At 35.2% G+C, this 72,089-nt stretch overlaps 2 protein-coding genes and 1 long non-coding RNA gene across 3 annotated transcripts; 2 read left to right on the top strand and 1 right to left on the bottom strand.

The window, feature by feature from the left end:
* Nucleotides 1-33,169: 33,169 nt before the first annotated feature.
* On the bottom strand, nt 33,170-34,390 carry LOC141724873 (uncharacterized). Its single transcript, XR_012576924.1, has 3 exons — nt 34,275-34,390; nt 33,795-33,911; nt 33,170-33,432 (listed from the first exon to the last, which is right to left on the bottom strand). It is a non-coding gene; the product is annotated as an uncharacterized LOC141724873 (long non-coding RNA).
* A 6,698-nt stretch (nt 34,391-41,088) lies between these two features.
* LOC141725040 (putative sucrose-phosphate synthase 2) lies at nt 41,089-47,581 on the top strand. Its single transcript, XM_074527414.1, has 12 exons — nt 41,089-41,528; nt 42,493-42,725; nt 43,047-43,110; nt 43,209-43,907; nt 44,496-44,627; nt 44,695-44,826; nt 44,924-45,100; nt 45,187-45,240; nt 45,329-45,391; nt 45,593-46,549; nt 46,643-46,770; nt 47,055-47,581. Exons 1-12 carry the CDS (start codon nt 41,223-41,225, stop codon nt 47,338-47,340), a joined length of 3,231 nt encoding a protein of 1,076 aa, XP_074383515.1. The 5' UTR covers nt 41,089-41,222; the 3' UTR covers nt 47,341-47,581.
* A 389-nt stretch (nt 47,582-47,970) lies between these two features.
* On the top strand, nt 47,971-61,149 carry LOC141725039 (putative methionine--tRNA ligase). The gene is made up of 17 exons (XM_074527413.1): nt 47,971-48,350; nt 48,462-48,606; nt 51,443-51,596; nt 51,717-51,872; nt 52,115-52,345; nt 55,157-55,300; nt 56,959-57,049; nt 57,135-57,241; nt 57,346-57,460; nt 58,245-58,363; nt 58,456-58,521; nt 58,706-58,834; nt 58,931-59,074; nt 59,178-59,298; nt 59,600-59,835; nt 59,968-60,069; nt 60,570-61,149. The coding sequence occupies exons 1-17, from the start codon at nt 48,080-48,082 to the stop codon at nt 60,798-60,800; spliced, it is 2,562 nt and encodes an 853-aa protein (XP_074383514.1). The 5' UTR covers nt 47,971-48,079; the 3' UTR covers nt 60,801-61,149.
* Nucleotides 61,150-72,089: the final 10,940 nt, after the last annotated feature.

Raw genomic sequence — 72,089 nt, 5'->3', positions numbered from 1 at the left:
GTTGCATTTAGTGGTTTCAAAGGTACAACCCAATTGACTAAGGAAGAATCAGAAATTCCTAAGTCAAATGAGATAAGACCTAAGAAATAGAAGAAGAAAGCTAACAAGGCAGGACCCAAGGAAACTTGGGTACCAAAATCAACTTGATTTGATTTTGATGTGTGCAGGGAAACAGAAAGAATCTTTGGTACTTGGATAGTGACTATTCAAGACACATGACTGGTGATTCTACCCTGCTCACAGAGTTTAAGGAGAGAGCTGACCCAATTATTACTTTTGGAGATGACAGCAAAGGTTATACTGTGGGATATGGCTTGATTTCAAAGAACAATGTCATCATTGAAGAGGTTGCCTTAGTGGATGGTCTCAAACACAATCTGTTGAGTATCAGCCAGCTTTGTGTCAAAGGCAACTCAGTAACCTTCAACAAAGAAGCCTGTGTTGTGACTAACAATCAAAACAACAAAGTGGTTCTCACTGGTGTGAGAAGAGGAAATGTGTATCTAGCTGACTTCAACTCAACTAAAGCAGAATCTGTAACTTGTCTTCTCAGTAAAGCAAGTCAAGATGAAAGTTGGCTATGGCACAAGAAGCTATCTCATTTAAACTTCAAGACCATGAATGAGCTGGTAAAGAAAGAGCTAGTTAGAGGCATTCCTCTAGTGGAGTTTACAAATGATGGACTGTGTGATGCCTGCCAAAAAGGGAAGCAGATCAAAGCAACATCCAGGAAGAAACATGATTCAACAATTGAAGAGCCTCTGTAACTACTTCACATGGATTTTTTTGGACCAGTCAATGTATTGTCAATTTCAAAGAAAAGATTTTGCCAAGTAATTGTAGATGATTTCTCAAAGTTCTCTTGGACATATTTCCTAAAGTCTAAAGATGAGGCTAGTGAAATCATCATCAATCACATAAGGCAAGTTAACAATCATCCTGATTTCAAAGTAAGAAGAATCAGGAGTGACAATGGAACTGAGTTCAAGAACCATGTCATGAGAGCATTTTGTGAAGAAAATGGGATCTTGCATGAGTTTTCAGCAGCAAGGACTCCACAACAGAATGGAGTAGTGGAAAGAAAGAATAGATCTCTAATTGAAGCTGCAAGGACAATGCTTGAAGAATCAAAATTACCAACATATTTCTGGGCTGAAGCTGTAAACACTGCATGCTACACTCAGAACATCTCTCTGATTAATCAAGTAAGATGCATGACACCTTATCAATTGTTCAAGAACAAGAAGCCAACTCTAAACTTTCTTCATGTCTTTGGCTGTAAATGCTATATTCTGAGAAATCAAACTGATCAAAATGGGAAGTTTGATGCTAAAGTAGATGAAGGAATTTTTGTTGGATATGCTGTTGGTAAAGCATATAGAGTCTACAATCTAAGAACCAACATTGTTGTCGAATCTATACATGTTGTGTTTGATGATAAAAAGATTGAAGGACTAAAAGATAGAGATTACCATGAGAGCCTCAAATTCGACAATGTTGAGATGGTCAGTGATGAAAGTGATGATGAGAGTGATCAAGAAACAGTGTCTAAGGATAATGCAGACAAATCTACCACCAATGAAGCACATAACTCAACATCCATCGAGTTACATAATGCTTCATCCGTTGGAAGGCAATCTGTGTTATCCGTTGGAAGACAACCTGCCTCATCCGTCGGTACTCAAAATTCACCATCCGTCGGGTTATCTAAAGGAGCAGGAAATCAAGGAAGGTCACCCATAGAAAGTACCCTTTTCTCTAATCAAAAATCCACAAACTCAGGGGGAGTTTCTAGCAATCAAAACTCAATCACACATCAAGACAACATTGAGGTCTCTTCATCTAGAGCTAATCTCAACCAAGGAAATGGACAAAAGATCACCCCTTTAAACTAATTATTGGTGATGTGTCTTCTAGAGTTCAAACAAGAAGAGCACTCAAGAAGAATGTCTATACAGCAGCTTTCTGTCAAAGGAAGAACCAAAGAAGGTAGAAGAAACTTTGTTGGATTCTGATTGGATTTTAGCTATGCAGGAGGAGCTAAACCAATTTGAAAGGAATAAAATCTGGAAGCCGGTACCTAAGCCTAAAGGAAAGAATCCAATAGACACCAAATGGGTATTCAGAAACAAGATGGATGAAAATGGCATAGTAGTAAGGAATAAAGCCAGATTGGTTGCTAAAGGATATTGCCAGCAAGAAGGAATAGATTTTGATGAAACATTTGCTCCTGTTGCAAGACTTGAAGCCATCAGAATCTTCATAGCCTATGCAGCCCATGCCAATTTCAAGGTCTATCAAATGGATGTCAAAAGTACCTTTCTGAATGGAGATTTGGAGGAAGAAGTTATGTTAGTCAACCTCCTGGCTTTGAAGATCCAAATTTTCCAGAATATGTCTATTATCTACTGAAAGCACTTTATGGACTGAAGCAAGCACCTAGAGCTTGGTATGACACTTTATCAAAGTTCCTTTTGGAAAATCACTTCACAAGAGGTACTGTAGATAAAACTTTATTTTTCAGAAATGTTAATGGCTCTAACATACTTGTTCAAATTTATGTAGATTATATTATCTTTGGCTCTACAGATGAGAAACTTTGTAAAAAGTTTGCCAAACTGATGCAAAGTAAGTATGAAATGAGTATGATGGGAGAACTAACTTACTTTCTTGGTTTACAAGTTAAGCAAGTTAGTGATGGAATATTCATTAGTCAAACTAAATATATTTTTGATCTTTTAAAGAAGTTTGATCTAATGGATTGCACATCTACAAAAACTCTCATGGCCACTGCAACTAAGCTTGAACTAAACACTACTGAAAAGTCTGTGGATATTTCAAGCTATAGAGGCATGGTTGGCTCACTTCTGTACTTAACAGCTAGTAGGCCAGATATAATGTTTGCTACATGTTTATGTGCTAGATTTCAGGCTGACCCTAGAGAGTCTCACTTGATAGCTATTAAGAGAATTTTCAGATATCTCAAGGGAACACCAAAACTTGGCATTTGGTATCCTAGAGATTCTGGTTTTGATCTAACTGGTTATTCAGATGCATATTATGTAGGTTGCAGAATTGACAGAAAAAGCACAACAGGAACTTGTCAATTTCTAGGAAACAAGCTTGTGTCCTGGTTCAGTAAAAAGCAAAATTCAGTTTCTACTTCTACAGCTGAAGCTGAATATATTGCTGCTGGCAGTTGTTGTGCACAGATTTTATGGATGAAAAATCAATTGCTAGACTATGGTTTGCAAGTTGAGAGGATTCCTATTTTCTGTGATAACACAAGTGCAATTGCCATCACTGAAAATCCAGTACAACATTCAAGGACAATGCACATAGACATCAAGTACCATTTCATAAGGGAACATGTAATGAATGGTACTATAGAGTTACATTTTGTTCCAAGTGAGAAGCAACTTGCAGATATATTTACCAAGCCACTAGATGAATCCACCTTTTCTAGGTTGGTAAGTGAGTTAGGTATGCTTAATTACTCTTCAATCTATCTGAGTTATTTTGCAAGTTGAAAAGTAGCCAGAAATTTAACTAATTTTTTAGTCATGGATGAAATTCTGGCTAAGTCAAAATTTGCACCTCGACGGATGACCATTATCCATCGAGTTAAGTCATCCGTCGATATACAATGTGCAAATAAAAATCAATTACTTTTCTGGAATCTTTTAAAACTCGACGGATAACAGTTTATCCTCATCCGTCGAATTGTCTAAATCTTAACCGTTAATTCCCTGAACATTATCCATCGAGTATACTTACAGTTTGTAGGTATTACACGACGGATAATGGGTGGAATTTTTACAGTTTATTTTTAAACGACTATTTTAGGCAATTTCTATTGGGTAATTTACTTTTCTTTATTATTTTCATCCGTTGTTTTTGAGGGAGTACAAAAGCTTATTTGATTCTAATTATTTTCTTTTATCATTCTCAAATTCAACTGCTTTTATTTTATTCTCTCTCAAGCAAATATCCTCTTTCTCTTCAAGATTTCATTCTCTAACAATGGCACCTGTAGTAAAGATCATGTCTCAGACTGGGTTCATTTATGAGAAGAACAACTTCACTGCTTTGGTTAATAAGGGTATTCAGCAATCAGAAGACTATCACAAGATGATGGACTTCGTGAAGAACTGCAAGTTAAGTTATGCCATGCTTGAATCACCCACAGTTTACTGTGAAGTTGTTGAAGAGATGTGGACCACTACAAACTACAACTCTACTGACAAAACCATCACTCTAACTATCAAAGGTAATGAGTTCTGTATCAATAGTGATGTGATAAAAGCATGTTTCAAAATTCCTGATGATAATGTAACTTCACCACACACTGACACTGATATTATCAATATGCTTAATTCCATGCATTATGCACTTCCTACTAATAAGCTAAGTGAGATTAGAAGATTAGGTCTTAGGAAGGAATGGAGTTTCATGTGTGATGTTGTGACTAAAGTTTTCTCTGGCAAAGTCAGTAATTTTGATTCTGTGAACATTTCCATGCTTAACATGCTATACATGCTAGTTACAGATAAATTTTACAATTTCAGTAACCTTGTCTTGTATGAGTTAGGTTTTAAACTAGGTGAGTTAGCCAAAAGGGGAAAGAATGTATATTATGCTAGATTTTTCATGATATTGGCTAACCATCTTTGTCAAGAGATTGTACTTGAGAACTCAAACAACAAATTAGCTTGTTGGGTTCAAGAGAGAAGAATCATTGCAGATTTGAACAGAGCCAACCATCATAGGGATGTGCCAATGTTCTACTTTTCTGTAATGCAGACACCTCAGGTAAGTGAGGTAAGTTCATCCATACCCTCAACTATTCCAATCTCCTCAATTTCTTTGAGTTCAGGAGTAGCTATGGCAACTGTGACAATGACCAAACAGTTGCCTACCAAAGCTGCCAAATCAACTACAATTTCTAAATCCAAGTCAAAGAAAACCCCCTCTGGTATCTCTCAAAAGGTACCATTTGAAAAATCTACCAAAACCAAAGAGGGGAGTGTGAAGGAGGGTCAGTTAGGTGAGGGAAGGGGTGAACATCAAAGAAACCCCAAGGACAAGGTTGGAGAGTTGAGTGAATCCCAGCCTAGCCACACTGCAGTTTCTCAACAAACTGCAGTGCTTAAAAAGGACAAAAGCTCACTTCTAGATGCATCCTCCCAAAAGGATGTGGCTATTGAACAAAGCTCTCAGCCCAGAGCACAGGCCAAAAGGGTTAGGGACACAAGCTCACCCCAAACTTACACAAGAAAGAAGAAATCCAAAACAACTGGGGATGCACAGGGCACACACACAGTGCAAACTGGTGCTAAAGACACAGTCCCTGCACTTTCTCAAATTCAGATTGATGTGTCTCCAATAAATGTGGAGTCACAGCCAAAATCTCTTATATTAGAAACCTCTGAAACACCATACTCACCAACAAACTCTCTAGAAGTGGATATGATAAACACTTCAATTCCTGATTCCCATTCTTTAACTCTGTTGGGGAAGCCAAAATCTAGTGCAAGTGAGCATCATCTTTTAGATGATTTGTTGGCTCACTTGCCAATTCTTTCAGATACTATTGTGACATCTGTGCCTCAAATAACTTCAATCAACATAGAGTCAACAATAGTTTCTCTTCCCACCTCATTCATTTCTACTCTCTCGATGGATATTGCTCATCCGTCGAGTAGTGATTGTATCCCGACGGATAAGCTTAACAGCAGTTATCCGTCGGATAGCTTTACCACTCACCCGATGAATATCACTTATCCGTCGAGTGTCTCTGCACAACTTCAAACTTCAATTATTTCTAGTGCAGAAGATTTAGGGGTAATACAGTCACTCTTAGGACTGAGAGAGGAGAGTGCTTTGAGTGAGAGGCTGGGTTGCTCCCAGGCAAAAGGAGTGGAAAAGAGTGAATCTCAGCAGTCCATTTATTCAGGATTGGCAAAAGTAAGTGAGAGGAGTCCCACCTTAGTAGGTGAAGGTGAGGGTGTGAGGGTGGGGAGCCAGGGTGAGACCCTGATGCAACAAAAGAGAGATTACAAGAGAAAGGCAGGTACAGGAGAAATAAGGATGGATCCAGCCATTGCTAGTGAGTCAATGATTGTGGATGATGCTGAAAAGGAAAGACAATTTCAGCAACATTAAAAAGTTGAAATTGATAACATTTCCTTGGATGCTGACACTTTTACTCATCTTGTGTCAGCCTATCAATTGTTGGCTGCTCAGGGCAATGTGGAGGCAGAGCAGACTTTGAATTTAGTGCACACCACAGAATCTCTTCAAAGAGAAAAAGCTGTTGTTAACAGAATGTCTTCTCAAGCTGGAGAGCCATCTGAAGAATTTGGAGTAAATTCTAATGATGATGACTCTGGTTCTTTGGATGGAAGCATGAACTTAGGGGGAGCTGAAGGCCCAAGTTCTGCTTTAAGTTTACCTGAATGGGCATGGGCAAAGGAATCTACACCAGGACAATTTGAGGTGTCTTTGGTCAAACAAGTAATGGCTATTCAACAGGCCCTTCAGGAAACTTCAGATGCTGGTACCAAGGCTGTTCTTCAAGCTCACCTAGACTCTCTACATCTAATGAAGATCCAGCACTTAAGACAGAATCCCAGCGTGGATGAATTGAAAAGAGATATAGCTGACTTGAAGACCTATAACTCTGAGAAGTTGGATTCAGTAATACCATATGGTACCATGCAAGATCTACTACTAAGATTGAGGAGAGAATCAGACTCTGAAAAGAAGTTAGCCAAGCTGGAAAACAGAGTTCAAGTTATTGAAGATTCAGTGGCTATTCTTCTTCAAAATCAACAGACTCAGACAAATCTTTTCATGCAACTGGCTAAAGCACAAGGCCTAACTCCTCAACTTGATGATAACAAAAATGGGGAGAGAGAATCAAGTAAGGGGGAGAAAGGACCAACAGAGGGGGAGAAACTTCAAGTACAAATCAGCAAAGTAATTGTACCTTCAATTACTATCTCCAAGCCACCAGTTGCAGATGGTATAGATCTAATTGAAGCAGCAGCAACAAATTTGAAAGTTGCTGAAAAAGGAAAGTTGAGCTTAATCAACTGGGAAAAGATTGATGAGGAAATTCAGAGAAAGTTTAAACTAGTCAAGGAGCCAGTTAAGTCAGCCATCCATCACTCTCATGTCAAGCCAATCAGTGTGAATGAGATGAGCATGAACTATCTGGAGAAAGGACAATCTTCCTGCATTAAATCACAAAAGGCTGAAATAATTCTCAAACCAAGGGCAAATTATCCAAAGTCATCTTTGAAGATTCCCAAGGACACTGTGTATGAGACACCCAAGCCTGATGAAAAGAAGCTTCTGTCAAGATCCATTGTCTTCTATAAAGATCCAGTTGATTCAGCCTCAAAAAGGAGAATTGCTAAGATATTCAGAAATGGAAAGGAAATTTGTGTGGTAGCTGGACATCCACAATTTGCTCAAGCAAAGAAAGAAGAGAAAGCAAGATTAAAGAAGGAAAAGAGGCAAGCTGCTCTAGATGCAAAGAAATCTAAACAAAAGAAAGAGCAGATTGTCATCTTGGCCAAGCTACAGGCTGTGAACTCTTCTCAACAAATTCCCTCTCAACCATCTGAAGCTGCTGAATCAAAGAAGAAGATTGAAGAACAGAAGAAATCCCCAAGAAAGAAAGAATTGGCTAGAAGAACAAGAAGAAAACTGGATGTTGTTGACAAGGAATTGGAAGATCAATTTCCTAAGGAATCCACACCAGCTAAAACTCAAGCATCAAAGCCCTCTGTGGTATTTGAAGACATAAGGGTGGTGGACCCCTACAGGAACATACATGGAGAGCCTATTGTGCCAAAGGATGATCCAATAGAGTGGGATAAATTACCAATTCCTGACTTCAACTTGCCAATCCTTACCAAGCCAAAAAGGACAAAATCAAGGGCAGTCAAGAAAGTGAAGCTGTCACCTCTCAAATCCAAGTCAGTAGTTAAAGCTCAACCCAAGGTCAACAGGGGAGACTACTTGTACTTATATGACATCAAAGGATTCTCAGATCTAAACCTTTATCTGGATGAACTGGATGAAGTAAGGGCAATTGATGCATACAGAAACCTACCTGAAAGGTTGGTGTTCAAGTACAAAGGAGGAAGGGAGATTCAGTGGCCTCTTCACAGGATACTTCAAGAAAGCCAAGCTGTGTTGATCAAAGTCTATTCATCCTTCAAGAAAAACTTTGGGTTCAATGTAACTGCAAGAAGACTAGTATTGAAGAGGATTGAAGAGCTGAGGAGTGTTAGAGCTAAAGATGCACTCCCAAAGACTCTAATCATCCCATACACAGGGAGAAGAGTGCATCTAAGGCCCTACTGGCTGTTGGAATTCATGGATGACAAGGGTGTGAGAAGATTCTTCAGACTAGAAGACCAATTGAGTATCTCTAGCAATGAGACTCTCTTGGAGATGCAAGAAATGCTAGATCTCTCAGAATCTGATGAACTAGAATTCCACAGGCAGCTCCAGAATCAAATTAAAGAAAACAACAAAAAGCTTGGAAGAAGATCCATACCTTCAAGGAACTAGAAAAACCTGCTCAGGCTAGAGGAGCATCTTGAACTGACTGTGAGCCAAACCTTGTACATTTTGTTTAATTGAAGCACTTTCAGTTTTATCTACTTATCTTTAAAAATATATGTTTAGGATGTTTTGTTATCATCAAGTATCTCTTAATTTATGGCTACAATTCCAGTAGACATAAATTGGGGGAGATTGTTGTGAATATGTTGTGTACTTGATGATCACTTAAACAAAACATCTAAGTAGATTTTACTTAGTAAAATAATGTAGCACTCGACGGATAAGAATTTTAGTCCCGACGGATAACTCGTTATAGTCCCGACGGATGATTAACTTATTATCCATCGAGTTAGTAGCTTATGTAATAATAAGTTTGTAGCACAGTGATGTATGCACCTTTGTATAGAATCTGTAGTAGCATATAAGTCATGTTGACTTTAACTAGATATGCAGAATAGGTTGATTAATTGTACATAAGTAATGTCTTGTAATTCTGTATAAGTGAAATGAATTCAAGTGCCAAAATAGCTACCGACGGATGATTAACAAAGCCTTCGATGGATGATCAAATGACTATCAACGGATGTTTAACATAGCAGTCGACGGATGATCAATTAAGTCATCGACGGATGATCTGAAAGTCGACGGATGATCATATCAAGAATTCAAACATCAGTTGAACAGTGAAAGCTGACACACAGCCGTCGAGTTGTATACAAACACATTGTGGAAGCCCATTAACTGGGTAATAGAGGACGAAAAGCAGCAAAGATTAAGACTGTTAGATTTTATATTTGTTCAGTCTTTTTGACTTTGTAATCTTGGTATTATATAAACCAAGAGAGTAGCAAATAGAAAAAAACTGAGATAGCTGAGAAACACAAAACAGAGAAATCTTTGTAAGCATAATCTTTAGCATTTCCTGTATTCTCAGTAGTTCCATTTGTAAGCAGCTGTGAGTATTTCTGCACACAGAGTCCTCTCGATATATTATATATATCTCTGGTGGAATTGTTTAAATCCACCAGAAAGTTTTTAAAGACTCTTGTTTTTAATTACTTATGTTTTGATTCATTATATTTTTATTTCGCATTGTGCCAATCAAAACATTATATCTATATTCGAGTTGAACATTTTTATTTCAAGAAAAAGGTTCAAGAATTCCATTCAACCCCCCTTCTGTAATTCTTGCTATATTGTTAAGGGACTAACAATATCTATGAATTAAGATTATTTCTTAAAACCTTGTATGTAAGTTATAGGGATCAAACTCTTGAAAATGCTAGGATCATAATTGAAAACTTAGACCTAAAGAAAAGAAATGATCACCTAGAAGCTGAGTTGGTTTTCATGCTAGAAACTCAAAAAGAAAGAGATGATGTTATTTATGTTAAAGATAAGTTGTTAGAAAAACATGCTTATTTAGAAAAGGAATTAGCTAAGGAAAGAGAAATAATATAACTTAAGACAAATTAAGGAAAAAACAACTCAGGAAATTATAGAAAGTGGATGTTGGGGATCAGGATTAGGTTATGCAGACAAATCCAAAATTGAGAACTTAAAAGAAAAGGAAAATAAGGAGAGTAAACCAATTAATGCTAAAAAGCATTTCAAAAAGAACAAGTCTCGGCTAACACTTGCTAAGTTTAACTTAAATACAGATGGTCTCAAATTTGTAAATGAGATAGGATTAACATCAACATCAAAGTCAAACTTAAAAACTGATAATTTTGAACAGGTGAAAGCTAACTCAATAAATATTGGTTTAATGACTTGAAAACAGCTTAGGCACAAGTTGAAGGAAATAAAAATGAAGAACAAGGAAAAACAGCCTAGGAAAAATAGAAATGGAAAAGTAGGTGTTAATAAGGAGAACAGGTATAAACCCATTCCTAATTCACCTAGAAAGGCTTGTTTAAACTGTGGTAGTACTAATCATCTTGTTATTTCCTGTAGGAAGAATAAAGGGATAAATACTGTTCCTCTTAAATCAGAGTTTAGGAACAGAACAGTGAAAGGCATATGTCATAGCCTATTTGTTTATTCGAGGATTTAACTCAACTCAAATAAGGATGTAACAAGTAAATAGTGGTCCTATCGTCTGAGAGATCTCTCATAGTAACATATGTCAAAGGATTAAGTAACATTGTTCTTCTACAGACTTGATGACTTAATTCACTGGAAGAAGCTCAAGAAATTGATCAAGCCTCAGTGATATAAATCAAGATTGTGGATTTAATCAAGTGATAGAGATCTCGTCAGGGTTTCAATTAATTACAAGGATTTAGTCTGAAGAAAATCAAGAGTATCAAGGTCAAGGCATGAAGAAACGTCACGGAAGTTAGTCACTCATGAACCAGACAGTACATCGAGTGTCAGCATTGAAGTGGTGGAATTGATTCATAATTGACACTGACTTTCAGAAGATTTTCAAAAGAAGGGTTGTTGTTCTAGAGTAGTCATAATTCTCTATTAATTAATTAAGTCGTATAATTTAATTAAGAAAATAAATTAAATCTGTAAAGATTAATTTATTGATTAATTGAATTAATTGATTAATTAATTCTGAATTAATATTATGTATTTTTAGAATTGATTTTGAATTAACATTCTATATTAATTCAGCAAGACTATCTTTTGTATTAGCAAGACAATCGGTATGACAATCAATAGTCATACCGAAAGTCATGCCAGTTCATTTGATTGTCTTGCCAGTTCAGATGGATTGTCTTGCCGAAAGTCTTTCTAGTTCAAATGAATTGTCTTGCTGAAAGTCTTTCTGGATCAAGTGGATTGTTTTGTTTACTTAACAACAGCAGCTGATTTTTCAACAGAGAGCAAGCATTGAATATCAAATTCAGAAGAACACAGAACAAAAGAAACCTTTAGAGAACTTATTGCAAATTTACAGATCATTTATTTCTAGTATTTATTGTTAAATCTAATCCACTAGAAATCATTTTCTTGTTCTTGTGTAACTATCTAGCGGATCAAAATCCCTAGAACTTAATCTCAAATTGCAGTTAGCATATGATCCTTTTATTACAAAAATAGAAAAAGTTCATGTCGAATTTATTCTAGATTTGGAATAATTTATTTGAGATTAATCCCTTGTAAACGATACCGTTGTTGTAACACCTTTCAAGTTTAATAATAGTTTTATTTAACTTGAATTTTGTTTCACTTTTTTATTCTGTATTTTATTCGATTAAACGGTATTATTTGTATTCAACCCCCCTTCTACAAACATATTGAGACCTAACAATTGGTATCAGAGCCTTCTGATTAACGAACAAATCAAGATCCTAGACTTTTGTGATTCTTTCACTCCTTGAATTTTTATTTACTCAAAAAATTCATAATGACTACACAAAAAGTTGGAACCGTTAAAATTCCACTATTCGATAAAGAAAATTATGTTATGTGGAAGAAGAAGATGCTATTGTTTTTACAAGTTGCAAATTCCAAATATCTGGAAGTGTTAAAGAAGGGTCCTAAAATTCCGATGGTTATTGAACCAGAGGTAATAGAAAATGATGTGGTGATTACCAAAGCAAGAACTTATGTGAAAGATCCTGAGGATTTTTCTCCTGCTGAAAAAGAAGAAGCCTCCCTGGATGCTAGCCTTCAATTAATTTTAGTAGATTCCCTTGATCCCTTGATGAATAGACATGTAAAAAACTGTAAAGATTCCAAACACATCTGGGAAACTATTGAGGTTATTAATGAAGGCACGGAGGAAGTTAGGGAGAACAAGTTAGAAATCCTAAACTCTCAGTATGAATACTTTAAATCCAATCCAGGAGAAAGAATCACTGAAGTGTTTGAGAGGTACAATGCATTGATCAACAACCTGAACATTAATGGTAAATACTATTCCATCAGGGAGGTCAACAAAAAGTTCCTTTTAACACTGCCAACTCATCTCGAACATAGAATCACTGCCATAAGAGAAGCAAGAGATCTGAGTGAGATTTCTTTGGAAAGGCTCTATAGTGTGTTAAAGACTTATGAGTTGGAGCAGATTCAGCAGAAGGAAGTTTACGGGAAAGGAAGAGTAGTCAGCACGTCTACTGCTCTAGTAGCTGATGAACAACAATAACAACCACAATATCAACAACAATCTCAACAGTCAGAAAGAATGGTACAGTCTTCCAAGGTTGAAGAAAATATGATAGTAGCAGAATTTGATCCTCTTACTACAAATCAATCAGGAGATGATTTTTATTCCTTGGAAGAACTGGAGCAATTGGAGGATGAGTCAATGGCCCTGATTGTCAAGAGATTCTCCAATGTCAGATTCAAGAGGAATCCCAAGTTCAAGTACAAGTCCAACTACAACAGGTTCCAGAAAGGTGGATCTTCATCCTCTAACACCAGCAGTGGTCGGTATAAAACAAGGATGCTTGATCGAAGCACCATTCGATGCTTCAACTGCAATGAGTTGGGACACTTTGCCACAGAATGCAGGAAGCCAAAACAAGTTAGGAAGAACTCTTATGATTCTAATCAGAAGAGTAAATCTGAAAGGGCTTACCTGGAAAAGGGAAGAAGCTGGGATGATACTGACAGTGAAGATGAAGAAGTTGGGAATCTTGCTCTCATGGCTAGTGATGCAAACACCTCATCGTCAAGAAAAGAGGTAAAATTTACTGATGCTGAATTAGTTTATCATCTAGGAGGTTCCTTAGATTGTGCTCGTCATGATAATGAAATGTTAAATCAACAAATCAAAGACCTTGAGAATGAGGTCAATAAATTAAGACTTGTGCACATTAATCAAGATAAATTAAAAGAACAAGTATCTTTTCTAGAGAATAGAGTTGACTGTTATAGACAACTCGAAACTATTCTCAAAGACAAGATCACCGGTCTTGAGGCTAAGGTTAAAGCTTACTTTAATTCTTGTTCGAAGTCCAAAGAGTTTTACAATAAGCAAGCTGTTAATCAAACATCTGGAATAGGTTATGATTACAATGTTGCTATTGGAAAATTAGGCATAAAATCCCCTCCTCATGTCTGTGCTAAAGGCAGGGAAGTACCACATGTGCTTAAGGGTGTTGATGAACCCCTCTATAAAGAATCAATTGTTGAACCATTTGATGAGACCTCATTTATTATTCAAGAAGAAATTCGTGCTGAAGATCATGCTAATGAGAAAGCTGTTTCCAAGTCAAGTGTGTCAAAGGTTCCAGTCAAAGTTGTGAAAGCAACTGAGACTAACTCAGACACACATGAGTTGGATAACACAAATGCCATGTCTACCATGCATAAGTTGCCTATTGTTAATTCCTCTCATAAAGCATGTGGTGTTCCTGATTGTATATCTTGTGCTTTTAATTTGATGTATGCTTATTTTAATGGTAAGCATGTTTCTAATAATAAGACTACTCCTTGTCAGCATGTGAATAATAGGAAGCATGATAGGTCTAAGACTGCTAGTCCTCCTAAAGCTAGAAAGGAGACATTTGTGCCTAAGCCTAAACAGAAATTTGTCAAGGCTGTTCACAAGGTCAAATGTCCAGTCATTGAGAAAGTTGAGAACATTAAAATTAAGAATGTTGTTTTGCCTGATAAAGGTCAATTTTACAAGTATGCCGGACCCAGCCAAGCTTGGGTTCCGAAGAAGGTCTAATCCATTTGTAATGCAGGGCATTAAACAGGTACAACCGGTAGTGTGGATTCTTGACAGCGGATCGTCAAGACATATGAACGGAGATAGAACTCTGCTATCAAATATGGTTGAGAAAGCTGGCCCAGTGGTTACCTTTGGAGATAACAGCAAAGGTTTAACTGAGGGATATGGCTGTTTGCTAGATGGAAATGTTATCATTGAAAATGTGTATGTTGTGCAAGGACTTGAACATAATCTGTTTAGCATTAGTCAGTTCTGTGACAACGGCTACAATGTTTTATTCGACAAGCTGAAGTGTCAGATTCTGCACAAGAAAAATGAAAAACCCTCTTTGATGGGAATCCGGAAAGGAAATCTGTTCGTAGCTGACATGAACTCTGGAAGCAATCCTGAAGTCAATTGTTTCTATGCAAAGGCATTGTCTGATGAGATTTGGTTATGGCACAAGAGACTTTCTCATCTCAATTTCAAAATAATGAATTCTCTTGTCAAAAGAGAATTGGTCAGAGGTCTGCCTCAGCTGAAATTCTCCCCAGAAGGACTGTGTGAGGCTTGCCAGAAAGGAAAGTCAAAGAAAGCAAGTCACAGAGGCACTGACACATCCTCCATAACTGGTGTTCTGCAATTATTGCACATGGATTTATTTGGACCAATTAATGTCCTTTCGATGTCAAAGAAGTGTTACTGTCTTGTGATAGTTGATGACTATTCCAACTATACGTGGGTTTTATTCCTTCACTCTAAGGATGAAACACCACAAGTTGTGATTGATCATATCAAGTTGATCGAGTTAGATTCTAATGTCCCTGTTAGAGCAATAAGGTCAGATAATGGAACAGAATTCAAGAATTCACTTCTCAATGGATTCTGTACAGACAAAGGGATTACCAGACAATTTTCAGCTCCTAGAACCCCTCAGCAAAAATGGAGTGGTAGAAAGGAAGAACCGTACATTGATTGAAGCTGCAAGAACGATGTTAAGTGAATCAGGTCTTCCAATGTACTTTTGGGCTGAAGCTGTCAATACTGCATGTTATACTCAGAATCGAACTCTAATCAACAAAGACTTCATGAAAACTCCTTATGAGATTTTGAATGAACAGAAACCTTCTATCAAATACTTTCATGTATTTGGTGCCAGATGCTTCGTGCTCAAGGATGGAGATGATCGTCGTGGTAAATTCGAGGCAAAGGCATATGAGGGTATTTTTGTTGGATATGGAAGAAGATCATACAGGGTGTATATCATTGATCAACACAAAGTAACTGAAAGTGTCAATGTTACCTTTGATGACACTAAACTCCCTAGTATCCAAACTGAAGATCCTTCTGAAAAACTGAAGTTTGATGACATGTCAGATTCAGAATCAGAACATGATCAAGAACCTGAGGTTGTTGCTGGTGAAGAACCTGTTAATCATGATGATACTCAAGGTAATGGTGATGGAAACTTTGGCAACAATGGAGATACCACTGCTACTGACGGAGAATCTTCAAGTCAACATGGCAACAACTCAGGGGGAGATGCTGAAGGATCAACTAGTAGGATACAACATCCCAATGAATTTCAAGGCGAATCATCAAGATCAAATCTTCCAAGACAGACTGTCTGGAATAAAGCTCATCCTTTTGAGTTGATTATTGGTGATCCAAATGTTGGAGTCAGAACTAGACGTGCTACTCAAAATGAGTGTTTGTTCTCAGGATTTCTTTCTGAGATGGAACCTAAGAAGATTGAGGAAGCACTGACTGATCCAGATTGGGTGATTGCTAAGCAAGATGAACTCAATCAGTTTGAACATCAACAAGTCTGGAAACTGGTACCTAGACCTACACACAAGAAAGCTGTTGGTACTCGGTGGGTATTCAGGAATAAACTAGATGAAGATGGTGTGGTTACAAGAAACAAAGCAAGACTGGTAGCTAAAGGGTATTCTCAAGCTGAAGGCATTGATTATGATGAAACCTATGCTCCAGTGGCTAGACTAGAGGCCATCAGGATATTTCTGGCATTTGCAGCATTCTCTAACTTTAAAGTTTATCAAATGGATGTCAAGAGTGCCTTTCTGAATGGAAAGCTGGATGAAGAGGTATATGTAGAGCAACCTCCTCGTTTTAAAGATCCAGATCATTTGGATTTTGTCTACTTTCTTTTCAAGGCTATCTATGGACTCAAACAGTCTCCGAGAAAATGGTATGACACTCTCTCTGAATTTCTTATTGAAAATAGCTTTATTAGAGGTGTCATAGACAAAACTATCTTTTCTAAAAAGCATAAGAATGATACTATATTAGTCCAAGTCTATGTGGATGATATAATATTTGGGTCTACTAATGATAATCTCTGTAAGAGATTTGCTAAGTTAATGCACAGCAAATTTGAAATGAGCATGATGGGAGAGTTGAAGTTCTTTCTTGGATTACAAGTAAATCAAAGGTTAGATGGAACTTTTATTTGTCAATCCAAGTATCTCAAGGAACTCCTCAAAAAGTACAATCTAGAGGATTCTGCATCAGCAAGGACTCCGTCAACTACAGCTGTCAAGCTTGGACCATGTGAAAACTCCATTAAGGTAGATGTCACAAGCTACAGAGGTATGATTGGCTCGTTACTCTATCTTACTGCAAGTAGACCAGATATTATGTATGCTACATGCTTATGTGCAAGGTTCCAAGCGGATCCTAGAGATATTCATCTCGTTGCTGTTAAACGAATCTTAAGATATCTTAAGGGAACACCAAATCTAGGTATTTGGTACCCTAAAGAATCTGGTTTTAACCTTGTTGGATATACAGATTCAGATTACGTAGGAAGTGTTGTTGATAGGAAAAGCACCTCAGGGAGTTGTCAATTCCTAGGTAGCAGACTAGTCTCATGGTACAGCAAGAAACAGTAAACAGTTTCAAATTCAACGGCCGATGCTGAATATATTGCTGCTGGAAGCTGCTGTGCTCAGATCTTGTGGATTAGGAATCAGCTACGGGACTATGGCTCTGTATCGAACAAAATACCTATTCTATGTGACAATACAAGTGCAATAGCCATCACCAACAACCCTGTGCAGCATACAAGGACCAAGCACATTGACATCGGGTATCATTTTATTAGAGAGCACGTCATAAATGATACTGTTGAACTATTTTTTGTTCCAACAGAAGAACAAATAGCAGATATTTTCACTAAACCTCTTGATGAATCCACATTTACCAAATTAGTTGGTAAATTGGGTATGTTGAATAGCTTTAGTGATTAAACTTGTGAATATCTGAAATATGTTCTTGAGTGAATTTACAAATGAATTTTTCATAAATGAAAAATTCATTTGCAAATTTATTTTATCATTTTCCATAATTTCTTACTTATTTCTATGTAAGTTTTTATTATCTTATCTTATTTATTTTTTCAACTTGTTAATTTTAATGTCTCGGAATATTTTATTTTCTCTAAAAATATTTTTCTATGAATTTTATTTGCTAAAATTCAAAAGAAATCTATTTTTGGACTGAAAATATAATTATCTCTGAAATATTTTAATTGTGTAAATATTTTATGCCATATCTTTATTATTATTTATTGTAGTTTTCTTTAATTTTTTTAATATGTTCTGTTTTTGTTAAAAACTGTTTATATTTGGTTTATATAATATATATATATATATATATATATATCTGTTTGTGTTAATTTGATACTTGAATGACAATCGGCAAGACAATTGAAATTGTCTTGCTGAAAGTCATTTCAGTATATTTATATAAATATTTAATTTATTATATACTAGAATGACAATCGGCAAGACAATTGAAATTGTCTTGCTGAAAGTCATTCCAGTACATATAAGTGTTTATTTTTAATTCATTTTAATTTTATAACTGGCAAGACAATCGGTATGACTATTGATTGTCATGCCAGTAATAAAATTAATATCAGATATTTTTTTGTTATTTTGTACTGGTATGACAATCGGTATGACTATCAGATTGTCATACCAGTTATATTATTACTATGTTTTTTTGTTTGTTTTGTTTTCTCAATTTGCCTGGTATGACAATCGGGAAGACAATCGGTATGACTTTCCTCGATTGCCATACCAGTTGTCTACTTAACGTCTTTTTGTTTTGTAAAATCAAACAGTTCTTTGGTTTTTCAAAATTCCAACAGTTTCTTTTTTTTCTCTCTTATTTCACTCTCTCTCTCTATTCGATCATAATCAACCTACATCGCAACAATTGTCTTCCTTGCTCGAGTTTTTACTCAGCAAACAAAAACTTCACTCCTGTTATATACATACACGTATATACATACAGAAGTGTTGTCGATTTTGTGTTAAAACTATTTCACTTCATTTTTTCTTTCTTTTCCTCTCTTCAAAATCAGTTTGTATTTGTTTGATTTTGGGTATTTCTATTTAATTTTGTTTGGTGTCTTGTGCGTTTTTCAGATCTTGTGTTGAGAGTTAAGAACTTTAACGAGATACATTACCTTCTAAATTTTTCGAATATAATTAATTTAATTCGAGTTATTAAATTAATTTAATTAATTCAAATTTTCTTAATATTGCTCTTAAAATTCTGAAAGTGTGTGTCTTATTATTTTTTAAAAATGGCTCTCAATTTCCAAATTGTTTCGCATAATCTTGTTGGTTATTTTAAACCAGATAAATGTGATGTGGAAAAATTTAAGCCGTGGATTAGATTTTTAAATGACCATTCGATTGTTAGCTCTTCTATTAAATCAAATGTGATTTTAAATGTTGATCTGCTCAGACTGATTTGCACAACCTCTACTGTGTCCGATGATTTTAAATCTTTTTCATTCACCGTGGCAAACACACAGTATGTGGTTGATGAAACAGTCGTCAATCGAGCGTTAAATTTTCCATTGGACAATTTCTGTAATTTGCCCTCTGAAAATGATATTTCAAACTTTTTCCATGCTATTCACTATCAGGGGGTGATTAATTTAACCAAATTGTCTAAATCCAATTTGGTTTCTGAATGGGACATTTTCTTCGATACACTTTCTAAAGTGTTTGCCAACTGCACTAAATCCAACTTTCACAACATCACTTCCACTCTTCAGTATATTGGTCTTGCGGTTGTTTTCAATCAAAGGATCAATTTTGGCAAACTACTTTTACCCATTCTTCTGAGACGTCTCACTACTGCTTTACGTGATCATTCTACAAATCGTAAGGTTTCTTGCTACTACGCTCGTTTTCTCATGCTCATAGCAGAACATCTTCTCTCACCTGAGCATAAAGCTCTTTTTGCTAACTCTTCAGTAACCGAACCCCCTCCAGTGAGCAAAAAGATTTACACTCGCCAAGACACAACCTTCAAATTCATGCAAGTTCCAGTACTTGTATCTGCTTTCATAGCCACTTACATTCCTTTACCTATCTTCAATCTTCCCGGTCATGAACAGCAACCTCAACCTCCAGTGGTTCAAACCACCCAGGCTCAAACATCAGATGCTCTTCCTCTGCAGGTAATAATTCCTCAAACTCAAACTATTCCTACTTCTGTTGAAAGACCCCCAGTGGTTGATAGGATTGACCATGAAGTTGTAGAACCACAACTTCAATCCCAGATCATAGAGCCAAACACAGAGCCACAACCTATCTCAACCTCTCCCCCACTGTCTAAAATGTAGCCTAGAAGGTTAGTAGGAAGTAGTATGTTGTTGGATGTGAATGAACCCTCAGCTCTGCCTCCTCCCAAGAAAAGAAGAATGAGGCATCTGAAAGCCCATCCTTGTCCTCCCAACAGGACATGGACTTTGATATGGCCAGTGAACAGTTACTAGAGACATTATATCAACGGGATAAATCTATTGAAATTCGCCATTGGACCAAGGCATCCTGTACTAAATCAAGCACAATTTCATTACTCACAATGGAAGCATACAGACCAGTAGATGATACTCAGGACACGGAGCGAGGAGTGTACATTGAGTCGGTTACAGTGCCTGCCATAGTTACGGCAGAAGAGCAGTCACATGCTTCTGAGGGAAAATCTGACTCTCAGCCTCCTTTAATAGAGTCATTTTCTCCCCTCCTAGATCCAACACCTCTGGCTCCCTCACGGGATTCTCCACTCGCAGATTTATCTGGAGAAAGTGGAGGGCAACTCGGTCAATCTATCCCTGAAGCAATTCAGACATCTATTTCACATGAAAAGATAGGTTTGACTGAGGATCGGGACTCGCGAATTCCCATTGCACCACCACTGACCTCTCTTGAAGAGGCTAGGGTGATTTTAAATGCAGGTACAGAAGATCAGCATCAGGAAGACTCCTCAAGAGCAATTATATTGAGAGATACACAAGCACGTGAGTTGAGTGAATTAAACAGGAGAGATATTCAGGTGAGCGCACACACAGACACAAACACTGAAAATCTGTTAGCTCAAATTGCTGATCTCAAGGAACAACTTGCAAAAAGTCAGGCTGAAGCTAAATCATTCAAAGCACAAGTGGTTGAACGGTCTTCTTCTTCCACCTCTGTCAATAATCAGCTGGCTCTCATCAGGACTGAAATATCAGATTTGAAGACATCTGTTGTACCAAAGCTTAACTCAATCCAGGCATCTCCAACGTTATCAGCTGAAGATATTTCAAACTTCTGCTCTCTCCATACAAGAATGACTTCTCTTGAAGACTTGGTTGAAATGAATCATTCACTGGATTCCTCCAGATTTCTGAAGATAGAGACGGGTATGGAACATCTGAATGAAGGGATGAAGCACTTGTACTTCATGATCAAAAATTCTCACTGCCCCAATGAAGAACAAAGGACTTTCTTTGAAGGGCCGTCTGGTGGAGGCTCAGGCTCTGGAGGTGATGGAGGTCATGGGGGATCTAAGGGAAAGTCTGTAGAGGATTCCTCAACTAAGGGGGAGAAGAAAGGGAGAAGTAAAAAGGGAAAAGAAAAAGATTCGTCTGTTGGAGGCACAGGGAAGCCTGATGATATCTACTATAGTGGAGAATATGATGACTTTGATATTTGTGATGTTCCCACTGAATCAGTCTTGGGAGATAAAGATGGTTTCTTTGAAGCTGAGGAGGAAAGTGATTTTGGAGAATGGGAAGAGGAAGCTCCAGTGGATCCTCTATTTGAGAAAGAGTTTCAGCAGCAGCAGTCAGAGTTGAAAAAGAAAAGAAGCTAAACTTAAAAAGGTATCCTAGATCATTGACATGAGGAAAGACATCCAAAGAACAGAAACTCTTCAAAAGCAACGTTTTCATGACATTAAAGCTCAAGAAAGGAGAAGAGATGTCAGACTGAAGATTGGTGAAAAATGGGATGAAGCTAGGAGAGTACTTGATATGCCTCGGCTGAGCACAAACAATGATAGGCAGTTTCTACATCTTCTGGACAAGCTGGAGATCTCTAATCCAAACAATGACATGTACATGAATGCTATAAAGACTGAAGTCTCAAGGATCACAGCTGCTTTTGACGGATCTCTAAATGAAATGAGCATATTTGTATATTGTCAGAGCGAAGGATATTTCAAGGTATCACTTCATCTGTTTGAGAATCGTTCTTTGTCAGAGATTTGGGTTCTTCTCAACAAAGTCAAAAGAAGCTCATAATTGAATAAAGTTCTTCGAGAAAGGCTCAAAGAGTTTGCCAGCAGGGCTAGTCCTCAAGTGGTCAACAATCCTCATCAGGTAAGATTCTTTAAGTCTGACTGTCTTCAAATCTGTCAGCTCGATTCACAATCTCTTAAAGACTACTCAGCTAAGCATCTTGTCTGGATGGAACATCACTTAAGAACTGCTGGATATTCATCCATGTTGAAAACTCAAGCAGCTAATCTGATTCAAGCTTATTGTGAAAAGAATATTAAAAGGTACAATTAACTCAAGAATAAGCTAAAGACAGTTGGAGTTCAACCAGTCAGGCCAGACAGCTTCACCTCAGAAAAGGATCGTGTCTTTGACAAGGAGTTGCTTCAAGATTTGGAAGAAGGTGAAGATTTGGAAGAAGGTGAATTCGGAAAGGAAGACAACTGAATTCAATTAGCTCAAAACTCAATGTAATATGATTAGAGCTTCATGAATCAAGATAGACTAATGTAGTTATATGTTCAGACTAGAGGAACATCTATCTTGTATTCACTTGTAAATTTCTTTTGGAATCTGGAAAATGTTAAATATAATCCAGAACTTTTCTACTATTTATTTTGCATTACTGTTTATATCTTTTTCTTATTTTTTAGTTGAGTTATCCTCTAGGTATTTGTTGTTATTGTCTAACAAACAAATAGGGGGAGATTGAAAGGCATATGTCATAGCCTATTTGTTTATTCGAGGATTTAAATCAACTCAAATAAGGATGTAACAAGTAAATAGTGGTCCTATCGTCCGAGAGATCTCTCATAGTAACATATGTCAAAGGATTAAGTAACATTGTTCTTCTACAGACTTGATGACTTAATTCACTGGAAGAAGCTCAAGAAATTGATCAAGCCTCAGTGATATAAATCAAGATTGTGGATTTAATCAAGTGACAGAGATCTCGTCAGGGTATCAATTAATTACAAGGATTTAGTCTGAAGAAAATCAAGAGTATCAAGGTCAAGGCATGAAGAAACGTCACGGAAGTTAGTCACTCATGAACCAGACAGTACATCGAGTGTCAGCATTGAAGTGGTGGAATTGATTCATAATTGACAGTGACTTTCAGAAGATTTTCAGAAGAAGGGTTGTTGTTCTAGAGTAGTATTAATTCTCTATTAATTAATTAAGTCGTATAATTTAATTAAGAAAATAAATTAAATCTACAAAGATTAATTTATTGATTAATTGAATTAATTGATTAATTAATTTTGAATTAATATTATGTATTTTCAGAATTGATTTTGAATTAACATTCTATATTAATTCAGCAAGACTATCTTTTGTATTAGCAAGACAATCGGTATGACAATCAAGAGTCATACCGAAAGTCATGCCAGTTCAGATGGATTGTCTTGCCGAAAGTCTTTCTAGTTCAAATGAATTGTCTTGCCGAAAGTCTTTCTGGATCAAGTGGATTGTTTTGTTTACTTAACAACAGCAGCTGATTTTTCAACAGAGAGCAAGCATTGAATATCAAATTCAGAAGAACACAGAACAAAAGAAACCTGCAGAGAACTTATTGCAAATTCACAGATCATTTATTTCTAGTATTTATTGTTAAATCTAATCCACTAGAAATCATTTTCTTGTTCTTGTGTAACTATCTAGCGGATCAAAATCCCTAGAACTTAATCTCAAATTGCAGTTAGCATTTGATCATTTTATTACAAAAATAGAAAAAGTTCATGTCGAATTTATTCTAGATTTGGAATAATTTATTTGAGATTAATCCCTTGTAAACGATACCGTTGTTGTAACACCTTTCAAGTTTAATAATAGTTTTATTTAACTTGAATTTTGTTTCACTTTTTTATTCCGCATTTTATTCGATTAAACGGTATTATTTGTATTCAACCCCCCTTCTACAAACATATTGAGACCTAACAAACAGTTCTATAGACCATAGAATCCTTGCTTTCATTATGGTTGTACTTAGCATTCTATTTACACATGTAAGGAGTACACAGTTTGTATTATGACTATTATAAACTGAAACCCTCTTTGAAGAAAACAAAAGTCATTTCAGCATGTGAATCTTATGATATTAAGAATGTTAGCATAAACTCTAATATAAAGATTTCTCTTGTAAATGTTAACAAACTTAATAAGGCCAAAGGATCCAATCAAGTCTGGGTCCTTAAAAATTTTAACTAATGGCTTATCTGATTGCAGGGTAACGGGAAGTTCTTCATCCTTCAAGGCTACCATTTTCTGCTAGGGACTTGCTCATAGCAAGGATTCATGGGACCTATGCACAAAAAAATGTGCAAAGAGCTAAGCAGCAAGAAATTACAATTGGGAACCCCCTGTAGCTAACCCAAGCTCTACAACCCAAACAACATCCCAAACATAAGCCAACTTAGGTGCCTCCCAAAAAGCATCTGTTATAAAAATAAAGAAGGTAACAAAGTTTGATGCCCCTCAAGGATCAGGACTAAGGGCTTCTTAGAAACTACAGTCTAAATCTGTTGAGAAGCAGGGTGGAAAACAAGCACAAATTTCTCAATTCCTTAAGCCTTCAACCACACCAAAAAGAAAATTTATTGCTTCCGTCTCAGACTTTGATGAAGACGACAAAGCTCCCCTGTTATCTAAATTCAAAAATATAAAGTCTGAATCAGTTACAGTTGGCCATGGATCAAGCAAGAAGGCCAAGCTAGTCCAATAGTACCATTTACAGCATGTTCTCTAATAAAATGGTACCTTACATCAATGTGATTAAGTCTAGAATGATTAACTGGATTAGCCACAGTTGATTAGCCATAATGGATATTGCATTAGTATTGTCACACATGATTAAAATCTTTTGTAACACTAGACCATAATCTATCAGTTGGTTTCTAATCCAAAGCACTTGAGCACAACAACTTCTAGAAGCTATATATTCAGTTTCAGCTGTGGAAGTTGACACAGATTGCTATTTCTTACTATACCAAGATACAAGCCTTTGACCAAGGAATTGAAAGCTTCCACTTGTACTTTTCATGTCTACCCTGCATCCAACAAAATCTGCATCTGTGCATCCAACAGCTTCAAATACAGCTCCCTTACGATACCAAAATCCCACGTTTGGTGTTCCCTTCAAATATCTGAAAATTCTCTTGACAGCATTAAGTGTGATTCTTTAATATTTGCTTGAAATCTGGCACACAAACATGTGGCAAACATGATGTTTGGTCTACTTGCAGTTAAGTAAAGCAAAAAGATCCAATCATTCCTCTATAACTTGATATGTCTACATTTTTTCCTTTCTTATCTTCATCCAACTTGGTAGTTGTAGACATAGGAGTTGATGCAAGTGAGCTGTCCACCATTCCAAATTTCTTTAAAAGATCTTTGACATACTTGGTTTGACTGATAAATATTCCATCACTTCTTTGGCTAACTTGAAGGCCAAGAAAGTAACTTAGTTCTCCCATCATGCTCATCTCATACTCACTCTGCATGAGCCTGGAGAATCTTTAACACATTTTTTCATTAGCAGACCCAAAAATGATATCATCCACATAGATTTGAACTAGAATAATGTCATCACCATGTTTCTTGTAGAATAGAGTCTTTTTAATTGCGCCTTTAGTGAATCCATGTTTGAGTAGAAATTCTGATAGTGTGTCATACCATACTCTAGGTGCATGCTTCAATCCATAGAGAGCCTTTAAAATTTCGTAGAGAAAATTTGTAAATTTTGGATCTTTAAAGCCAAGTAGCTGTTGCACATAGACTTCTTCTTCCAGTTCACCATTAAGAAATGCATTTTTCATATTCATTATATACACCTTGAAATTAGAATGTGTAGAAAATGCAAGGAAAATTCTTATTGCTTCAAGCCTTGTAATTGGAGCAAAAGTTTCATCATAATCAATTCCTTCTTCCCGTGAGTAGCCTTTGGCAACCAGTTTTGCTTTGTTTCTAGTCATAATTCCATTTTCATCCATTTTGTTCTCGTACACCCATTTTGTTTTAATAATTCTTCTATTTCTTCGTGCAGGAACCAATTCCCAAAATTTGTTTCTTTCAAACTGATTTAGCTCTTCTTGCATAACAGTTATCCAATCAGGGTCTGATAGAGCTTCCTCGATTTTCTTAGGCTCAATTTGAGGCTAGAAAAGATGCATGCAAGCATTCATTAGCAGTAGCACTTCTAGTCCTCACTCCAGCACTAGAATCACCAATTATAGTGTCTCTAGTGTGACTTATATTCCATTTCCTTGTATGATGATTTTCTTAACTAGAATTGCTCTCATTTTCTTTATTGTTGGCATAACTTCCAGAATCATCATCTCCTTCTCCCCCTGAGTTTGTGGCACCGAATTCATGTGTGTTTCTTTCTTGAGATAAATTCTCATTGTCAGAATTTATTGGTTCGCTAGATTCTTCCTACATTTTATTGTTGGTATTGACCTCAACATCATCTTCAGAATCACTGTCAATACTGAGATTTTTTTAATTCAAAGCTTCAGCTTCACTTTTATCAAGGCATTCCAAGCCTGCATACTTGTCATCATCAAACGTCACATATGTGCTCTCCATTATATATTCTGCTCTAGCACATAGACTCTGTAGGCAGTCCTTTCTAATTTATATCCCATAAAAATAGCTTCAATTATTTTAGATTCAAATTTTCTAATATATTCAGAGTTATCTTTTAGCAAAAAGCACTTGCTTCCAAACACATGACGATGCTTAACAGTAGGCTTCCTTTCTGATAAAATTGACTAGGGTGACTTTCCAATATTTTCGTTGAGTAGATATCTATTCTGGGTGTAAAATGATGTGTTAACAGCTTCTTCCCAAAAACTTGTTGGCAGATTGGCATTTTGCAGCATTGTCCTAGCAGCCTCAACTAGAGTTCTATTTTTCCTTTTAACCACACCATTCTGTTGAGGTGTTCCCGCAGCCGAGAACTCTTGAACAATGCCTTTATCTTTGCAAAATTCATCTAGAATTGCATTTCTAAATTCTGTGCCATTGTCACTTCTTAATCTTTTGTCATATTCTCGATCTTCAGCTTGCTTCTCAATTTTCTTTATGTGTTCAATGATGATATGTAGATTTTATCTTTTGAATGCATAACTTCCACCCAAGTATATCTTGAGTATTCATCCACCATCACCAAAGCATACCTTTTTCTGGATATATACATGATATTTAGAGGTCCAAACAATTCCATGTGGATAAACAGTAGTGGAGCACTAATAGAATTCACAGCTTTGCTTTTGTGACTGGACCTCTTCATTTTTTCTTTTTGACAAGCCTCATAAACTTTATTTTGAGCAAACTCCAAAGCTCGCATATCTTTCACTAATTCGCTTTTCACAAGTGTTCAAAAAAGCGCATTAAGCGGTCGTCTAAGCGATCGTTTAAGCGGAATCGGACCATAAAGCACTTTGATTTAATACTAATCAGATAATTAAGCATTTTTTAAAGATTAAGCGGAATTGGAAACAGATTAAGTGGTTATTAAGCGGATTAAATGGCCATTAAGCGGTCAAACCGATTTTGATTTGTCAATTTTTTAATTTTAAATATTATTATTAATTAAGAAATGATATTGATTAAAAAAATTAAAAAATATATTTTTTAAGAATAATTTATATTTATATTCTTGATACTTTATTTATTTTCATTATTTTAGTATTACACATATTATTATTATATTTAAAATTTTAAATAAATAATTTTAATCCGCTTATAGACCCGCTTAAAATTTCGCTTAAGCGTCCGCTTAACCGCTTAAGCACTTGAAGGTCTTCCCACCGTTTATTACCGATTTGCACTTTTTAGAACACTGTTTTTCACCAATGTGTTGATTCCTTTGTATTCAAGTGAGAGAGTTTCTTGTGCCAGAGTTTACTTTGCTCAATAGATGCCTTAGTGTAGAAGCAACATATTCTTTCCTTGTTTGCTGAATTTAGATCTACAACAAACAGGCTTCCCTTCCTTACTCCTTTCAGAGCAACTTCACCAGTTTTCTTGCTAGTGATTGAACAATCTTCTTTGTCAAATATTACTTTAAAACCTTTATCTGTAAATTGGCTGATAGTGAGAAGATTCACTTCAATACCACCGCTACATATTCAATGACAAAATGTCCAGAAATCAACTTGCCATATCCTATTGTGAATCCTTTGTTGTTGTCTCCAAAGGTCACCAAAGGGCCAGCCATCTCCTCAAACTGTGATAACAGGGTTTTATCACTTGTCATGTTCCTAGAACATCCACTATCAATGATCCACATGACTCTATTCTTCTTGCCCCGCACACAGTGAGTTTTAAGTGTGTTTAGCTACCCAAGCAGTGTTGGGCACTTTATTCTTTTTCACAGAATTTGCATAAGTAGAACTTGAACATTGAACATTCAAAAGGAACATCATTCTTAGTTTGATCAGTATCTTCATCTTTAATCACAGATCTAAAGTTAACTTCTTTAAGATCTTTTCTCAACATATGACAGTTGGTCATAACTTTCATGTTACATGGAATTCAGTCAAACTTGTCACAGAAAGAGCAGGGGTCGACGGCTTGTGCCTCATTATATTTGTTGGCTCCATACTTTGGCTCACTAACAGCCTTCTTACAAAGGTGATTAGATGATTTGTTGAGCCACATTTCTGACACTGCTTTCTTCAATCATCTGCAACATAAGCATAGTTGTTGTTTTTGTTAACACCTATCTTCCCATTTCCGTTCTTTTTTTCTTTCCAGTGTTGTCAGTCTTGATCTCTTTTGTTGGTGTCTTAGAAGCTGGACTCACTGTAAGCTTCTTCTCACATTCAACACTGAGAGTGGATTTTGCATCATTCTTTTCCTTGTCTTCATCTGCAATTTCCAGCTTGATAACAAGCTCCACTTCACTGAAGTTCACCTCACAAGCTTTGAACAAGGGTGCATTCACATTTTAAAGCATCAAAGGAACATCTTGGTTCTCATTGTCCTTTCCTTTGTCAACTTTATTTTTCTTGTGAGAGTTCAAAGCCTCATAGTCCCAGCCAATGGCTATGTTAGCATATGATTTATTTTTCTCATAATACTGACCAATTAATTAAGATGCATTTTTGAATAATTTGAGCTTCAAATCATTTTTTTCAATTCTTTCTTTTAACACTGCTTCTACTTCTCCAACACACTTAAGCTTGTTCTTGAGGTACTCATTTTCTTGTTTCACTGCTTTAAGACCAACAAGCTGCAGTTCTAGCTCCTGCTTCTCAATCTCAAGTTTTTTGTTAATTTTTGACAGTCTACTCACTTCCTCAGTAGCTACCACCATGCTTGTATGAATGTGAAACATTTCTACATTCATCTTCTCAGTAGTTTCCTTATATTATGCAACATTTAAATTAATGGTAGTCAGGATAGGTACCTCAGACTTAGATGAAGATGATTCTCCATGCTCCAAAGCCATGAGAGCATAGTTTCCAAATTCTTTACCATCATCTTCATTATATGTATCATCCCAACTTTTACCCTTAGTAATATAAGCTTTTCCCTATTTCTTTCTCAGAAGTGCTTCATATGTAGCTTCCAGTTCCAAATAAACCTTGTCTTTATTCAGCTTTTTTGGCTTCATGCATTCTATATCAAAGTGACCAAGTTCATCACAGTTGTAGCACCTTATCATTGATCTGTCTACAGATCCTGACTTGTAGCCACCTTTTCCAGTTGCATTTAACTGAATTTTTCCTTTCCAATTGTTGTTGTAGGCTTCTTCACTCCGATGTTTAAAAATGCAACTGTTTAAAAAAATTCACAGAATTTTGGCCTTTACCCTTGAAATATGTAGGATTCTTCACTCTGATGTTTAGAAATTTTCTTGCTAGATAAGCCATAGATTGGTCGATTTCATCCAACTCATCAAGAGTGTAGAACTCATCCTCCTCCAGCTTTATAATGACTTGTTTTTGAGGTTCTTTGTTTCTCTGCTCAACAGCTTGAATAACTTGAGTATGGGGTTCTATTTCATCTTCAAGCACTTTGTTGTCATTAGCTATTAAGGCACTTGACATATCCACAACATGCCTTGACTAGCTTTTAGTGACTTTCTCTACATCATCTCCAGCTCATTGGTTTTGAGAATACCATACAAAAACTCCAAAGTTATTCTTCCTAAATCTCTTCCTTTTCTTATTGCAGAGATCTTTTGTTCCAAGTGATCAGGAAGAGTGAGCAAGAATTTGAGGTTAACCTCTTCAGCTTCATAGTACTTGTCATGAAACTGCAAGTCATTTATCAATTTGTTGAATCTCTCAAAAACCTCAGTTATGCCTTCTTTTTGTTTAGACATGAAACCCCCATACTGTGACACCAAGATCCTTTTGTAGTTAGACCTCACTTCTTATGTTCCTTGACACAAGAACTCAATCTTCTCCCAAATTTGCTTAGCAGGCTCGCTATTGATAATGTTGTTTCACATCACATTATCAAGGGACTCAATGAGTATGAGTTGTAAGCTACTTTCAAGTGCAACCTTTTCTTTTTCAGGTTCAGTGTAGGTAGATGGATCTTTAGGATCAAAGTGTGCAGGAATGACCATGTCTCCTTCTGTTGACTCGAGAATCCTTTCCATAGGAATAAAGGGTCCATGTCTGAGAATTTCAATATACATTGGATTGGCCATCTTGATGAACAGCATAATTTTCTTTTTCCATAAAGTGTAGTTTATCTTATCAAAGACAGGAATCTTGATACTGGTGATATTATGTGCACTCATACTTCCAAGATCTTTATATGTTTACTTTTAGATTTTTCTTAGATACCACTTGTTAGGTATGAAATGCAATACAAGGGGGTGAATGTGTTTTCTTGAATTTTAATTAACTTGTGAAAGTATTTGGCTATTTAGAACAAGACAGATGTATGAATTTGTAGGGACACAGCTAGAAAAACATCAATAGACATTGATTATCAATAGACATCGGGTAAAAAGCGATGTCTATGGATAAAAAATCCGATATCTTTCTGGGTGATGTTAAAGACCCCCCATTTAACATCGGTTTTAAACTGATGTGAAAGAGGATATATAACATCATTTTTTTAATATGAAACTGATATCTATATCTTGATGTTAAATTTCTACTACACATCTATCATTTATATATTATTATATATGATTTATTTATCAATTTAAACATATGCCAGATAAGCAATAATTTTGCCCTTGTTTAGTAAACTGATGTTACTAATAACTTTAACATCAGTTTTTTTGAAAAAATTGATGTTAATAATTACTTTAACATCGGTTTATGTCGAGGAACTGATTTCTGTAGCAGAAGAAACAATGTCTATAAGTATAGGTAACATCATTTCCTTTTAAACAAATGTTATCTGAAATCCTCTTTAACATTAGTTCTGTATTATTAAACATTTGTCTGCTGTGGTATTTAACATCGATTTTTCTTGATAAACTGATCTAAATGCACTACTAAAACTGGTGTCTTAAGCCTTGATAGACATCAATTTTTTTATATTATAACAGATGTTATAACACTAAATTAACATCATTTTTAATTGAAATAAATAATGTTAAATATGTTTGTTTTAACATTATTTGCTTGTATAAATGATATCTGATTACCTGTTTTATTCATGCACAATATAAAAACATAGATTCCAAAAAACTGCCAAACCAAAAAACTGCCAATCCAACAAACTATCAACTTAAACTTCCAATTACCAATTGTTATATCCTTATAACCAACTTTTATTCCACCTTCAAACATCCACCAATATCCAAACATCAACACACATATATCCAAATATAGTTCTAGATATATTACAGTTTCACCTAAACCAAATATCAACAACTACTAGAGATTCATCCATAATCTTTTATACTTAGAAGCAACTTGTTATATCCACTATGTCCTGCATGTAGCCTAGCCAATAGCCAATAGTCCAAAAAGAGGAGCATTGTTGTATGTAGCTGGCTCAGTTTGCTCATAGTTGTCTTGTTCATCCGCCAGAAAAGAGACTTGTTTTATTAGTTTTTGCATTTAAGGTTACCCGAGACTTGGAGAATTAAAGCAGTTCAGATGGTTACACATTTCTAGATGTACACCAAAGGATTTTCCTAGCAGAAATCAAGTAATCGGAGTAGACTGTCACGAGGAAGGAAGCACTTATAACAAATTATAAGTTGTTTTATCTCTGTCAAAAATTAGGATTCCTGGAGTTTTCTGAACATTGCAGCTACTTTTTCCAAGACATGAACACATGAAAACTCTGCCTTCTCTTGATACTTGCCAAAAATTGATACATGATGTCGAGCTTTTCCTTCCATCAAAACTGCATATAAGATATTAATCACATAATCTAACAACGAAGATTACTTATATACAATGGCTACTCTTGAAAACCATGTATGTTTAGGTTTCAGTGAGTTAGGTGTAACAGTACAAGGCATGTCATGGTTGAATTACGGGCGAGGATACATTCCCCTTAAAATTTGAGCAACGTTGAAAAAAACATAATCGAATAAAGCATGTATAATCCTGCAAAAGATGTAACTAAGGGGCGCTAAGCTCCCAATATCATCCAGGAAAATCAATTGGAAGGGAGAAGGACATGTTACAGATGATGGCCAGTTTTATGAAGCAAACAGAGTAATTAAATGCTTATGAAAAATGTTAAAAGTATCAACTACAACCGTAGGAGCAGTTAATAAAGTTAGTATGAACATGCAGATTGTGTGACCAACTGGTTTTGATTTTATGTTATTACAACTCTGAATATTAGAGTAATTTATCTAGAAAATCTTCAAAACCAGCCCCGATTATATTATAAAGAAAATAAGAGCATGAACATAATTACAATTATCTATTATATAAAGGTATGATTTTTATTAAGTAAGCAATGAGTTGCTTCAAATCTTGAATATTAGTACAACAAAGATTGAATTAATTATATTTATAAGCAAATAAATTAAAAGAAACAATGGTAATAGAGAAATATTATCAACAAGAACAATATCCATATAAAGATTCATATGTGTATATAAAATATACCCTTTTGGGGATGTGAATAAATCAGTGGTCTTGAGAGATAGTAAAGGTAGAGCTTGAGAATGAACCTTTTTATAATTTGAGGCACACAAAAAAGGCACAAATATTTAGCAAAGAAAAGAGATGCTTACATACATTTGAGAGAGAAAAAACACTTGAATCAAATTATCAAATTAAAAAAAAAAGATGCAAGGACGATTATCAAATTATCAGAGATCCTCGATGAAAGAAATAAGACATATTAAAAATGAAAAGAGAAACAATCAAACTACCTCATTGTCAGTTCCGTGTCCAAGCTGACCATATTGTGGAGGACCAGCAGTTCTACCAAAGAAAGATATAATGTCAGTGTTTATAATTTGAGCATATATATTTCAGCTTCTGTAATTTAGTACTTGTAAATAGGGACTATACATTAAATGTAAATACAAAGCCAGATACCACTACAACTTACTTTAATGCCTAGCATGTATGAACAATAATATTTTTATATCATACTTTAAAATCACCCCCACACGTAGCAACATCATCCCCACAAGTAGCAACATTTACATCAGATACTTGACACCGAACTGGAGATAATTCAAACTCTGCAAAGTAATATTTTCTAATCAGAATCAATTTAAATATATTAATTACTGAAAGGATAGAAATAAAATATAAATAATTAATCCAGTGTAGATGATTTATTCAGGAAAAACATTGCACTAAGAAAGGCCTATTATTTATATAATAGCTTTCAAATTGAGTCTAATTCAAGTCCTGTTCATTTTTTCTTACCGCATCTAGTTTTATGTTTCCAAACAAATCGCTAGAGGTTCGGTCTTTACACCAAACATGAAAGGTATATAAAAGTAAAGGAATTACAAATATGTTAACCGGTATATAAATCTTTGTAATCAATATGAAACCCCAAATATTATTGTCCAAGACACTTCCATACAACACATACTCCACAAATAGCAAATAGGAAGTCCCACACTCCCACTATTCAAGAAATTGCTTGTGCCTTGGAATATCACCAGTGCTCATGAGCTGGAGCAGCAAACATGTGAATCTCATGTTGTGTCTGCAATCATCAGAAACAACTCAGACACTTAAAAGTTTGTTAATGGTTACAAATGTAAAACTATAATCTCAACAGAACCACTGAGATGGCCATGGTATACAACTGCTTGTTACAACTATTTACCAAACAATAAATATACACGGAATATCAACACTAGACCAAATTTATTTGACGGTAATTATTTCTTGACAATGAAAAACTTTTTAAATCAAAAAAGTATACCAATCTGGATGATGAGTTATGACCAACTAATCAAAAAATAAGGGTTAAAATTAAAAATTTAAATCCAACTAAAATCAACTAATTAAAAAATTCGGGTTTGAAATTGAAATCCCCAATTTAAAAATTAGGTTTTAAGCTTACCCAATTCAAACTTTGACCTATGACTTGAGCTTTAAACTCCGATTTGAGCTTTAAATTCTCAACTATTAAACCGTTAAACTCCAACTTAAGCTTACTTCCCATCTTGAACAACCTCCGAACTTTTAAAAGTTTGACGAGACAGCATACAAAGAGAGTAAAGAGAGTAGTTGAGAGAGAGAGAGAGAGCGGAGTTGAGCGAGAGAGATGAAGCTGTTCTTCACTCGAGTAGAGAGAGAGGAGAGAGTTTTTGATTTATTTGATTTTATATTTTTATATGTCAAGAGATGAGAGTATGTGAATATGTTTTAATTTTTAATTTATTTAAATCTTATGTATAAAGTTGAAAGGGGGGGAGATCAGGACTTTGAAATTTTGCTAAAGGTAAAAAATGAGATGGGGGGAATTTTAAGAGGGAATGCATTATTTGGCTAAGGGGGGAAACATGAAAGGCTTGCTGGATCACTTTTTAAAAACAGACTTATAACACCGGTCGGGATAAAAAATCAATGTCTAATCTTACACAAAGACATCAGTTGGGAAAAACTGATGTAAAAAAAAACTTTTACATCGGTGCCAAGAGCAACTGATGTCAAAGAGGCGATATCTATTCTACTTTTTCTAGTAGTGAGATAAAGTACTAATGCAGAACACACAAAATAATTATAAAAAACTCACTTGATTTATTATTCAAATTTGTTTTGCTACGAATCTATTTTCTTAAAAATAAGAACCTGGCTTCAATTTTTGAGAGAGAATACAAGATATTTCCTAGATCTGTTTGTTACTACTAAATAAAGGACTCGTGACATGTTTTATAGATCAACATGCACAAAATTACAAAACTTGCACTAAAATGGACTAACACAGTTTTTAAAGCTAATTTGTATATTTTCCATTTCCTGTGTTAGCATATATGTGCAGAATCTAATAGGTCTGTGACCCTCATTTGTCCAGTGAATCTTCGCCCTTGATTTTGAATTATTCAAGTTGCTTTTGTAGTCTTTCCAATTCAATGATATAATTTTTGTTGACTGATAATCTTGAATCTTCAAGTTGTCTGCATTCTGAATTCTGAAGTAGTTTGTCGAGATCTCTTTTATTCTGTAGAGATATCGCATATCGATAAGTAAATTGACTTATTAATATTTTGAGTTCTCTATATGTGTTAATGATTTGTCGAGGTTTCTAGTCCTCTACAAGTAAAATGACTTGTCGATATCTCCAGTTCTCTACATAGGCTTTTGATTTGTTGATATTCTAGTTCTTTACATGAATATTTGACTTGTCAATATCTCTAGATCTCTATATGAAGAAATGACTTATCGATATCTCTAGTTCTCTACGTGGATTTTTTGAATTATCGATATCTAAGATCTCTACATGCATATTGACTTATCGATATCTCTTGGGACTTCTCTACAAGTCATTTTGGACTTCTCGACATACTTCTCGATATTCCTTGATCTGTGACTTGTCGATATCTGATTTAGACCATTTTTCCTATAACAGTATTATTTAAATCCAAGCTACTACACTTTTCTCTGAGGCATGATCAGGATTTGATCTTCTTCCAGAGTTTATTCCTTAGCTTGATGGCTGTTCACAGAAAAATCCTCCAGTCTAATCTACTTAACATTTTTACAGACTCAAAAAATACAATTACAGAATACAAAATTAGATTATCATACAACTAATCCTTAGGGTTGTCAAGATAACTTAGTTTTGTTATGTACATGCATGTCTTGCACAACATAGCTCCAGTATCAAATAAGACTATAACATTTCCATTACCGATAGAAAGTATTCCTGAAATGGTACCTGGAGTACTTGCCATCTTTTGCAGTGGTAGAAAATACACGACCGTAAGTTTTCTAGTTGGTTTGCCTCCCTAATCCTTACGATTCCAAGGCTTCTTTGGTGGTATTTAACAGTCTCGAATAATGCAACACTTCTTTTCATAATTGAAGCATGCTCTGGTAGCCTAATAGCAAATATTTCCTCCATGCACCTTTCCATAATGCTCACAATTAGATACTTCCTTATTTTCAACTTGGTTGAAAGACCTTTTTTGCTCATTTTCTCAATTTCCATTCTTTTGCTAAAAAATCCGTGTATTATACCTTTGATCATTTGGTTTGAATCCACCTGAAGACCCGTCATTTTTTAGAATTCCATGTCGACGCTCGGAAAATTCATCATCTATTTTTCTTTTCAGATTCTGTATGTCTCGTTTATTGAAAAAGTCAGTCTGATGAAACTCTTGATCTATGACACTATCCACCAAGGTATCCATAGATTTGTAGCAATTAAAGATAATATGGTTGCGGATGGAATTTTTCAATGCCCACTTAAACTTCATGATTTATCCGCTTCTGTCCCGGCCACAGATCTCGCATAACCAGCTAACTTTTAAAATATGACTTGAAAATCGGTCACCGACTCATCATCTCTTTGAGCAATACTCTGATACTCCCTTACATATTACTCACGTATGCTGGCCGGAAAGTACCTCTAGTCAAACTGATATTTGAGTACCTACCAAGTAAGAGTATCTTCAAAGCCAGATGCAAGCGAGGCCACCACAGACTTCCATCAAATACTAGCATCCCCCTCAAGACGATAAGTAAAAAATCAAACCTTTTGCACGTCTGAACAATCCAAGACCCGGAAATTTTTCTTCATGTGATCTATCTAAGCTTTAGCATCCATGGGAGTCTTGGCGACCTTAAAGCAGTTGGGGTCTTTGCTTAATAAAATGATCAAACATAGTCTAACCATCTCGATTTTGCCCCGTCAGCAGTGTGATTCCGTCCATGTTGAACTTCCCACAACATGTCCATAAAAGTCCTCCTATCCATGACAATCTGTTGATTATGATTCCCCCCCCGGCATTCAGACTCGTACTACCTCTTGCCATCATGCACAAAGTTTTATGAGTGCACAAAAACATATATCATAAAATTCATATCTAAAATCTTAAATCTACCCATATGAAGTCAACCAAAAACTCACAAGTAAAATACTAAAGGACAATCTACAGAAACTATAACCTGAGCTCCGACACCATATGTGACAACCCGAGTCAAATTCCAAGTTTTTTCATAAATCGGGTCAAGTCCCGACTCCGTGTCTGAAATAAATCGAAGCCTATTGGCCCAAGTGTAGTCTGTTAAATAATATAAGATCATGTTTAAGCCTTCCTCTACCACTTTAAGATTTTAGTGCGACTGGTTACTTGACTGGTTACTTGACATGGTTCCCTCATCCCTATTTATTTAATTTAAATATTTGTCATTGATATGAGTATTGGTATTGGTTATTGTTGTTATCATCAATCGTAGCGAAAAATATTGTACGATTGAAGGGAAGTGTTAAAAAATATAAGATCATGTTTGGGTTTTCCCTCTTCCACCTTAAGATTCACAGGCCCCCAAAAGATCATGATTTATTGTTAGACTTAGTAGTAGTACTTTGTCTTATAAACCGAACAAAATTTCCAAATCTTATCGAGGTATGACTAGGGCATTACCCTATTTATCGAGGTTCCTCCGGTCTATCGAGTTCGAGGCCCAAAAGCCTTGAAGACCATCTGTGAGAAGCCGTAGACCATGGGTTGAGTACAATAAGATACATAACAGTAATGGAACAACAGTCATGGAACAAGGGGAAGTCCTGCTGTGATTAGGCATAAGGCACCGAAGACCTCATATGCGACCCCTCAGTCTTAACACAAGTTGCAGCCCCTTGAACATACTTATACGATCTCATGAAGACTTTTGATATAAGTCTTCATGTAAGTATAATTTAAACATAACAACGTAACTTTCCGTTTCTTTCCGTTTAAAGGTGAGATTTGGCTTGTACATCTTCAAGCAATAATTGACCTTCAATTATGTAACATAAATTTAATACGGGGCGACTAACGATGCCGCCCGGCATGCTAAATAAATCTATTAAGTTTGCTGAGAACCCATGTCAAAAGCGGAATTGACACTTTACATATATTTTTTAATTGTATTTCATTTGTAAAAAAATAGGTGAGACGGAGAAAAATGTTGTTTTAGATTAATATTACATGTTGTATGGTGGGTTGTTGAGTTTAATAAACATTTTTATTGTTGGTTTGAATATTATTTGGTAGATAATAATTTATACTAATATATTTTTGTTTGAAATTGCATTAGTGAATTGTTCTTTTCAACTTTTGTAATTGAAATCTATCAGGCAAAATATAATGCAAACTAGACAAATTCACATTCGGTAAAACTCTTAATTAATTAAAGAGATAAAAGTGTTCGATAATGTTTAATGTTCATTTTCATAGCAGAATAAAACTTCTAAAAAAATACACTAATTCCTGTTTTTTATTTTATTTTGTATCGTGTACTCACATTCAAAGGTGGATGTAGAAATATTTATTTAGGGGATCATCGAGTAAATCATCCTTTTGTTTTATAATTTTTAGAGGGACATTTTCTCTTTACTTAAAAAATTTTAATGATGAAAAAATATAAAAAAATAATCTGAAGAATGCCCAAGGTTCTTCCCTACATTTGAATAAAAAAAATTCTAAATTTATACTTTTATATTTGTGTACTTATACACAAAGGGCACGTAAACGTTCATGTGTTCATACTTGAACACATAACGGGCGATCATGTGAAAAGAGGGGCATCTAAATTCCAAAATTGAGAAAATGACACAGGAAGGGTACTGAAAATAGAGATGGACACAAGTGCATTATGTCTATGCTGTGCTGGTTCCTTCTCATCGCCATCTCTTTCTTTTGTTTGCATGCATGATCCCGTGAATAGTAAAGTCGTCACCTTTAATATACTGCTAGTGCCTAGTGCTAAGTGCTACGTGCATGTCTATCAAACCAACTTCTCTTTTACTTTTAGTTATTTTCGTAAATATGATAAAATATCAGTAATTCATTGGATGTTAACCCTTTTTTTTCCTTCATCAGCCTTGAATAATAATTGCATTGTTTTAACAATCTCCAACTTTTTGAATTATTTCCGATTAATTCTCAATTATGACTTCAAAATTTGACTGATTCAATTTTCTAATGCATCGAATTTTGTGAATTATTTTTTAAATTTGTATATTTTATCATAAAAAAGACTAATGTTTTAAATATACTAAAAACAATTCTGATTTTAGTTCCAATTAATTTCGCTGATTTATTGTCCATTATTCCCTAATTATTACTTGAACTGATTAGCTCTAGTTCCCGGTTATAAAACGAGGTAAGGTATAAATTAATCGAATTTTCTTGATGTTAATATCAAATGTTAGTACCGCTAATTTGTTTCACCTCCAAATCCCTGATTAATTTTCGATTTTAGTTTTAAATATTCACTCCGATTAATTGAAAAATGATCCTAAATATTATTATTTTGTGAGATAATGGTTCTCAATATTATTTTAGGAAAAGATGGTCCACTTCAAAACGGGGATTCATCTTCTTTTTTCCTAATTAACAAAAACGTAACTGCGCCTTCTGTTTTCTTATTATTTTTTATTTTTTAATGCTTAAACGTATTTTCATCTTATATTTTTTATAAAAAAACACAACACCGTTTTTCGTAAACCAAAGGATAACGTTAAATGGATCAATGTTTTCATGTATTTTTGATTTATTTTTAAATATTTTTACCCAAAATATTAGATAATTTAATATTTTCAAGTTTAAAACGCTACTTTAAGGGGTATTTTCTTCATATTTTATTCATATATAATAATATTTTAATATTTCTAAACCTTAAATTGAGAATTAATGAATCCAAAAATATTAAAAAGTAGGCCCTAATTTAACAATTTTAAATATTTTAGGGTTCAACAATCCCCTTTTAGATTTTGAAAATATTAAAAAATAAATTAATAAAAAATACACCGAATTGGGGTTTTGAATTTAGGATTTAGGGTTAATGGCCTAACCTAGCACCTAAAAGGCCCTAAACCCTAGAATCTAGAGGGTATGGTTTAGGGCTATAAACTCTAGATACAGAACTCTAATTATTAAAGCCCGCAAGGGTTGGCTCAGTTGGTTAAAGAGAGGAAAATTGTCCTCTTGGTCACAGGTTCGAATCCCACGGGAGGAGAATTTATGATTATGCCTCCTGAGTCAGAGCCTGTCGCTTAAATGCGGTTTACCTTGGTTCACGTGGTTTGCAGGCTATTGCGTGAGCCCGTAGGGTTTGCCCAGTGCGCACCCGAAGGGTAGCGGCTGCGGGTTACCTACGAAAAAAAAAAAAAAAAAAAAAATTATTAACTGTTTTTAATATTTTACGGTTCACCAATTCTGAATTTGGTTTTTAAAAATATTAAATTATTTATATATATGAATACAGTACATATAAAACACCTCATAGAATAAAGGTTGAGCTTAAAAATATAATATTATTGAGTATTTAGGGTATTTTTTAAAAAAAAAACATTAAAAATGCAATTAATTTCCAATTTATATATTATCTCTAATAAATACATAATTCGATTAACTCTAATTCCCAATTATTAGAGCACCACTAAAATATAAATTTATCAAATTTTCTTTGATATCGCATGTCCCAAATTCTTTCACCTCCAAATGAGGGAAGAAAAGGCGATCACCTCGCATTGGGAAGCGGTCAACATTGAGATGTGTGATATTCGTACGTATGTATTCACTTTCCTGTGTAATCACTCGCACTCCCATGACCCATCTGTTTGACGTACTAGTTCAGGACTCAAGATCCTGGTCCCACTTTCTAACCGCCATTTGTCACGTACCACATTATCTCCTACTAGCAAATCCAAACAAAATAAAAAAGTAACTTAAAGAGATCATATCTCTTCTCTCGCATTTATTTCATTGCTCCTCATTTCATAAATGAAATGAAAACACAGATAGAAATTAAAAAATTGGTGTATGTTCGAGACTAGAGGGGGTAGAAAAGATTAGAGATGGCCGGAAATGAATGGATAAATGGTTATTTAGAGGCGATATTGGATAGCGGGAAAGATGAAAATCAAAAGCCAATAACAGGATCATCAACGGTGGGTGTGAATGTGAAAGTGAGCAAGAGAGAGAGAAGTGTACATTTTAATCCAACCAAATATTTTGTAGAAGAAGTTGTGACTGGTGTCAATGAAACTGATCTTCATCGTACATGGATCAAGGTTGTTGCTACACGTAACACCAAAGAAAGAACCTCCCGACTTGAGAATATGTGTTGGCGCATTTGGCATCTCACCCGCAAAAAGAAACAGGTCTTTTCATCCTATCCAACTTTTACGTGTCTCATCTCGATTGACCTTCGAATATTGTCTTTTCTTATTAGTTTTTGTAATTTTTGGTGGATGCTTGAGAGTTTTGTCTCCGTTGTTTACGTGGCTACGTCATTTTGTGTGGTGGCTGTGAACCAGAATTTTTTTTTTGGGGGGGGGGAGTTTTTATTATTTAGCAAACAAGTATCTCGCAATTTAGAAAAAAATAGGGTATAACATTTATAGTTAGGGTGAGAATGATCAGGATTTTGGGAATAAGAAAGAAGAATGGAAACTTCAGAAATGTAGAGCAAAATAAGGAGAAATGAGTGTCTTCTAGGATTCTAGTAGATGTTGTTGCACAAGTGAAACTCTGAGAGTGTAAGATGTAAGCATACCTATGATCTCCTGTCGCTCCTAAAGTAGGATCTCTAGTGTAAGATATATGCATACCTATAATCTTATAATAGTAGTAGAGTGGGTGTTTGAGAAAGACCCCCCAAAAAAGACACACTTCCAGGAGAACTCTAGAATACATTTGGACAGTTTACGACTTTTACTCCGAGTACATGGTGCTCCTTGTCTTAGAATATGTAAACGTGTTAAGAATTCAAAATCGGTGTACACCAATTTAATTTTAGAACCGTTAGACCATTGCCAGACATGTTTCACAACAGCATGTCAGACATGAACCATGTTACCAAAAATTGCATATATACCACGAAAGCCAAAAATACTTTGTTGTACACTATGTCCTGCAATGGTCTAACGGGTCTGACTTTTGCCTCTAATTGCATGTATCATTAATGTCTCAATTATATAACGAATATCTTTGTTAAGTATTTATCAAGTCACATTAGAATATATACTATTTAGTGCTTTAACATAAAGCTACTACTCTTTATTTAGATGTTTTATATATTTTACACTGTGCATAAAACATGTTGCCAAATTTAATGCATCGCAGTTGGAATGGGAGGATCACCAAAGGAGGGCACATCGGAGGTGGGAGCGGGAACAAGGGAGAAGAGATGTTACGGAAGACATGTCTGAAGATTTATCAGAAGGAGAGAAAGGAGCTGTTCTAGGAGAGTCGGTAACCATTGAGAGCCCTAGAAAGTCATTCCAACGAAATTATTCTCATCTGGAAGTGTGGTCTGATGCTAAGAAAGAGAAGAAACTTTATATTGTTCTGATCAGGTAAAATTCTGATATAATGCCACCACTCAAACTCATGTTTCAATATTCGCACACAGACACATACATTAGTTTTCCTCCTTTACGATGTCTTTTTACTAACCTCATATTTAGTAGTTTTAGTAGGGAGGACGAATCATTATTCAGTAGGTGTAGTGTGTCAATGTAGTGCACCACTAAAACCCGGATAATCACATACTTGTCATTCGTGTTACTATCCCTTGGGGCACTGTGTAGTTTATTTTACTTTGGGAAAGTAGCTTGAAGTTGTGTGGAAAAATGCACAAGCATGTATTTGTAACTATATATTATTTTCTTGAAAAGCTTGCATGGTTTAGTTCGTGGAGAAAACATGGAACTAGGTCGCGACTCTGATACTGGTGGCCAGGTAGACATAAGTTTTCTTTAAATATTAGAACATCCTTTCCTAACAGATGTAATATGTTTCACATCTTACTGATGTCGCCATTATTGTCAATATCCCAGGTCAAGTATGTGGTAGAGCTTGCTCGGGCACTTGCCAAAATGCCAGGAGTGTATAGAGTGGATCTGTTCACTCGCCAAGTAGCATCACCGGAGGTTGATTGGAGCTATGGTGAGCCCACAGAGATGCTTACTGTGGGTCCTGAAGATGTTGATGGTGTGGATGTTGGAGAAAGCAGCGGTGCCTATATTATAAGAATACCCTTTGGTCCTCGTGACCGATACCTTCGAAAAGAAGTATTGTGGCCTCATATTCAGGAATTTGTGGATGGTGCTCTGGCTCACATTCTGAACATGTCTAAAGTTTTGGGTGAACAAATTGGTGATGGCCAGCCTGTTTGGCCATATGTAATACATGGGCATTATGCGGATGCAGGGGATAGTGCTGCTCTCCTTTCTGGTGCTTTAAATGTCCCAATGGTTCTGACCGGACACTCTCTAGGTAGGAACAAGTTGGAACAGCTTCTCAAGCAAGGAAGGCAATCAAAAGAGGATATCAATTCAACATATAAAATTTGGAGGAGAATAGAAGGCGAAGAGCTCTCACTTGATGCTGCAGAACTTGTCATTACAAGTACGAAGCAGGAGATTGAAGAACAATGGGGATTATATGATGGTTATGATGTGAAGCTTGAGAGAGTTCTGCGTGCTCGTGGTAGGAGGAATGTTAATTGTCATGGGCGATATATGCCACGAATGTCGGTGAGATGCTTCTACAGCTCTACTAATTTTGTTTTCAAAACCATATAATAGATAGAGGCAGGAGACAGGAAGTAGGATACTAGGTGGTTGAGTATATATATTAGGAGATCATACTGACCCAGGACTTTTATTTTACTAAAATTCACTTTAGCATTCATTAGCTTTATGTTTGATGTGGAGACCTGTTGATGCTTTTGTCCAAATTATTAAATTCTTAATAAAGCACATCACAATATACAACATTTCTAAATTCTTTAACACTTAAAGAACAAATATTGATTGCAAAGAATTTCTCACACTTAATTAAGTTTCATTCATTTCTATAATATCATTTGGATCATCGGTCCTTTGCTTTCAAGTAACTTTGTGCAAATACAACCACTGGTCATCTTTTTATTTATGATATTTTTTCTTAATTCTTTAAGCAACAGCTTGTATTAGAATTCTGATGGGGTTCATGACCTTGTCTATAGATAAATTGTCATCTACTTCATATATGATTTACATATAACGTGGACTATCAAATTCTAAAACATATATTTTTTTAACACCATAAAATTAATTAATACTTGGACAATTACTTTTTAGGTGATTCCTCCTGGAATGGACTTCAGCAATGTTGTGGCACAAGAGGAGACCTCTGATGTAGATGGTGAACTCATGTCATTAAGTAATTCCGACGGGGATTCTCCCAAAGCAGTTCCAGCAATATGGGCAGAGGTAGGTATATGATTTATTTGATTATGACGTGTCTCTATTATTACTATAGGCCTCTTCGTCTTTACAGGTGGTGCGTTTTTTGACGAATCCCCATAAGCCAATGATATTAGCTTTATCAAGACCAGATCCGAAAAAGAATCTTACTACGCTTTTGAAAGCTTTTGGAGAATGTCGCCCATTAAGGGAGTTTGCTAATCTTGTAAGTAAGCAGACACCATATTAAATATGTTACTGGCTACAGAAGCAAGTCTAAGAACATGTGTGCTCAATATAAAAACTAACACACTTGTGTGCAGACACTCATTATGGGGAATAGGGATGATATTGAGGAGATGTCGACAGGGAATGCCAATGTGTTGACAACAGTATTGAAACTCATAGATAAGTACGACTTGTATGGGCAAGTGGCCTTCCCGAAGCATCACAAGCAAAGTGATGTTCCAGATATCTATCGTCTTGCTGCTAAAACAAAGGTTTCCTTATTGTAATGTAATGTTATGTTATATAATTTTTTTTTCTTTAATGATTTTCTGCTTAAAAGCTAGATAATCTTATGCAGGGAGTTTTTATAAATCCAGCATTGGTTGAACCTTTCGGGCTTACCCTAATAGAGGTTATTCCATTTATACATCTCTCTTTCTAAACCGTCTTGACTAGCTTATTTTAGCACAGATTTATATACTGTTTTTTGGTGAATGTAGGCTGCGGCACATGGACTTCCAATGGTAGCAACTAAAAATGGTGGCCCCGTTGATATCCACAGGGTAATTATGAAGTATTTGGAAAAAACTATATAGTTTGGTTGTTGATATATGATTTATTAAAGGCATATAACCATATAGGATATTTTACATAATCTCTTTCTAGTGTGCCTTATTTCTTCACTTCTGTTGTGCTGCTGGATGCTTTGTAGTTGAACAAGCAACAATTGGTTGTTTTGACAAATTGTGTGTTCTTTAATTTAGGCACTGAACAACGGTTTACTGGTAGATCCTCATGATCAGAAATCCATTGCAGATGCTCTGCTTAAACTTGTTTCAGAGAAAAACTTATGGCATGATTGCCAACGAAATGGTTGGAAAAATATACATCTCTACTCATGGCCGGAACACTGCCGTACATACCTAACAAAGGTGGCAGCATGTAGGATGAGACATCCAATGTGGAAAACTGACACACCAGCCGACGAATTGGCCGCTGAAGAGTCCTTAAATGATTCACTCAAGGACGTGGACATGTCGTTGAGGCTTTCAATTGATGGCGAGAAGTCCTCACTGAATGAGTCAGTTGACTATTCGGCAGCAACTGGTGCTGACCCTGAGGTTCAAGATCAAGTGAAACGTGTCCTAAGCAAGATTAAGAAATCGGAAACAAAGGCTCAAGATACTAAAGTTGAACCTAAAGTGTCTGACAATGCACAGAGCAAATATCCCATGTTGAGGCGGCGGCGTAGGTTGATTGTTATTGCCATTGATTGCTATGATAGCAACGGGAATCCACAGAAGAAATTGATTCAGATAATACAACAGATGTTTAAGGCCATTAAATTAGACCCACAGATAGCAAGAATGTCGGGCTTTGCCATATCCACCGCTATGCCTATATCAGAACTGTCAAAGTTCTTGCAATCGGAGAATATTAAAATAAATGAATTTGATGCCCTAATTTGTAGTAGTGGTGGCGAGGTGTATTACCCTGGAACATATACAAAAGAAGATGGAACACTGTTTCCTGATCCAGATTACTTATCACACATTGACTATCGCTGGGGTTCTGATGGAGTCAAGAAAACAATTTGGAAACTTATGAATGCACCTGATGGTGAAGAACCCAAATCTCCCAAATCTTCAAATCCCGTCAAGGAAGATGAAGGAGCCAGCAGCTCCCATTGTCTTTCATACTTGATAAAGGATGTCAATAAGGTAGTTACAATGGATACTGCATAGACAATAAAATTACCAATTACCACTATACATTCGATGATTTACATTTACGTTTCCTTTTTTTTTTTCCAGGCAAAGAAAGTAGACGATATAAGACAGAAGCTTAGGATACGTGGTCTCCGCTGCCATGTGATGTACTGCAGGAATTCAACAAGAATGCAAGTTATTCCTCTCCTTGCATCTCGAGCACAAGCTCTTAGGTAATTGTCTCACAAATTCAGTCCTTAAAATGTTCTCTAGATTTCTACTTCGCATTATATGATCATCTAATATCTTTTTTGTGGATACATTTATATTCTTTCATCAAGTTGTTTTTCATCGACATACTTCAATGCAAGTTTATCTTAATCTGAACTTTACTTTAGCTGCTGTGCTGATTTTATCATACGACAAACAGAGCTTGATTGGCAACTTGTTAGGGAGACTCTCCTCTTTTAATATTTATTGAGCTAATTGTGTTCGACTCCAAAAATCTTGTTGATAGGTACCTATTTGTCCGTTGGAGACTAAATGTTGCCAATATGTATGTGATACTTGGTGAAGCCGGCGATACGGACTTTGAGGAAATGATATCAGGGACACATAAGACCTTAATTATGAAAGGGGTGGTTGAAAAGGGTTCCGAGAATTTGCTAAGATCACCAGTTAGTTACCTTAGAGAAGACATTGTTCCAGCAGAAAGCCCGCTGGTGATGTATACAAGTGCAGGAGCAACACCAGAAGATATCGCCAATGCCTTGAGGAAACTCTCCAGATCTGGGGGCATGTGAGATTCTGGTCTAGTCTCTGTTCTTACACTGGCAACTGTCTGCATTAGTAGAATATTTTCCCAGAGTGTTCAATATTTGTTGTCAAACCCAACTGTATGTCTGTATCTGTTGTCATCTACAAAACCTGATGATACTATACCATCCATATACTAAATCAAGTATTACATCTCCTGCATAGCTGCTTGATATATATTTTTTTGGTTGAATTTTAGAGAATAGAATTACTACAAACTACAAACTATTGAAACATAAAGTATAGTACCATGTGAATATTATAGGTGAATAATTGCATAATACTAAATTTTTTTTTGTTAATTTATATTAATAAACTATACATCAATAATATATATTCGTATTTAGTCTACCTAAATTTCAAATCAAAATATTTTCAATGCAGGCTATTTATCACAAATTCATTATCAATTTTTTTTTGAAATGACGGAACATGATGACGGGATATTTAAAACATTTTAATATGTAAATAATGCACATTAACTTATCAAATTATTATGAGAAAAATAACAGATATACATAGTTTGAGTGATATCATCAAAAAAATTTAGAAATAATAGTACTATAACATTTCTGGATCCGAAATTGGTCGCTCACTACTTACTACTCTGCTACTAGTCACCGATCAAAGGACCCTGACCTGGAACAAAATTTTGGTAAATGAATTAGTCGCGCTCGAACTAAACATAAAACACATTCTATTGAGTAAAATCGAACTCAATTTCAGATGATTCACAAACAATTTCTAAAAAAACTAAACCCAGTACTTCCATTTTTACAAACACCTTCACTAATAATTTCAATTAACCCCTCTCTCACTCTCTCAGTAACAAAATTCTATTACAGCACTCTTTCAAAAACCCTAATTAAACCTCCAATGGCCGCCGCCGGCGATCGGAAATCGATCAAGCTTCCGATTCCCGGAAAGCGTAACATCCTCATCACCAGCGCCTTGCCTTATGTTAACAACGTTCCTCATCTCGGCAATATCATCGGATGTAATTCACTATCTCTATATTTATTTATGTTTATTTTTGTTGTGTGATTATATATATGTATGTGAGTATATGATGTTGTTGATAATTGTGAATGTGATTGTAACTGTGTAGGTGTGTTGAGTGCGGATGTGTTTGCAAGGTACTGTCGTCTTCGTGGATATAATGCCATTTATGTGTGCGGAACGGATGAGTACGGGACGGCTACGGAGACAAAAGCATTGGAAGAAAATTGCACGCCGAAAGAGATTTGTGACAAGTATGTGTGCATTGTTTTGTATATGGATATTTGTATGTTATTTCTCTAATGGTGATCGTTTGGTTTATCGCATTACTTGTTTTCCTTTTAATTCTATTTAGTGAAGTAATCTGTGAAGTAATCTGTGGATTGTGTTGGTTCATCGGTTGATTTACTATTGATTCCCATTAATTATCACAAAGCTCCCTTAATTGGTACACAATTTAGTTGTAGGTTCAGTAGTTCGATAATTTCAATTTAGAAACACGAACATATATATATCAACTCATTGCCTTTCGACTGATTACTATATGCATTCTTTTAGATCAGTTAAAATTAGAGAGTTAGCTCTATGTGGTGTTATAGTTCTAACGAGCTGCGGGATTGCATTATGAGAAATTAGGAGTATTGGCCGATGATGATGGAATTCTAGTCTTTTAGAATGCTATTACTAAGAGCTCCAGGGATGAAGAAAAATTGGAGTGTAGTTGATAATTCTATCTTTAAAAATGCTATTGGCCTATTACTGATATGCATCTGGTGGGCCACTAGCTCCAATCTCTAAAGTGTGTTGTGACAATGATATGGAGCATCGACTTGGAGCAAGTCTAACAATGTCCTAGTCTGTTACCTATAAATATTATAAATATTATATAATACAGAGTCCTAGCGATTTAGGAAAATGATTTTGTATATCAACTCCAACAATAATCCCTATAGCCATTCCTTTTAATTATACTGATAATATATATCTGAACATAGAGAGAAAAGATGTATAAAGAAGAGAGAGAAAAGGAGGGACATGAACTTTTGTTTCGTAAAAGTGAAATAGGTAATGAGTAGAAGTTACTTAAAAATAAGTAATGGGATGAATGTCCTACTGTTTTAGGGAACCACTAGGATATTGTTAGAGCACAATTTTTGCTAGATTGTCTAAATTTGCACTTAGGAGCTCATTCAGGTAAGCTGTGGATTGCCTCTTAACCAAGTGTACATTAGTTATTATTTTTTTATTGAAATGATAAATTATTGGTTACTAAGGTAGTTATCCTTTTTTAAAATATGTTGCTGGATAAATATTAGGTAATAGTTACTAGATACCAGTTTGGGTTAATATGCTCTTTATTTATGATTTTACTCGTCTTCTAAGTATTAAGAATTTAGGATACATATATGTACAACTGCGATCGTTATTTAAAGTTCAATTATATATAAGTTCTTTGGAATAAATCTGGTATTTATTTATTGCCGATTCTATATGGAGTAGGCCATTGTCCCCTTGTTTTAACCCTTTTTCCACCATTGCTCTACATCAAAGGGGAAAGCGTAAGACAATTTCTAGCCGTTCAACCAACCGAAACACCGGGGAATCAGGTCAGCGGTGGTAGCCATAGTTAGCCTTAAAATCCATTCTACCCAGCTGCCAACAGCCTCTATCAGCCACCTGCGACCATATTAGCTCTCTGTTGAAGTGTAGTGTGATGGCTGTGAGATACCCTAAATTAAGTCATATATTTTACTTAATATATAAATACTCGAGTGCTCCAGCACTTAAAGTTATGTAGATACTCGAGTGCTGGAGTGGAGTATCTACACTACACTAGTGTGATGGCTGTGATCTACACTACACTTTAAGATCACTCAACTTCTCCACTCTAGCACTCGAGTATCTACACTACACTTTAAGTGTAGTGTGATGGCTGTGAGATACCCTAAATTAATATATATTATACTTAATATAGCAATTTAACCTTTCAGAAATTTACAATTCAGCTCTTGGACTTTCTAAAAATTGCAAAACAGCCTTTCAAGTTTAAATATTATACTTACTCCTTGGACATTCCTGTCATCATAAAATTCCTTATATCTTTTAAAAAAAAAATATAATGTCATCACGAAAACCCCTGAAGCAATTAATTTTGAGATAACAAGTGCTGCAAAACGAGGTCAAACTATAATGTTTTATATTTTGATAACCACATAGATTTAATTATAAGAAAAGATATAATATGAGAAGTGGTGATAGTATGATAATTTAATTGCATATGGAGTATGAGCATAGAAGATCACTAACACAGAAGCTAACTATTGAAGTTATGTAGATACTCGAGTGCTGGAGTGGAGAAAATGCCACAACTGGTGATCTATTGCTTTAAAGGAATTATTGACAAAGAAAAGTATGGAATTGAATTCAAGGCCTATAAAGATGGTAAAGAACATCGACACTGAACTTTTCTACATAGATAAAGTACTTGAGGAGAAAATTGATTTAAAGATGAAGTGTGATGAGTTTGTTTGTCAGAAAGAAATTCATAAAATTGGAGGTGGTAGATCAAATTGATTTTATTGTTTAGGATGATATAGTTGAGTCCCAAATGTTTTAAATGTCTTCAGAATGGCAAAAGATAATGCTTATGTACTCTAAGCACATGCTATACAGTTGGAAATTGGAATATTAATCATTGCTGGGGGTTTTTGATCTTAACTTCCATAGAAATCTGTGGGCAAGCTTTTTCTAATGGTGGGGAAATTGACGCGGAGCATGTGTTTAAAGAAATAAATATCGTTTTCGTTATTCATTTAAATAATAAAATAGTTGTAACTAATAAAATTATTCTTTGATTAAATATTATAATTATAATATAAAAATGTTAGTATATAAATATTTGGTAGTAGTTATCAGTTATGATTATTTTCCTTTTATATTGGAATTTACCTATTCTCCGAGTAATAGGATATTACATAAACGATTGTAAACTTCTTTCTCTTTTTCTTGAAAAAGAGTTGCTGTTAGCAAACAAACAAGAAAAGAGACACCAATGGAGTTGCTTACACGCGTTGTCTTTTGGCTTTGTAGATATCATGCTATTCATAAGGAGGTGTATAAATGGTTTAACATAAAATTTGATGAATTTGGACGCACTTCAACCCCACAGCAGACTGAGGTTTGCCAATCAATTTTCAGTAAACTAATGGAGAACAAATGGCTTTCAGAAAACACAATGCAGCAGGTATAACGTTATTTGTTGTTGATGTCACTGGTTTGCTAATGTTTGGTGGTTTAAGATGGTTTGTACATTGTACCATTCAGTGTGACTAATGTATACCAAACTTCTTACCTGTTTATGCAGCTTTATTGTGACACATGCAAAAGGTTTTTGGCTGATAGACTTGTAGAAGGTACTTGCCCTACTCAAGGTTGCAACTATGATTCCGCACGAGGAGATCAATGCGAAAAATGTGGCAAACTCTTAAATCCTACTGAATTAGTAGACCCAAAATGCAAGGTAAGTCCATGCCATTAGTCTGTTCATTATTCCCTTTTCTAAGTTGGAGAGTTAGAAAGTGCAGTATCAACAAAGTATTTTTTCATAAAAATGAACACAAGTTTCTGTTAATGGTAACTACTTCCAAGTACTTAAATACCTTAAAGGAAACCTCTTTTTCCTAGTAAAGCAATTATAGTTACAGACAAGAGGCTAAAGTTGCTACGAACTTTTTATTTCTTTGATGGTACTTTATTGAACAGGTTTGTCAGAACACACCACACATACGTGATACGAATCACTTGTTTCTCGAGCTCCCTTTACTGAAGGATAAACTAGTGGAGTACATCAACAGCATGTCAGTAGCTGGATCATGGACTCAAAATGCTATTCAAGCAACAAATGCATGGCTGAAGGAAGGTCTAAGGCAAAGGTGTATAACTAGGGATTTGAAGTGGGGTGTTCCTGTTCCACATGAAAAATTCAAGGACAAGGTTGGATATGAGTTTTTCTTGTAATGACACACACACACACACACACACACACATATATATATATCCAGTTAATTTGCCTAGAACTTGTCATTTAAAAGCATGCACAATCATGTCAGGAACTAGGGTTCCTGATTTTCTAAAAGTTGAATGTTTTTGGGGTTTTTCTGATTTGTGGAACTAGAAATACAATAAAACAGTAAAATACAGCTAAGATCTGTAGAGATTAAGCTATTTTAGATGAAGATCAGAGAGAGATTCAGAGAGAAATGAGAATATCTTGTAGGAGTCATATTTTTATAGAGTTTGTTATAGAGAGAGAAAAAACAGAGAGGTTAGAGAGAGGTAGATTTGTGTAAATAGCTTTTCTTTTCATAAATTGCATAACCTGAGATATAGAATTTCAAGTAGTATATATAGTAATACTACTAGTTCCAGCTATTAAGTAAAGGACTCTAGTGCCCTTGGATATTTAACTGCTAATACTACTACTTGACATCCTTCCCTCCTGCAAGTATCACCATGTCTTCGTGGAGATGAGGGAAAATTTGAGAAGTTGATCTGTAGCAAGTCTTCATCTTTCCAGGTGGCTTCATCTATGCTACAACCTTTCCACTGAATTAACACTTAGATGCATTTTCATGTGATCCTTCACCAAACTTTTTCTGTCCAACTTCTTAAGTGATCAAATGTCCCTTGCTCTGTCACCTGAGGTAGCTTCCTATGAACCTTAGCTTGTCCATTAGCCCTCTTTAACTGAGAAACATGGAACTTTGGATGCACTCCTGAGGTCTCTGGAACAATTTGTAAGCAGCCTTTCCAATCCTGTCCAAAACCTTATAGGAACCAAATAATTTAGCAGAGAGCTTTAGATTCTTTCTAATAGCCACTGTCACCTGCCTATAGGACTACTACAACTTAAGATACACCCAGTCACGAGTCACCAACTGCAATTTTTTTTGAACTATTAATGTCTGCATAAGTCTTCTTTCTCCCTTGAGCAGCATCCAGGACATCTCTAAGAATAGACCACTGCTGTTTTCTGTCTGATAACATAGTTTCCGCTATGGAGATGATGTTAGTGTGGCTTGTATTTTTTGAAGGAAGATACTTGGGTTTAGTTCAATAAACAACAAACAATCTGGTAGTGTGTAGAGTTTAGAGCACTACGGAATGTGGTATTGTACCACCATTCTGCAGCAGTCAGCTATGAACCCAATTTCTTTGGTACCTGGCTAGTCGTACTTCTCAAATACTGTTCCAAACATTGATTTACTCTCTCAGTATAACCATCAGAATGTGAATGGAATGATTTTGAACAGCAATTTTGAACAGTGTTTTCCAACTTGGTACCAGCAATTTTGAACAGTGTTTTCCAATAGAAATACTCTTGCATTCTTTTATAAGTTGCCCTATTCCCTGAATGCCCTCCAATTCCATTGCTGTGTAACTCTGCAAAGATTTGAGTTCTTAGATCTCCGTGATAGAGGAGACATTTAATTAGTGAGATTAAAATTAAAACACACAAGTGTTAATATAAACTATTAGATGAGATTAATATTAAAAACTGAAAGCCGTAGGATGTAAATTTAAAGTAATTTTAAGTAATAAATCATTTTTCTTACACTCGCCTAAACGGCATCATTTACTTACTTAAATATGTACAAAGTAATTTTCGATACTCCCAAAATAACAAAAGCACATGTGATATATTTAATTAGTGAAATTTATTATAAAGATTCATGTTAAAACATGTGGGTACACTAACCAACTAATTAAGGAAAAACTTATTTACAACTCATTTATTTGAGGAAAAAAATTAAAACGTATACGGTTACTCTTTTTTAGAATTAACATGATCAATATCTTTTTAAATCAAAATATAAAATTTTAGAGCCCAGCATGGCGGACTTAAATTCTAGTTCCTTAATATTGCAATAACCCTCATACCAGATAGTACTTCTGGGGTCCAAATCTGTCCACAGCAGCTTCATATGTAATGGCTTGCACCTCTATATCTCCTTCATTCGGAGCAAAAATTTGTCTAATCCACAAGGGAATGGTAGCACTGATTTGATTACAGCTTCCTACTAACTTTCAGAAAGATTCGGAATTAAGATTGACTGAAACCTAATTGTTAGAGTTCCTAATTGCAGTGCGCTTCACCTAGTTTCGCCAAATACGGTACTCCTATTATCACATCCCATTCTTGCAAATTCAGAACCCATGCATCAGGAGTGTGAAGTCCCTGAACTTGCAGCTGCGATTTCTGAACAAGTCTGTTGTTCTGCTCAGATTGAGTTGCTTAACACAGTAGAAGATCAGTTCTGAAGCTTTGGTATCAATTTGTCATACCAGGGTTCTTAATTTTCTAATATTTGAATGTTTTTGGGATTTTTCTAATTTTTAGAACTAGTAATGCGATAGAACAGTGTAATACAGCCAAGATCTGTAGAGATTAAGCTAGTTTAGATAAAAAAAAATCAGAGAGAGATTGAGAGAGAAATGAGAATCTCTTATAGAAGAAATCATGTCTTTTAAGAGTTTGTTATAGAGAGGGAAAGAGCAGATAATTTAGAGAGAGAAGCAGATTGGTGGAAATAGCTTTCCTTGTCATATATTGCTTAAACTGAAATACATAATTCTTAGTAGTATATTTAGTACTACTACTAGTTCAAGCTATTAAGTAAAGGACTAAAGTGCCCTAGGCTATTTAATTGCTAATACTACTACTTTTTTTATCCTTACTTTCCTAGCCTGACAAATTATCACTTCTTGTGATTCCTCATAATATAATACATTTCTGTCAATCAGGTATTCTATGTATGGTTTGATGCTCCAATTGGATATGTTTCTATCACTTCATGTTACACGTCAGAGTGGGAGAAGTGGTGGAAGAACCCTGAAAATGTAGAGTTATATCAGTTTATGGGCAAGGATAATGTGCCTTTTCATACCGTAAGTATATTCTTCTTGTTGGGTTTTTTCTAAACCGTTAATTAGGAGTATCTACTATCTACGCTTCTATTTCTATTAGAAAATGACTGTATTTCGAGATGGCTCATTTTTTGTTTTCTTGTCAGAAGGAGTACATACCCTTCTAGAACAATAAAAAATGATTGTATCTCGAGAAGTTGCGTTCTTGTTTTCTTGTCATATGATCTGTATTGAGTTTTTTGTTGATCTAATTTGCCTTGGTTTTGTCGCAACCTTTTGTCATCTCAGTTGCTCTTTTTCAAGTTTAGTGCACTATCAGTTTAGTTTTATCATGCACCTCTCAGTTGAAGTTGCAATAAAAGTAAGACAAAGGAATGATATCATCATAGCGTGGCGTTATTTTATTTAGTAGTATTTACTAAAGCTGGCAAAAATTCACTTTATTTTTACCTTCTTTGTTTACCAACCAAAATATGCAAGAAATTTGTGTACCTCGTCTGCAAAATGTTTTTAGGAACAATGAAATCATTCTCCAGTTCAGAATGTGAGTCAGATCGGACCCTTTAGTTTTATTTCTTGCCAATGTGTATAATGACGTAGCACTGAAGTTTCATAACCCAATTAGCATTTATGGTGAAACACTGAAACTCCTATTGCAATTGTGCTAGTTGGATATCTAGAAAGCTCCTCTGTTGGCTAATGACTATTTTTTTTCTAATTTCCACATAGAATTGAGCTTTGTGCAGTCCCAGAAGAACCGAATTGATATTGTAGATCCTCAAAAAAGGAATACAATATACATAGGCTTATCTATCATACTGTTAAGCTTGTCTCTTTAGGTTAAACTGATGGTCTGATGAGTTGTTATTTGTTGACTGGGCAGTAAAATATTCAATTTAGTCCAAATTGGAGAAGCAAGTGTTTATTGGTGTTAATTAGTGCCAACATGCGTGATTATGTTCTTTATCTTTGATTTAATTGCTAAGATGGTGACAGTTTTTGACATGAAATGTTATAAGTATTTTCTTATCCCGACTTGCACTTTAATTTCCATTTATTGTACTGATGTGAAGGTGTTTATCCCCAATAGAACCTAATGATCTTTACCTGATCATCAGAAATGAAATCGACCTAATTTCATTGATATACCTGGTGACATCAACCACTTTCAAGAACCACGTTTACACGAAAATACAATAAATGGAGGAGATTTCAAATATATCTGGCAACACCAACTGACGTGGAACGAAAATAAAGAATTAATCTATTTGTTAATTATTCTTGTCCTGCATTACCAACCACATCAAAGAGACATGATACACAAACGTATAGATGCAATAAATTAAGGAGCACTCAATTAGTATAATTAGCTAAATGTTCATGTAGACCATACATGTGTTAAGATGTAGAGAATGGTTATGAGTCTGTTATTGATCCATCTACTTGCAATGATGCATAAATATTGTACATCATTTATGGGTACTCCACTGAACAAAGCTAACCCATAGAACTTTCTTATATGTTTGGCTATGATGATGCGAAATTTTCTTTTTTTTTTTTGTTGTGCATGTTTAGAGTTATATTTGCATTTTCTTTCTTATCATTTTATGTATTTTCAGTCAGCGGCCTTTTAAGCTTTTCAGATTGCTCAGAGCTATTAGTTATTTTGATCTCTTCAGGTGATGTTTCCATCAACGCTTCTTGGAACTGGTGAAAATTGGACCCTAATGAAAACCATTAGTGTTACAGAGTACCTGAACTATGAAGCTGGTTAGTAATCTGACTATGCAGATTAATATATTTGCCATTGTTTTGACATTTTAATATGATTGATATGTTCTTGATGAATATGCAGGGAAGTTCTCAAAGAGTAAGGGTATAGGAGTTTTTGGAAATGATGCCAAAGATACTAACATTCCTGTAGAAGTGTGGAGATATTACTTGCTAACTAATAGACCAGAGGTAGGATCTAGAAAAATTAGACGATACCTTTGTTTTTTAGTACTTATCTATAGAATTATATATACACGAAAGTTAATCATTTTTAACTGGTTTTCTGATATTAGGTATCAGACACATTATTTACATGGGCGGACTTGCAAGCGAAGTTAAATACTGAATTGTTAAATAATCTTGGAAATTTCATCAATCGTGTCTTAAGCTTTATTGCCAAAGATCATGGTTAGTCATCTGCTTTCTGGGAGCTAAAATTTCGAAAACAAGCAGTTAAAGATAATGGACTGTTACAGAGGCCAAGTCCTTTTCTTCTTTCCTACATCAGTATAATTGGTACAGTATTTACAGAAAAATGAATAAAAATATAATGTTAGAGTTGACGTGTTATGTATTTACTTGCTTGAGTCCCGTCACATCCTTGACCGTTGTTTAAATACTTGATTCATTATGTATTGTCATGTAAACTCCGTCTATTTATGCACCCAAAAACTATTCTATTATCATAAAGATTTTGAGTATTTTTTCTTTTACTTGTTTGTTGGAATACATGATAATAACAGCGAGGCGGTTCACGAATGCAGTAGTGATGGGGGATGGGGAGTAAATTAGGGTTTCGAGGATGATTTCACAGACGACGAGAACAAATAACACAATTTATGTAATCAATATCAATACTCAAAATCTTCCCGTTGCAAAATAGCTAACCTAATACCTATCTAATACCTCCCTTAATAAAATATGATTCTGAAAATATAGAATTTCTACTTGTTGGGCCTCCAAAGCCTATATTATTGTTCCCAAATAGTTTCTTTGGGCTTCTTCCTCTTCTTTATGGTTTGTCCTGCATCAAATAGTGTCCGGATAGTTTTATAATAACTGAACTGAAGTCAGTTAGATACTAACTAGGAATAATCATATATGATGGGCTAATACTTTCTTTTTATTTGTATTTAAGTTATTGCATCTCCAATAACATTTTGTAATTTTGATGGACAATTTGCATCGATAGCTTCAGGATATGGCTTCATCATCCCTGATGCACCAGGTGCGGAATCTCACCTTCTTGCAAAAAAATTGGGTGACAAAGTTGGTAACTTTGTGGAACAATATATTGAAGCTATGGAGAAGGTTTTTAATACCCCTGCTCTGTTGCGTCTTTCGAAGATACACCTTGTCGGTTGCTCTTTCTTCATGACATGTATATTTCTAATTTGACTCAGGTTAAGCTAAAGCAGGGGTTAAAGCTTGCAATGAGCATTTCTGGTGAGGGAAATGCATACCTTCAAGTAAGAGATAAATATATAAATCTAGAGCACTCTGTTATTTTAAGATAAACATGATTAACCACAATCACATAGCATCTAACTTTTTCCATTAGGGGGACTCTGTCATAATACTAGTCATGAGACCGGCCATAAGGCTGTCCATTAGTAGCTGCTGAAAATCGTGTTTCATCTAAATTTTATGCAGGAAACTCAGTTCTGGAAGCTTTACAAGGAAGACAAGGCTTCCTGTTCTATAGTTATGAAAACTGCCGCCGGACTGGTCTATCTGCTTGCTTGCCTGTTGGAACCTTTTATGCCATCTTTTTCTGTTGAGGTATAACTGGTGGTATAAAATATAAACCTATGCATTATATTTCTTGAAAGTGATACAGTTTGTCCATGAGGTAATGTTATTTGTTTTCACTGCCAGGTACTTAAACAGCTCAACATGCTTCCTGATGCACAAATTTCACTTATAGATGAACATGGGGACATTGACAGGTCTAAAAGACCATGGGAGTTCTTACCTGCTGGTCACAAAATTGGGACACCTGTTCCATTGTTCAAGGAACTGGTACATATTCTGCTTTTGTTTTTTTTGTCACAGATGTCAAGTTGGTTGATTTTGGACCGAAATTGGCGATATTCTTATTGTTTGGTGGTTTATATATGTTCAGTCAGATAAGGATGTGGAGTTCTTTAGGACAAAGTTTGCTGGAAGCCAAGCTGATAGGATTGTGAAGGCGGAGGCTGAAGCAAAGCAGATCTCTGAACAACTAAAAAAGGCGACAGTATCAGGTTACATTTCTAAAGATGGACAAAGTCACATGATTTTTTAAAAAGAAATGTAGATCATCTGTTCATTTGATCTTTATTATAATTATTCTTTTTTTTTTTCATATTGCCTGCACTATTTGTAATAATCTACAATCTTCTTCGATGGACTGTGCAATTATTTAGTATAGATTTTCGTTTATTTCAGCTGCAGTGTTCTTAGTCATTTGGATAGACCTTTGTAACATTGTTGGTACTGCATCACCCTGACCCACGCATGCTCAATATATACGCCTTGATGACTTCTTTTATTTGTTTTTAACAGATGGAAATGTAAAAAAAGAACGATCTAAAAAATCTTCGTCTGAAAATAAACCCAAGGTGACAGCTGAACAAGAAATTTCCATAAGTAGACTTGATATCCGTGTTGGCCTCATCACAAAAGTCCAGAAGCATCCTGATGCTGATTCTTTATACGTAGAAGAAATTGACGTGGGTGAGGGTCAACCTCGAACAGTCGTGAGCGGTCTTGTCAAGTATATTCCTATTGAAGAAATGCAGGTATAATCCCCAGCATGCCTGTCCTACTCATCTGATCAAACTGATTTATTGATATATACTGTATTATTTACTCTGTCATCCAATCCTGCTATTTGTATTTGAATCTGGGTTGAGATGATTTTTTTTTTCCAGAATCGGAAGGTCTGTGTTCTTTGCAACTTGAAACCTGCAACCATGCGGGGTATAAAATCGCATGCTATGGTGCTTGCTGTTTCGAATGACGATCACACTAAGGTGAATCCTGTCTAAGGTTTATGGTCAATAATAGGAAGAAATAATTTCTTTTCTTTTTCATCGTTTACCCGGAATTTTCCCTCTGCTCATTATGGATACATATATTTAGTTTGATTTCACATTTTTCAAAAAAAAGTCCCATTTTTAGACATTGTTTGTGTAGGACACATAATCTATAAATTTTGATTCCATATTTTCACATCAATTCTTACAAAAATGTATTATTGGATATTTGGAACAAAAAATGGATCCTGAATATGTAAAAACTTAGTGAGAATCTTTTTGTAAGGCTGGAATATATTTTTCTTTGAGCTATTTATTTCCCGCGTGTTAGTAGAACAAAATTTGAAATTTGTTGTTCCACTCCAATACTTCCTTTGGCTGGTATGTGCTTTAAGATAATGCGTCGGATTATTAATACGCTGTGCATTAGTCGTTGAACCTGAGGGAATTTTGTATAGTGTGCGACTTGTAATTGGCGCTATGATTTTGTTTTTCAGGTTGAATTGGTCGATCCCCCACAATCTGCTCCTGTTGGGGAAAGAGTGACATTCTCTGGCTTTGAAGGCAACCCTGATGATGTGCTTAACCCTAAGAAAAAGGTCTGGGAAACCATTCAGCCCGATTTACAGACTAGCAAGGAACTGATAGCCTGCTACAAAGATCTGCCTTTTAGTACATCAGTCGGAGTTTGCAAAGTCAAGTCAATTTCTGTGGGATCAATTCGATAGAGAGGTCTTTATATGACCGGAGCTTCTTGGCCTGAAAATGTTGGTAAAGTTATACAATTCTCCTGACCAGTTTTTGGTTGTGCCTAGTTGTTTGCCTACAGCATTCTTCTTCTGATTTTTTTTCTATCTGTACGCTGTGTACTTCGCTAGAGAAAAAGTATATGCAGATAGATATAATTGCCATCTAAGGCTCAAGTGATGCAGTTTTTTTTCTTAATCTTTTGTGTTTGTGAGATGTTGCACATAATTAGGAAAAATAGTGTGTAGCTGAACTTTTATTATATACTTTTTGTCCTTACTGTCATCTCCAGTCCTCACAGAAGCAATTAATAGGTGTATAATTTAGTCAGACACTTGTGTGTTACAACTATGTAATTTAGTGATTGCATTTCTTGATCTTCGGCAGATTATTATGGTTCGTGGGATTTTGCCATTGAAACATGGTAAGAAGCTAACAGGGGAGTAAATACTAGCAACCTAAATTCATAATCAAGTAGTTTTTTTGTCAAGATAATCAAGTGAAATTAATTGGTTGTATTATGGTAATTATTTAAAACACGAGCCCGTTTGGCTGTGGCTTAAAGCGTTAAGCCCTAGTTAAAGTGATTTTTAACTATAGGTTAAAAAATGTCAGTTTAATAAAAATCTAATTGTCTGGGGGCAATTCTCTCAAAAAAATTCTGTGTAGTCAATTAGAAAATGACTTGTAGTTAAAAATAAGTTTAAGTTAAAAGTTGGTATAAGCTACTTTTTTGAACTAATTATTTTTTATTGATTTTAGTTTATAAAAATTAATATCATCATTCATGTTAAGCCGTAAAATGGTAATGGATATTTTGGATATTTTATCGGATCTTCGAGGAAATAGGTCGGACTATTGTGTAGGATGAAGAATGACGAGTTCCGGAGCCCTCCGGACGTGCCCTATACAGTGCTAGTCCTGGTTCTTGGATGACGGCCATTTGTGACGATTATTAACGATGAGGAGTTGGGATGACAATTGATGAAGTTTTAGACAAAGGTTTACAACAATCATTATAACGGAAGCTTACTGTTTTAAGCATGGATGATATTTGTGGGGGTAGAGAACATTGTACCCTGAATATGCAAGTTTTTAAAGATTGTTTACTCAACTCTGGCCTTAGCTCTGTTCGTACAGTTGGAGATGTGTTCACTTGGACAAACAAATGTCCTTTGTCTCTTATTTTGAAGCGCATGTATAGAATGATTAGAATGATTGCTAATGCTTCTTTGTTCCACTCTTTCACGGAAGGTAGTGTCTTTGTCAAAACTCGTGGAATAATGGACCATAACCCCATCCTTTATGAATAACCAATGCCGCTGTCGGATCTGATGATTCTAGGGAAAATAATTGAAATAAGGTATTCACTTCGTTCAGTCATTAAATCCAGGCTAATAATTCCTGACTCTCCCTATCCCTTAAACTACAAGCTTTCTATGCCATATTTCAGAAGCTTCTAAATGACTTATCTCTTGTCAATAAGGAGTATGATTTGGAGGACTCAAACTTGAAGTTATTACTTGCTATCCCTGAAAAGTGGGACTTCAAGGTCACATCAATAAGGGATAACTACGAACTTTGTAACACACCTCTAGATGAAATCTATGAAATACTGAAAACTCTTGAACTAGATATGGAGTAAAGAAGCAAGAGGAAAGGAACTAAATCTAGACCGGTAGGACTCAAAGTTGAAGAGAAACCAAAGGAGAAAGCTAGGAGAAAAAGCTACTCCAAAGGAAAAGCTATGATTGCAAAGTCAGATACTGAATCATCAAACTCTGATGATGACTCAAATACTGACATTGAATCAGATACTGATAGTGATCATGACAACAATGAAGACATAGATCAAATGGTTGTACTATTGGTTAAAGGCTTCAAGAAGATGGTTTACAAGAACTTCAGGAAAGGGAGAAGATTTTCCAGAAAAGGTTCCAGTTCCTCAAACTCTAATAAGAGGAACAACAGAAGAAATACTGATTGGAAGGAATCAAGATCTGGAAAACCTTACAAGTCAAAGGAAATTGCTAGAACTGTGATGGAATTGGACACTTTGCAGCTGACTGCAGAAAACCCAGAGCTGGGAAGAAACAAGCCTTGATCTTAAAGATGAAAAACTGGGATGATTCATCAGAATCAAATGATGAGGTCAATTATGATCTCATGGCAAATGCTAATGCTGAGGTTGACAATCTGAATTAAAGGTACCTCAGACTACTCTTGCTTTTGATACTGATGATATCTATGAATTATGATTCTTAAGACTCTGCATGTTATTTATATGGATCAAACCTTAGAGAATAATAGAATCAAGAGTGAAACCTCTGAATTAAAGAAAAGGAATGATCACCTAGAAATTGAGTTACTTTCTATGCTAGAAATTCAAAAAGAAAGAGATAATGTTGTTTATGTTAAAGAAAAACTGTTAGAAAGCATGCTTATCTAGAAAATGAGTTAGCTAAGGAAAGAGAGGTTATTAAACTTTGGACTAACTCAGGAAAAACAACTCAGGAAATTTTAGAGAATGGCTGTTGGGGATCAGGATTAGGATATGCTGCTAGTTCTAATTATGATAAGGAAAATGAAAAAGAAATTGAGAAAATAGAACCAGTAAATACTGATATCAAGGTCAAAGTTAAAAAGGTTCAGATAAAGACCATTAAGTTTAATCCAAGTGCTAATATTGTCAAGTCAATCTATGAGCAAGGTTCAACCTCAGCACCTAGATCAAACTTAATTACTGATAAGAGTGAACAAGTTCACACAAAATAGTAAATATTGGTTCAATAACTCAGAAACAACTTAAGCAAAAGCTAAAGGATTTAAACATTAAAGACAAGAGGAAAAGGCCTAGAAAAAATAGGAATGGCAAGGTAGGTGTTAATAAGAATGGTAATTATGTAACTCCTCCCAATGCACCTAAAAAGGCCTGTTTGAACTGTGGTAGTACTAATCATCTTGCTCATTCTTGAAGGAAAAATAAAGAGATATATATTCTTCCTTCCAAATCAAAGTTTAGGAATAAAACATTTAGATATAAACCACAGAGTCCTTGTTTTCATTGTGGTAGTGTTTGGCACTCTTTTTATACATGTAAAGAGTATCACAGTTTGTATTATGATTATTATAAACTAAAATCCTCTTTAATTAAAGTAAAATATATTTCTGCATGTATAAATACTGATAGTAAGGATGTTAATATAAACTCTGATAAAAAGTCTTCTGCTGCATATGTTAACAAACTTAAAAGCATTGCGAACATTTTTATATCTTTCGCAAAACCTAGAAACTCTCAAGGATATTTGTTCATCCTTTTGAGAGAGTGCGTTTTTAAATAGCTTTTATCAGTTAATATAAAAATTATTTGATTCTGTTGAAGCTTTGTCGAATTGATTGAATCAACCGTATTCACCCCCTCTATAGTTGATTACGGGCCTAACAAACTAACTAATTTTCTAGATAAGCAGGCTTTTCTGACAATTTTTCTTTAACATAAACAACATTATCTCTTTCTTATTGAATTTCTAGCATGGAAAGTAACTCAATTTCTAGGTGATCATTCATTTTCTTTACCTCAGAGTTTTTACTTTTGATTCTATTATTCTCTAAGGTTTGATCCCTATAACTAACATGCAGATTTAAGAAACAATCTTAATTCATGGATATCATTAGAATTAAAAGTAAGTGTAGTTTGAGGTACCTTTAAATCAACAGTGTCAGCCTCAGTATCAGCATTTTCCATGAGGGCATAGTTAACTCCATCATCTGAACATGATGAATCATCCCGGTTTTGCTTCTTTATGATCAAAGCTTGTTTCTTCTCAGCTTTTGGTTTTCTGTAGTCAACTGCAAAGTGTCCAATTCTATCACAGTTATAGCACCTTTCCTTTGACTTGTCAAGTTTTCCAGTCTTTGATTCCTTCCAATCAGTATTTTTTCTGTCATTCCTCTTATCATAGTTTGAGGAACTGGAACCTTATTTGGAAAACCTTTTCCCTTTCTTGAAGTTCTTATAGACCATCTTCTTGAAGCTTTTACCCAATTGAGCAGCCATTTCTTCAATGTCTTCATTGTTGTTATAATCACTATCAGTGTCTGATTTACTGTCATTATTTGAATCATCATCAGAGTTTGATGACTCACTATCAGACTTTGCAATCATAACTTTTCCTTTGGAGTAACCTTTTCTCCTAGCTTTCTCCTTTGGCTTCTCTTCAACTTTAAGTGCAATTGGTCTAGACTTTGATCATTTTCTCTTGTTTTTTTGCTCCATCTCTAGTTCATAAGTTTTCAACATGCCATAGATCTCATTTAGAGATATATCATCCAATTCATAACTGTCCCTGACTGATGTGACCTTAAAGTCCCCATTTTCAAGGAGTGCAAGTAGAAACTCCAAGTTTGAGTCCTCCAAGTCATATTCCTTGTTGACAAGAGATAATTCATTCAACAGCTTTTAAAATCTATCATAGATCTCAGTTAAGGACTCATTGTCTCTTGAGCAAAGTGCTCATATTCCTAAGTAAGTACCGTCCTCTTGTTTTTCTTGATAGCATTAGTACCTTGACACTTTACTTCTAAAGCATCTCAAATTTCCTTTGTTGTTTTACATCCAATAACCCTATTGGATATAACACTATCAAGACTGCTATGCAAGATAAGTCTTACTTTTGCATCTTTCATAATAGATGAAAGATTTTCAGGAGAATAATCCTTTTTGTCCTTATCAACCATCTTTTCTTCTTGAACAGCAACAACAATAACTAACTTTATTGTTCTATGAGGACCATCATAAATCCTGCTCATATATTCAGGATTTGTTTCTTCCAGACATATGGCCATCTTAACCTTCCATATTGGATATTCATGTATCTTCAGGATTGGAACCTTGATAGCCTCGTACCTATTCATATTATTGTTAATCTATGATGTGGCTAGGGGTGGTGGTGGATTCCATTGTTGTGGATCTTTGTCTGCCATTAAAGGTTGATTTTCAGATCTTAAACTATTTGTATATCAACAACAACCTCTGATACCAATTGCTAGGTCCGTAATCAACTGTAGAGGGGTTGAATACAATTTATGCAATAAATTCGATAAAGCTTTAACAAAATCAACAATTTTTATATTAATCTGATAAAAACTGTTACACAAGTACTCTTTCAAAGGATGAACAGTTATCCTTGAGAGCTGCTAGATTATATGAAAGATATAACAATTCGTAACACATATATTGTAAACCTAATATGTGCTTATATAGTGAACATTTACACAATCAATAAGGAATCCTATTCTATTACAGTAAGGAAACCTAATACATATCCATGTATGATTGTTTCTGAAATAAAGTCCTTCACCGCCTTAAATTCTAAAATAAAGTGACTAAATCGTGATGACATCAAATGCTGATCATCAAGTATTGATAGACAAGTACCGATGACGTCACCTTCAGTAAATACTGATATTAAGTCCTGATAATAAACCCTAATAGTTTATATCCTGATATCATCAATTATATCTAATATACTTACATTTAATTTAAATCCAAATTTAAATTACATAATCCTCCAATTATTCTTTGTGTGACCCTTTAGGTTATTATTGCGTTGGAAACAATTTTAAATATAATTTAAATCATAAACAATGAGCGGCATCTAGTAATACATCATTGCTACCCAAGTAATAATATTTAAATCGGTAATCGATTAAACCTTTCGTGAATAATGTACAATGTAATATAATCATTTTAACCAAATATTATAGATTAAACTCAAGGCATGTTATGTGTCGTCCTCTTCATGGTTTAATCTAATTTTTTTGATCAATAAGTAGACTATCATTTCAAATCAATATTTGAGTGTGGCGCCATGCATTTAATAGTTTAGCTCACACAAGCGGCCAATAATATCTCTCCAAAATTAGGAAGGTTAAATCCTTTCTAGATCATTCATATTTCTCACACGATTCCTATACCCGAAGTCCACTTTTATCATTACCCGGTTAAAGGCAACTTTTGATGTAATCAAAGTATATTAATCATCGTGTAGAAATATAATAATTTCAAGTCGAAGGACCATTACATCATTAACACTGTGAGAATTACCTATGACACAACAGACATGTAGAATCTCACATTAGGTCTATCCAGCACCATGTATATTTACATCTACTTGTGTTTTCGACTTTAGTATCTTTATACATATGTTCAATGAGATGTGATCATCAGTCAACAAACACATTAGTCTTAATGCATTATTATTGTCCCTTAATAATAATACTCGACTAGGGATATTTGGGAATATTGATACTATTCACATAATCTCATTTCTAAGTTACGTACTTAGAGATATAGAATTTATATCATATTTCAATTTATATTTATTAATCTAATATTTATATCACAGTAAATTAAGACTTAATAAATTATTAAAAAAATAATCGATAGAACATAAATATTGGTAAATCCAAATGTCATAAATAAAACATAATAGTGTTGTCTCTAGGGCAAAAACATTAACAATCTCCCACTTACAATAGAGCCAATCACCCATGTATCTAATACCCTTGGAACTAGTATGACCGTCGTGCTTCTACTGCGATAAAGCCTTAGTCAGTGAGTCTGCAACATTATCATCAGTATGCACTTTACATATATGTATATCTCCTCTTTCATTAATCTCTCGAAGAAGGTGATAACTTTTAAGTATATGTTTTGCTCTGGAATGGGCCTTTGGTTCTTTAGCCAACGTAATGGCGCCATTGTTATCGCAATAGAGATCAACTAGATTTGCGATCGATGGAAGCACACCAAGCCCCTTTATGAATTTCCATATCGAAACAACCTTTTTGGCAGCTTCACTACCAACAATATACTCAGCTTCCATTGGAGAATCAGCTATTATCTCTTGCTTTGAACTCTTCTAGCTTACAGCACCTCAATTATGGTAAAACACAAAACCTGACTGAGATACGGAATCATCTCTATCTGTCTGAAAGCTAACATCAGTGTAACCCTTTACAACTAGCTTCTCATCTCCTCCATGCACCAAGAATTAATCTTTAGTACTCTTTAAGTACTTAAGAATATTCTTGACAACTTGCCAGTGACCCTCACCTGGATTAGACTGGTATATGCTCGTCATGCTCAAGGCATACGAAATATCAGGACGAGTACATATCATCACATACATTATAGATCCAATTACTGAAGCATATGAAACTTTCCCAAACGGCCCGTATCTCTAATGATTTAGGGCAGTTATCTTTTGAGATCAATATCCCATGAGACATTGGGACATATCCTTTTTTGTCTTTTACATCCTAAAACGATGCAATACTTTATCAATATATGTACTCTAACTTAGGCCGATAAATTTCCTTGATCTATCTCTATAGATATTGATCCCTAATATATAGGTAGCATCACCTAAGTCCTTCATCGATAAACTATTTCCCAACCAAGTCTTAACAGCCTGTAGAGAAGGTATGCCATTCCCTATTAGTAAAATATCATCTACATATAGTATCTGGAATGCCACATGGCTCCCACTAACCTTCTTGTAAACACATGGTTCATCTTTATTTTGAATAAAGCATATTTGACTATTTCATCAAAATGATAATTCCATCTCCTTGAGGCTTGCTTCAATCCATAAATAGATTGAAGCAACTTACAGACCATCTTATCAAACTTGGGATCGACAAAACCCTCATATTGTATCATGTATAAATCCTCTTCAAGGCTCCCATTTAAGAAAGCGGTTTTGACATCTATTTTCCAAATCTCATAGGCATAGTAAGTTGTTATTACTAACAAAATTCTGATGGACTTGACCATAGCAACTGGTGAAAAAGTCTCATAATAGTCTATACCATGAATTTTTTTGAAACCTTTTGCCACTAGCCACGCCTTATAGGTCTGTACTTTACCATCCATTTCAATCTTCTTTTCGAAAACCCACTTGCACCCTACAAGCTTTACTCCTTCAGGTGGATAACTAAAGTCCATACTTTATTTTGATACATGGATTTCATCTCAGATTTCATGGCCTCTAGATATCTCTCGGAGTCTTGACTATTCATAGCATCTTGGTTGGTAAGAGGCTCATCATTTTCTATGAGCATCACATCGTCATCTCGAGTCAAGAGAAATCCATAATATCTCTTTGGCTCATGACGAGTCCTACTAGATCTATGAACAACCTGTGTTTCTGGAGCTGGAACATCTTGTTGTACATCTTGCCCACTTTCCAACTCTGGTTCAATGTTATTTTGTACGTATCAATATTCATCGATGTCTATAATCCTCCCACTATTTTTCTTGGTAAGTAACTCTCTTTCACAAATACAGCGGTTCGAGCAATAAACACTTTGTTTCTGGTAGGATTATAGAAATTATACCCTTTACTTTCTTCAGGATATCCCATAAAATAACATTTATCTGATTTTGGTCCTAGCTTGTCAGACACAAAGCGTTTCATAAACGCTTCACATCCCCATACTTTTATAAATGACATGCTGTGACATTTCTCAGTCCATATCTCATATGGAGTCTTTTGAACCAATTTAGTTGGAAATCAGTTTAATGTATATGAAGTCGTTTATAGAGCATAACCCCAGAAACTTATTGACAGATCTGCTAGACTTATCATCGATCGCACCATGTTCAACAATGTATGATTTCCCCTCTCAGAAACTCCATTTCATTGAGGCGTTCCAGGAGGAGTAAGCTGTGATACGATACCATACTCCTTTAAGAAAACTTTAAACTCAAGGCTTAAGTATTCTCCTCCTCCACGATCTGGATCGTAGAAATTTTATACTTTCCCCTGTTTTATTTTCCACTTTAGCCTTGTATTCTTTAAACTTTTCAAAAGAATCGAATTTGTTCTTAGAATGGTATACATATCCATATCTACTAAAATCATCAGTAAACGTAATGAAGTAGTAAAAGCCACCTCTTGCCATCGTACACATTGGACCACATACTTCACTATGTATAAGTCCAAATCGTTCGGTGGCCCTTTCACCTTGTCTTGTAAAAGGAGCTTTAGCCATTTTGTCAATGAGACAAGATTTGCATTCTTTGTATAATTCAAAATCAAACTTATCCAAGTAATCATCTTGATGTAATTTGGGAATGCGTTTCTTATTTATGTGACCTAAATGATAATACTAGAGGTATGTTTAATTTGAGTCTTTCATCTTAATATGTTTATTATCATTATTTATGTTATAGACAAGAGTATCTAAATCAAGAACATATAAACCATTAAACAAACGTGCAACCCCATATGTATTATTATTTAATGAAAAGGAACAACTATTGGTCTGAATCAAAAATAAAAAACCTTTATTGTCCAAACAAGAAACTGAAACAATGTTTCTGTAAATTAAAGGCACATAAAAATAGTTATCTAGTTCAAAAACAAGTCCAGTGGGCAACGATAGATGATAATTCCCTACAGCTAAAGCAGCAACCTTTTCTCTATTGCCAACATGTAGGTTGACTTCTCCCTTCGTCGGTGTCCTACTTTCAAGCAGTTCCTGAACATTTATACAAATGTGAGAACCATATCAGTATCTAATACCCAATATGTAGAAGTAGACAAATTGACTTCTATAACATAAATACCTGAATCAGAAGCTCCAGAAGCCTTCTTCTTCTTCTTCTTCAGATCCTCCAAATAAGCATGACAGTTTCTCTTCCAATGACCCGGTTTCTTATAATAGTGACAAGTATCATCCTTTGCAAACCACCTTTAGGATTTAAAGCTTGTTTGGGAGCAGTTTTAGGAGTAGTAACAGGTTTGGATCCTATACTCTTCTTAACTTTCCATTTACCTTTCCCTTTGGCACTCCCTTTGTTCACCATCATTATGGGAGCAGGGGACACATCCTGAATATTGGTCTCAGCAGTTTTTAACATAGCCAACAATTCAGTAGGTGTCTTGTCTATCCCATTCATGTTGTAATTCATTACAAACTGAGCATAGTTGATGTTCAAAGATGGTAAGATCAGATCTATCTGGGCTTCCAGACCAATCTCGAAACCTAGATTAGCAAGCTACTCCATATATCCAATCTTCAGAACATGCGATCCAACCGGATCAAGATTGCCCTGTTTGCATGCATACAAAGCTTTGCTTGTATCAAACCTAACTTAACGAGCATGTCCTTCAAACATACATTTAAGGTGCTCAATCATGACATAATCATCCATATGCTCATGTTGTTTCTGAAGCTCATGACTCATAGTTACTAGCATCAAACAGGTGACATCCGTGTCATCATCTATATGCTTCTGATAAGCAGCCTGCTGAACATGTGTTTCACCTTTAGGAAGAGGTCCAGGGCGAGGAACATCAATGACATGGAGCTTACGCTCCTTTTCGAGGACTATCCTCAAGTTCCTTTTCCAATCAAGGAAGTTTGTTCCTGTCATCTTGTCCTTCTCAAGGATTAATTGCACAAAGAAGTTATTTGAGTTGTTTGCCATTTGATATCTATAATATTAAAATACATAAAATGAATTAGTCTACAGATGATTATTAAATTATGTTCAAGTGATTATTCATATATATTCAAAATATATATCTCCCACTATTTTTATCAAATCAATAGCCCTAACTATTAATTCAGAAAGAATACCTTCTATATACTTTCTAGTGAGAGAAGATCCATGTTTCATCATATCTTAGGTTAACTTTGGCTTTTCTCCCAAAACAAGATTATTTAGGTAGATAATATTTGTCAATTATATCAACTATATAACTCTTGGATAGTCTAGTGGAACAATATTTGTTCGTATTTATCCAATAAATCTCGCCAAACTCTATGCCTCTAAGTTCACAATCCTATTGTGGTAACTTAGTTAAGTCAAACCCAAAGGTCTAAAAGTATCATACACTTCAACATGCATTCCCACGATAGATGGGATTAGTTCGCTCTGGCGAACCCACTCCTTATCGATCTAGGGGTTAACGCGTTGGATATATTGGAAGGCATCTAAACAATTTAATAGTAATATTAAGGTTTTGTTAGTATTAAAACGATCATGATCCCATCATAAAGAGATTCCAAATTTTTTATTGAATAAAAACATCAAATCAATACTCGTCAATGATTTGATTTCTAGGTAGTAAGGGAGTCACATCGGTCTCGCTTAAAACCCACAACTTTAAAAGTTCAATGAACCTGTTTTTGATAAAACTGCCCCGTGTCGGAAATAAAGAAGATTCATATTTTATTCCGTGTTTCATCAACAC

This window comes from Apium graveolens, chromosome 5, assembly GCF_009905375.1.
Source record: "Apium graveolens cultivar Ventura chromosome 5, ASM990537v1, whole genome shotgun sequence".
NCBI lineage: Eukaryota > Viridiplantae > Streptophyta > Magnoliopsida > Apiales > Apiaceae > Apium > Apium graveolens.
Note: the sequence above shows the minus strand (reverse complement) of the source record. Positions and strands in the feature narration are given on the sequence as shown.

What these genes read in the sequence shown, in the direction of transcription:
- LOC141725040 (XM_074527414.1), top strand. Translation starts at nt 41,223, where the DNA reads ATGGCCGGAAATGAATGGATAAATGGTTATTTAGAGGCGATATTGGAT. An exon ending in GTCTTGCTGCTAAAACAAAG is followed by an intron (nt 45,101 to 45,186) that starts GTTTCCTTATTG and finishes AATCTTATGCAG; the next exon opens with GGAGTTTTTATAAATCCAGC. An exon ending in TGATAAAGGATGTCAATAAG is followed by an intron (nt 46,550 to 46,642) that starts GTAGTTACAATG and finishes TTTTTTTTCCAG; the next exon opens with GCAAAGAAAGTAGACGATAT.
- LOC141725039 (XM_074527413.1), top strand. Translation starts at nt 48,080, where the DNA reads ATGATTCACAAACAATTTCTAAAAAAACTAAACCCAGTACTTCCATTT. An exon ending in CAGAAAACACAATGCAGCAG is followed by an intron (nt 51,597 to 51,716) that starts GTATAACGTTAT and finishes CTGTTTATGCAG; the next exon opens with CTTTATTGTGACACATGCAA. An exon ending in AAAAAAGGCGACAGTATCAG is followed by an intron (nt 59,299 to 59,599) that starts GTTACATTTCTA and finishes TGTTTTTAACAG; the next exon opens with ATGGAAATGTAAAAAAAGAA.